Here is a 72,089-nt window from a genome sequence, read left to right on the forward strand (position 1 = left end):
ATGATTAAAAATATTATTACACTCTCTTACTCTCAATATTAACATCGCATATCTATCTCCAGATTTTCATCAAGCATTTGATCATGAATAAACAAACAATTATCCGCGTAAATATTATTTGTAAATCGTTAACTGGAATATAAAAATAAATAATTATCAAACCTCTCTCTTTCTCTTTGCTTCTTTAACAATAATAATTATTTGCGCGCAATGAATATTCTGTTATGTAAAACATTGACAAACATGTTTTATCAACATTTATAATATTCCGTTTAATTATTATAATATTTAAAATTTAATTACATATATATTTACTCGTTTATCTTTTAATTCTCTATACAAAGGGAAAACAATGCAATATAAAATAAATGATAATTACGTGCAAACACATGACAGATGAATTTATTCACTAATCGATGCATCGCTGCCATTACCGTCTTCCTGACCCCACATCATTGATCCGTTCATAAGCGCGCATAGATATGGATCGATCGGTGAACCGCGACACTAATTAGGATCGCGCGCGCTAATTAATCCGCGATGTCACGTTCGCCCGTCGTTTCGGAATTTCGACACTTTATGCACGCGCAACGAGGAACGCACTCTTGACCTTCGTTACGCACGCGACGTATGTACGTACGCATGTATGTATGTACACACACACAGACACACACACACTGCGACGAACCGGGCGGCAACATCACACGGTACTACGAGATACACCGTGGCTGCAAATTTAAATAATAACAGCAATAGGCTCAGAGTACAAACAATTAAGTTGGGATACTGGCAGATAAGAGCAATCTTGGCTCTTATCTGCCAGTATTCCTACTTAATTGTTTGCAAATTTAAATTTTACTATATCCAAAAACGATCAGAGCCAGTGCTTCATGCTGACAAGAGTAACATATTTCACATACTTTTGATTAAAAATTAAAACGCAATCGTAATTACAGCGTGCTTTTTAACATCTCTAGTATTATTTTCATTCGTTAATGGTATCACAAAACGAGCATTAAATATAAACAGTCGCATCATAATTTATATATTGTTAATATACAATTGCGATTATAATTTCTGCTGAGAGACGCGAAAGCAGATAGTTTTTTTAATTAAGATATTATAGTACGTTCGAATATGTACTACGCTGTGTATGAGATAAAAGTATCTGCTCAACTCATTAACGGCCAAAGAACCAAAGGATTTTTTTTACTCGCATACACTTTTTTCGTATATTATATTCAAATTCGGACGCGTAGCGCGCGCCGCAGGATTGAACTCTCTTCTCATAACCTCCCATAGAGCACAGAACATTTCAATTACATTGCAGCAATGTTATAATTTTGCAAATTGCAACGCAATATTGTAGCGACACAGGAACATGTTAATATAATATTTCATGAGAAATGTTCAGGGTGTCTACTTAAATATTGTAAAAAAAATTCCTGAATATTCTCTAATCTTCCATTTTCCTAAAATAAGTTTTTTTTTATTATACGCGTTTTCTAATGCTTTTCACCATACGAAAAAAAAAAAATACAAAGCCACTTAAATGTAACTGAATAAAACTGAATATCTTTCTAAGATAATAATGTTTAACTTGCATAACATTTTCTTTTTTTATCACTAAAAATTAAAATAAATAATATGTATTGTATATTCATGCTGAGAGACGCGAAAGCAGATAGTTTTTTTAATTAAGATATTATAGTACGTTCGAATATGTACTACGCTGTGTATGAGATAAAAGTATCTGCTCAACTCATTAACGGCCAAAGAACCAAAGGATTTTTTTTACTCGCATACACTTTTTTCGTATATTATATTCAAATTCGGACGCGTAGCGCGCGCCGCAGGATTGAACTCTCTTCTCATAACCTCCAATAGAGCACAGAACATTTCAATTACATTGCAGCAATGTTATAATTTTGCAAATTGCAACGCAATATTGTAGCGACACAGGAACATGTTAATATAATATTTCATGAGAAATGTTCAGGGTGTCTACTTAAATATTGTAAAAAAAATTCCTGAATATTCTCTAATCTTCCATTTTCCTAAAATAAGTTTTTTTTTATTATACGCGTTTTCTAATGCTTTTCACCATACGAAAAAAAAAAAATACAAAGCCACTTAAATGTAACTGAATAAAACTGAATATCTTTCTAAGATAATAATGTTTAACTTGCATAACATTTTCTTTTTTTATCACTAAAAATTAAAATAAATAATATGTATTGTATATTCAATATTTTGTTAAGACATTGAACACATAAACAGAGATAGAAATATATTTATAATATATTTTAAATACATAATTCACAATTTGGCTTATTGGCGGATTGTAAATTGCTTACAGTATAAGAGCAAAATTATTAGAGAGAATTTTTTTGAAAATACCTTTATGAGTCCCAATAAAATTGTATGAGAATTTCCTGATTTTTCCAGATACAAAAAAATTCCCTGAGAATTCTAGGTTTTCTATACTTTTCCAGGTAGTAGACACCCTGAAGAGAAATGTTATACTGTAACATTTCAAAAACTTTACAAAAAAATAATATTCATCCCCGCTAGTTTGTTTATTTACCGCTATGCAACGCGCGATACGTTATGCATTTTGTATTTGAGTTTGTCATAAAAATTATAGAAAGCTTGCAAAGAGCAACTAGCAAGAGATTAAAAATGTAATTATTTCTATCAGTTTTTAATTTCTATACAATTCCAACATAGGGAATTCAGATATTGAAATATTGCAGCAACATTTCGTAATGTATATAGAATATTCCATTGTTATATTAAAATATATGTATATGTAATGTTTCTACAACATTTTTATTCTATATGGGCTCTTTCGTTATTTCCACAAAGTGAAAAACAAGCGAATATTTTTCCTGCGGGTTATCAATGCGTTAACACGGATATCGTTGAATCATTGCAAACGAAACAAACGCGTAATTAGACAATAATAGAGACAGATTGATTATCACAACTCACCGATCGATGCACCGCCCTTGGTTGCTTCCCGATATCAGCATCGGATCGAACGCTCGTCGATCGGTGAGAGAAAACACCGAGTAATTACAATCGCACGTGCTTATCAACGATATACAACACTTCCCACAGTGTCCCTGATATTTATTGCACACACGCGAGTAGAAAACGTGAAATCGAGACAAGTACACGCGGTGCTCCTTCGTTAAGCGCGCGAAGCGACAGTACTGTAACGTGGTCACATTCGGACTACACGGCAGCGGCAACTTCTCGCCGCTACGTCATGTCGCGCGAGAAAGGGAAGAGTGGGGGAAGAACGCGAGACATACCAAGCGCGAAATCAAAACATAACATTGTAGGGCCACTAACTCTGAGAAGATCCGTCCATTTCTGGTAATGTAACGCGGTGTCGTCTTTGTAGACATTCGTACCGAATATAAAAAGACACGTAACTTTTATTACTATTAATTTTTATCTCCTCGAGTAAGAAGCCTCGAACTAAGAACGGCAACTTCACGTCGCGTCGCGCGGGAAAGGGAAGAGGAGGAAGAGCGCGAAATCAAAACACTCCAGAGATGGGAAAGTCCGTTTACTTCTATTAACGTAACGCAGTATCATCTTTGTAAACATTCATACCGAATATAAAAAAGAGCGACATAACTTGTATTGCTATTAATTTTTATTCCCTCGAGTGAGAAGCCTTGAACCAAGACAGCAGCGGCAACTTTTCGTCGCATCGCGCGGGAAAGGGAAGAAGAGAATATTTAATAGATGAAGAACATAACGCGTTTATAATCGTACTTCGAACGTACCCGTATTACAGTGCTATGCATCGTCGCGCGATATTCAAGACGCTAGTAAATTGTTCTCAAAAGTACATATAGACGTCGTACGTGAGGAAAAAGGATAGAGAGATCTGACTGCGAGCCTGACTGCTACGTTTTCGGTACTGACAGGTAATTATAAATTGTATCGTTTATAGTTATTTGTAGCGAATAAGGGATGAGGGAAAAGAGCGACATAACACACATTTACTATTAATTTTACTCCCTTGAGTGAGAGCTCGTACCAACATGGCAACGGCAATTTCTCGTCACGTTGCAATGCGCTGAGAAGGTAGGGAATGGGGAGAGATAGGGGAAGACATATTAAGCAAGATTAAACACATTTCAGAGATGAGTGAAACCGGCTGTTCATTAAAGCTAGAGAAAGAATCAAATGTAACGCGCGGGAACAGGAAGGGAAGGAGGAACACGACATACAAGAAAGCGAAATCAAAATGCACATTTATGGAAAGATGATTAAAGAATATATAGAGAGAAATGAAATATCTTTTCATCGATCAATAATGCAAGTTTTGCAAGTTTGTTAAACACAACTTATTGTTAGATTCAAACACATATTGGTATTCTGTCAAATAACGTACGCGATCGAAGATTTAAGCGCCTAAGAGACGTTTAACAAAATATCCGGGAAAAGCATAAATTCCACATGCTACTAGAAGCACGAATAGCGTGCATACAAAACAGCATACTATTCGCCATTTATAATAGCGACAAACGACGAAGCGGCACGCTCTCCACGGATTGCGAAACCAAGAGAAAGAGGTGTCAGGTCGCCTGAAAATTTAATATATTTTTATATACTAAATTATTTGTTGATTTAATATATATTTAATAATTAGTAATTAGAGAAATATGATAGCATCATTTTTTCTTTGAAATGAGAGATTGTTGGAAACAATATTTAGATAATATGCTATGAGATTTAAAAAAAAAACCATTTTTTTTCTTTTTGATAGTATAACTGTACATAATATAAATAAAGTGAGAGCTTAATGATATGTAATTATCGTTATTATATCATTTTTTTGCTGATTTAGGAGCCTATTCTGTAACCTTTAACGATGTCGTTAGATATCATTGCGCAATTGTTTTCCGATACGTTTTAGCTGCGCAATGAAGAAGTAATTAAAGATTTAATTGTGCCAGATAAAATATAAAATGTACAAAGTATGCATGTCCTGTATCGCGTATCGACAATTTTTTTTAATGAACATTTCCTTAATGAAAGATACCAATAAACTTCAATCACCTAGAAAATCGTCCGAAGAAAAATGATCGCTGTCCCATACTTGCAAATGAAGCTTACAGGGCAGTTTATCCTCGATCTCGTTTTTAGCGAAGACCGACATTCTTTTGCGAACTATCATGACATTCTCGCCCTTCGAATACGTGACACGAAACACGAATCTCCAATTAAAGTTACCCTCACCGGTTAGAGAGTTGTAATGAATGTCGGTTTTCTGATAATCCTCGTACAGAATCCATCTAAGAAATTATTCAAAGTAGATCTCGAACGTAATTTCTAATTTGGTAATGGCAATCTAATCGGTCGATTATACCGTGGATTTTATCCGCATTGGAATTAAAAGTGGTTGTTTTAAAAATTTGATTTGTGAAAATCAAATAATACTTTCCGCCATCATATATTATATTTATAACATCAGAAGCGAAATATGAAAATGATATATTATTTTGGGAAGTTCCATCATCAATTTAAACAAATTTAATTGCTATTACATCATGTTTTTCGAATCGTCGTGCAATTTTGGGAAAACGTAATTATCTCGACTTATATTTTTACGATGACGTACCCCTTGACGTAAATGTCGGAACACTTCTCCCCGGTGAGAAATTGGCTCTCGACCAACGGCACGTCCTCGGTATTCCAAACTATCACGCGAATTTCATATTCCTCCGGTGTCGGAAGGGCGATGCTGACCGCCGGTTTCGGCGGCAATTGTCCGGTACGAAACATATCGATCCACATTTCGAGTTTACCCTAAAATGTTGTTTGTATACACATATATACATATATATAAGTGTAGTCACTTACTTGTCGGACACCCTGTATATATATATATATATATAAGGAGTTATTATTGAGTAGTATATATGAGTAAAATCTGGCCCATCAGCGCCGATTTTTAGCCGGACGCACGTCGGTGAGCCGCTCGCTTTATAGTGTGCGTCGCCGTAGCGACGGAGCGCTCACGCAATTACCAAGCGCGCGGCTAAAGGTCGGCGCTGATTGGACAGACTTAATCAATAATAACTCCTTTATTAAGCGTTATAAAAAAAATGGTTCAGGACTTTTTGACTCAGTTTGATCCAATCTACCTCCAACTTTTGTTTGGTCACAGCCCAGTAAATTATGAAGTAAAATAAGCCACTAAAATGAAAAAATATTATAAAAACGTATTTCACACATTTTCGAATTTTAGCTCGGGGGGGGGGGGGGGCTCATTTGCGGACCCATGTTCATAAGAAAAAAATGTCCTCTATACTGCGTTCACGGAAAGAACAACCTCGCTTTGCGCAGCTTTGGGCGGAGTGGGGATTAGGTGAGAGACTTCAGCGCGTTACTTCAATGCCGTATGCGTATCAATCATATTAACTTTCTAATGTTTGAAAGAATTCATTAAGGAATGCGCGGGTCTCCTTTGTCAATTAGCCTGATCTGCAAGCTGCAAGACCAATATTGACAGCATAGAGGGGGCAAAATGGGCGGTCGATCGGGCGGGATCTGACCGAACCGGACGAAAAGCGAGGTTGTTCTCTCCGTGAACGCAGTATAGAATACTCCTAAAGTTTAGTGCATCATTTCAGATACACCCTGTACATGTATATATACATATATACATATTACAGGGTAGGCCATTTTAATGTATCCACTGAAATATCTTAAAATCTATAAGTTTAAGACACAAATGTTTTAGACAAAAGTTGTATGATTCACAGAGGGACACATGATGAAAATATGGACTTGACCTTGAATGATCTTTTCAAGGCCAAGTCAATGTGATCCATGTTTTCTTAAATGAAACCCCCATTTCTTATTGCATGTTCTTGTAGCTTATCTCGAGAGCTTTTCAAAACACTATAATAAAGTATTTTTTCATTAAGTACTTTTTGAGTTATTTTATATTTTAATCTAACATATTTTGATATAAAAAATAAAATATCTCGTAAAATATTTAGTTTTCGATAATCTTACCGTAATACTTTTATGTACCGAATAATGAGACAAATCAATTAGTCTAAAGAGAAAAACAAATAATTGTTTAAAAAAATACATTGTAAATAATTACATACTTTTTCTTAAAAACAATTATTTTATTTTTTTACTGATTGATTTGTCTCATTATTCTGTACATAAAAGTATTACGGTAAGATTCTCGAAAACTAAATATTTTACGAGATTTTATTTTTTATATCAAAATATGTCAGATTAAAATATAAAATAACTCAAAAAGTACTTAATTAAAAAATACTTTATTATAGTGTTCTGAAAAAACACTCTCGAGATAAGCTACAAGAATATGCAATAAAAAGTGGGGAGTTCCATTTAAGAAAACATCGATCACATTGAGTTGGCCTTAAAAAGGTGATTCAAGGTCAAGTCCATATTTTCATCATGTGTCCCCCTGTGAATCATACAACTTTTGTCTAAAACATTTTTGTCTTAAACTTATAGATTTTAAGATATTTCAGTCGATACATTAAAATGGCCTACCCTGTATACATATATATACAAGATGTCTATAAAATCTGTCCCCACCCCTATATTTCAGAAACGGCTCAAAATTATGAAGAACCGCGAAATACGTGTTCGATCATTTCGAGGGGCTACTCTTTTAAGGGAGTTGGGAAATTGTCTTCCTAAGGGGGTGCCCCAACCCAAAAATTTTAAATGGAACCATATTGTAGTATATCGTTTGAAAGGGCATAAAAAAAGAAAATTTTTGACATAAATCGGAAGTTGATACATTGACCCGTTTGAGAGTTATTTAGGGTCAAAAACCGAAAAAGCCAATTTTCAAAAAATTGTTATTCTTATTGAGAAAATCCTAAAAAGACGTTCGAGGTGTGAAAGTGTTCGTCTTTTTAAGTCTTTTCCATAAAAAAAATTCATATTTGACCTTGGTTTTATAAAAAATAAAATAAAAATAACCTAATTTCCGGTTTGCGTCAAAAATTTTCTTTTTTATGCCCTCTCAAACTACAATATGGGAGATTCCATTTGAAATTTTTGAGTTGGGGTCCCCCCGGGGCACCCCCATAAGAAGAAAAGTCCCTCAACCCTTTTAAAAAAGTAGCCCCTTGAAATGATCGAACACGTATTTCGCGGTTTTTTATGATTTTGAACAATTTCCGAAATATAGGGAGTGAGCACAAACTTTATAAACACTTTATAGACATTTTATATACACATATTTTGGCGGTGTACGTGAATAATATTGTAATCCCGTTTTTTTTCTCGAGCAAAATTGATGTTTTACAGATTGCATGTTGAAAATCCAAGTTAACTAGAAAAAATTTTTTGATCTGATCCGGAGAATATGATCACCTGACAAAAGCTCGCAGTGTAATTAAGATATAAAGAGAGCTTTCTCTCGCGAAGAGAGAGATTAACGACGTTTGTATGAAAGTCACGTTTTTTCCTCGAAGAACGGAGTTTTACTTTTCACGATGAATTGGCATAATTCACGTTACTTGCTCGAAACCGGGCCTTTTAGCGTTGAAAAGCGGCCGTCTTTCGACGTGTTCTACCACCAGGGCGCATCCGCAGATAGGAAAATCTTGCCAAGAGTGAAGCACGTTCAGAGCCATACATTCTTCTCTGTCTGTCAGTGTACGATCGAGTGTTTAGCGTAAATTCGTTAATTTTCACTAGTATCGAAAAACCATGTATATTGGGTAAAAATAAATTATCTTTATTCTAAACATATCTCTGTGCGATTTTTGTTTACTTGAAGCTTTTTTAACTACTTTTTTTAAAAACTTTTCTTTTAAGAAAAACAAATAAAATAACAGAAAATCTCTTAACGAATATTTTCTTTAATTAAGAGGATTTTTCCTTGATCACATTTAAATTATATTGTATTTCTTGATGTCTCACAATATGAACTACAAAAACTGACTGAAACTTTAGACAAAGTGTCTGCAGCTTTTTTGTAGACACACTGTCTAAAATTTCAAACAGAATACTGTCTAAATTTTCAGACAGAATGCTGTCTGAATTTTCAGACACACTTAAATTTTTTAAATACGCTCTTCTAAACTATCAGAAAAATGACTCTGATGATTAAAATAGATTGTCTGAAATTTATTTCAGATACCCAGGTTTGAAAGTTCGAACAAAAATGTGTCTGAATTTTTAGACAGAATGCTGTCTGAATTTTTAGATACACTTAAATTTTTTAGATACACTCTTCTAAGCTATCAGAAAAACGACTCTGATGATTAAAACAGATCGTCTGAAATTTCTTTCAGATATCCACGTTTGAAAGTTCGAACAAAAATGTGTCTAAATTTTTAGATAGGATGCTGTCTGAATTTTCAGACAGAATGCTGTTTGAATTTTCAGACAGTATGCTATCTGAATTTTTAGACAGAATGCTGCCTAAATTTTCAAATAGAATGCTGTCTGAATTTTTAGATAGAATGCTGTCTGAATTTTCAGACAAAATGCTGTCTGAATTTTCAGACACATTTCAATTTTCAGATACACGTTCTGAATTTTTAGAAAAACGACTTTGTGATGATTAAGACAGATTGTCTAAAATTTTTTTTAATACCCAAATTTGAAAATTCAGACAAAAATGTATCTGAATTTTTCGAAAATTTTTTACAGTATACAATAATATTATTTAATAATTGCGGATTGGGTAATCCTTAAACGATGAAATATTACGTACCAATTTCGTCTTCGCGTTCGATCACGGGATGAAAGGGAAATATTGTCTTGCCAATTTTAACCTCGCGTTCACCATATTCCGGTGACGGTAGGTTGTTCCTTCTGCAAAGAAGCTCCAGAATCTGTGTCGGTCTCTCGCTATCCCTCCAGGCATTGTAGCCGACGGTGCTATAAACGCTCGCAATTCCGCAGTGGGCCCGGTGCCGGCTGTAGAATCGATTCTCGATGTCGATTCGCGTTTCGCCAATCAGATCATCGGCCGTCGCGGCGTCAAAGTCCCACACTTGGATGACCAACATATAATCTTGTGGGAAGCTCGCCTCGATCTCGAACACGCTGCCGGATAAGCATGGCTCTTTGAGTTATTTTTTTTCATTGTATTATGTATAATTAATTTAAAGAAAAAAATATTTATTTGAAATTATCTATGGAAATTCTTTTAAACATCTAGCAACATTTTTCAGGATTTTTAAATGAATTAAACTAATGTCATAAATTTTATTTCGCTCATCATCTTGTTGCGCAGGTTAAGAAATCATTTATTCGTCAACCGTTTATATCTTTAAACCGTTTTATCTTTAAAAAGGAAAGACAGAGTTTTTCTTTTTGTTGACAGAATAATCTCACTCAAACGAGAATCGCTACATCTACGCTGTTACGTAGAGTAGCTGAAAAACCTGATCATGCAGTTTGGAAGCTGCAAAAAAGCCGATACGCACGGATGCACAGATGGATATCGATAAAATTCTCGATTTCCCAATAACGCCCAAAAAGGGTAAATGACTGTACTGCTAAACGCGCCTTCGAAAAAGAAGCTATGAGCGGCTTTTTTGCAGATTTTACCGGCCAAACGTAGGGTTCAATTGATTGGGTATATAATTCTTCCTGTCGTTGATGGAATTTTTTCCTAGCTTCACGCAGAGATACGGGTCGGATTTGCCGCTGAGGGGATCCTTAGGCTGTAAGTTGATGCCTGCGTGAAAAGCAAATTTACTTTCGGTTGGATGCTCAGCCGACGAGCTCCTCTGGTTTTGTCGAGAAGAATATAAGGTGTGCTAGGAAAAAAATCCCGCGCGTAAAATAAAAAAGATGTTTTCATCCTTCAAATATCGTTAATAAAGAAAAGGGAATATGCAAGCTGGCTAGAATAAAGTCACGTACGCGTTCGTTCTCGATTACAATTTCAGATTCCTTGAAAAAATTGAAGTTTATTTTTACCATGACTTCGCTACCAATTTTCAAGAATAAATATCGCGGTGATATAGACGCTAATTTTCTTCTCGAGAAATCCAGTAATTTTCTCTTTTATTTACTTTCTCTTTTTTTTTCGGTGCACGTGGTTTAACATGGAGACTAACCCTTTACGACGTAGAGTCTAACGAGCAGCTTAACAGGCTCTTGAGGCGGATAATCGTTGCACAGGCCATTAACCGCGTCTTTCCCGTTTATCGTTTTGCATGAAAGTTTGTCAGGATGCGGCCATCGGTATATGGAAATATGTCCCTGATAGAAGTCACAAAACTCGCGTTTAAACATAATTCATAAATCATATGCCTGAGACGTTTAATAAATCTCTACGATTTGAACGTCACATATTTATCGCTCGCATTTATCGCTCGCATTTATCGCATTCAACAAATTCATAATTTTTTTCGGTATTAATTAACCTTAAATTTGCCAACGTAATTATCTTCAGTACGATAATGATTCTCGCCTTTTCTTCCGCGCCACAACTCGAAAGTGCTTAGCCGGTCCTGAAACCCCTCGAATTGCGGCTGCATCTCTAGTTCCGTGGAATAGATCTGATTTCAGTGTCTAAACGATCGAGTTCAGGCAAGTTCATTAAAGGGTACCTTGAATGTTGCCACGAATTTACGACGGAACGTTCTCGTCATTCCCAATTCTCTATCTCTCTCTTCCTACGAATCCAACGTGACGTGCTAATTTGCATTATCAGATGTCTCGGTCAAGTGGCCCTACCTGATTTATGTTCTACCTCATTATCGTTAGAACCGGTTCATTTATTAACAATGCGATTTACGTATAAAAAAAGAAACGAGAAGTAAAACTAAATCCAGCGAAATTCTACGGAAATTGAAGATTCGAGAAATTACGATCTCGAATATAGATGTAGAAATTTTAGAAATTTAAGAATTTAATTTTTTGCAATTTATAATACGACATACAAAAAAAATTCAAGACTTTAAGAATAAAAACGCAGCAGAATAATTAAGCGTTTAAGCTGCTAAGCAGCATGTTTAAGTATCTAATATATCAAGCATTAACTTGATAAATGTCTAACTAGCTAAGCAATTAAGTTGGTAAGCTTCTAAGCAGCGAGATATCTAAGCAATTAAATCGTTAAATCTCTAAGCAATTAAGCATCTAAACAGTTTAATATTTAAACAGTTTAATATCCAGGCAGTTAAATTTTTTTAATATCGAAATTTTTTGAATAGAGAATCTCTAAGCATAAGTTTTAAGGATTCAAACAATAATAAATTTTTTTTATCTGTAATAATAAATTCTTTAAAAAATAATGAATTATAATTTTAGTAATTTCTTTTTACCGGTTCTCTAATCTACATACCTGAAGGGAAGCAAAATATTTACTCCACCAATCGAGAGTCTCGTCACCGTTATCTCCGTAAATTTCCACTTTTTTTCTCTTAGTAAAGAATTTGAATTTTAATATCCCCTTTATAATTACAAACAGCCTCTTCAGCTTGGAGTGGACGTCCGTTCCAGCCATTCTCTTATATGCAATAAGACCCTTACTCTCCTCTTTCGAAGGACTATAATCGATTGGTAAGGGTACTAACCTCAAAAATAAAATAAAATAAATATTATGTATAAAAGACATACATGCTTGGAGAATATATAATATAAAAAAGAAAATAACATAAAAAATATTTGTAATGATATGCGCCCGTGAATGATAATAGAATAATAAGATTAATAAGAAACGTGATGGAAAAAAATGATAATATAATATTTTTCTTATATTTTAATTTTTTTCTTTCAGTTTTGCATAGTATCTAAAATTCAATAAAAAAATGGATTTATTCTTCTTTCCCTCAATTTTGAGTTAAAAATTTATAATACGTAAATAATAAATATATACTGACATATAATTGCCGTCTGTCGTTCCGCTAGCCGGAATTTTTGCATAAATGTCGGCTCGTATATCTGCGTATCATAATCCTCCACGGTTATTAATTGCTCCAGAAATACGTGAATGTTGGATATAATACAGATCCCTGCATATTTGAAGCAGCCGAATCCGCGGGAATCGTAAGCCTTTATAGTGATACTCGGATGATAAATATCGAGTTCCGGCATTTCCTAGATGATTAATGCTTTTTAGAACGGCTTTCCCGCTCTTGCATGGATTTATTTAATCAGATTTTGATAATCTCCTAAATCATCAAGATAACGTCGGAAAATTGCTATTAAAAAATGTAGCAATTTGCTATTTTTACCGAGGAGATTATTAGAGTTCAACCTTTTTAAAAAATTTATTAAAAAATTATTATTGATTGCTCGTATATTAAATTGCTGCGTATATTAAATAGATACATCATTTAAAAAATTGACTGAAACTTCAAAATGTATGCAGATACACTGTCTGAATTTTCAGACACACTTCAATTTGCAAACAAATTTATCTTTTGAAGTTTCAGAAAATCGATTAAGAAAGATTGTCTGAAATTTCTTTCAGACATCCAGATCAAAAGATTCGGACAAAAATGTATCTGAATTTTTAGAAAATTTTTTACAGCAGCTTTTTGTAAACTGCTTTCATACATATGCCGCGCATGAAGTTCGCTAATCAAATATTTTCGAGATAGTTTCGAGAGATTACCAGTTCGATTATAATGTGCGGTTCCTCAAAGTTGCTGAATCTTTTTGCGTTCTTCATCACTTCTGACTTGACGTGGATGCCAGCGCATTCCACTACGACTCTCGGTCTGCGCACCGGTATGTAATTTATCTTCCTCATGTCGCGAACACCCCAAAAGATCACCTCGAGCCTGTAGCTTGCCATTTTCGGCCTGATATCCGGCGGGATGCTGTAAATCTTATCCTCCACCGGCGTGTTCAACGAAACGTCTAACATCTCCTTGTTCCCTGTCTGCGGAATAGTACACGCATACATTTGGCCGGATATTGTGCGTGTCAACATGACATGTGTGTTATCGTAATATCGAAAAGTAAACGTAAGGAACATCAAATAGCAATATATCGCAACGAAGAAAGGAAAGGCAGAGGCGCCAGCAGTATGGAATACCGCGTATACAATATTTGTCTCGAGAAAAAAAATCAATATAGCTCACTTCTATCAACTCGAAAGCGGCGAGGGCCGAACCGGTACAATCTTTTCGCGATTGAAATTTGTACCATTGTAATTTCGGTGGGAAATCGGGCGGCGAGTAAGTTTCCACTGCGAGTTTCACTAATGGCACCGCGATACATTTGCCGCAGAACTCTTTCGTACCCTGCATTATGTTTTTTATACATGTATTTTATATAATATGTAAATGTTGAAAAAATAGCTTCAACATTTTTTTAGTTTTCGCTTCAAAAGAAACGAAAATGATTTTAGATATATTATAAATAACGGTATGTAAATTCAACCATTTTTCTGCTGCATTTTAATTTTTTTAACGCGCATATGCCATAGATCCTTTTTTCTTATTAAAAAAAAAAAAAATATTAGAAAATTTGATTTCTCTTACGCATAAATCCTGATCGAAAACCTGCAGGACAACTTCGGGCGGTGCCGATTTAATGTATTCTTTAGTACCATGCAGAATAATTGGGGGAAAAATTAACGTCTGATCCCAGAAGGGATCTAAACTTTGCCTTATCACCTGCAAGTATATCAGTAGTTATCGCTATTTTCTTAAATTTATTAATTTGTTAATTCACTTTTTACTGAAGATAGATACATTTATCCAAAGAAAGAAATATAACCCCATACAGCACAGATCATTGCAATTATATTGCAGCAACATTGCAATGTTGCAAATTGCAATGCAATATTACAAAGACATTGCAGAAATATAGAGCCACAAAGTACCAGCACACTTGTAGCAACATGACATTAATATTTCGGAAATATTGCAAAATTCAAATTTTATATAATTTTAATAATAAAATATTATAATAAAATAATTTTTTGCAATATTTCTACATGAAAGATGTTAACGATAAACAATACTAAATGGTTCATTTTATTAAAACATTTTTCTTAAATTGGCTTATATTGCTGCACTGTATGCTTTGCGCAGCACATGTACGCGTTCGCAATTGTGTGCGTGTGTAGTAGGCGCCGGTCTTGCTGCACATATCTGTGATTGTCGTGTATTTCGTGATTCTTTGTGTGCTGTATGGGACATGTTATGTGATACATGTGAACTCAGCATCTTATTTTTTTAATATAAACTATAAATTTAATAAATTAAAGTATCACTTATTTACATAAGTATATACACGCAGTATGAAAACGCAGAAATGTACATCGCTATCAGAGAATAACATCTTCATTTAAACGTATATATGTGTTGCATGCGCAACATTAATCATGCTCATATTACATCACTCGTTTCATTCTCGTGCGTTTCGAGTGAAATGTCATAGGAATATGCACCGTAGAAATTTCACGGTATCATAACCGTAACTACTGGTATTGCGGGCACGATCGCTACGCGAAATAGAATTATCGCAATAACGAGTGAACAAATTGCACTCCAAAGAAAAACCGAGAAAGAAAAATTCATGCGCGTATTAAATACGTGTGTATCATTTACTGTTAAAACTTCGCGTAACTCACTCGCGTGGAAGCCGTGTATCCCTGAAAGGTGACGCGTACAAAGGAGTCCATCAAGCCGGAAGCGTCCATCCCAGGATCGAAACGACCTTGAAATATATGAGCTCGCAACTGGAACGTCTGTGTAAAACGATCGCATTATTACGATTTCATTTTCACATGCGCATTTAGCCTTATAATATCGAACTGTGTAACAACGCGGACACAATCAGATTCTTATCTACATTCAGCGTGTGATATTTGATGAACCGCGTCGCTGCCTCGAGATTCACTGCATCATTTTCTTACCGAGGATCGACTGTATTCGATATACTTCGGGAAGGTATTGACGTTCGCGCCGTGATCGATCTCGTATCCTGGCGGAATCGCGCTCCAACACGCGGCGACGTACTTTGCGTTACCGAGCCACAGGAAGGCCTCGATTTTACAGGCACTATACTCGACGGTTTCATTCTCATCGTCCGGATTTCCGGGAAAGAGGCTGACTCGTCGGCCGCACTTTACTCCTGCTTCGGCAGCTTCCTCGGAATGGACGATCTCCTCTGCGGACAATCGCGAGTAAGCGACTCGCTTCGAACCAGCGATCATCCATATAAAGACGTCTGGCAGACTGTGCTGAGGCTAATTAAATAAGGATATTAAAATGTCATTTGATATCTCAAAATTATTGTACAAAGAAAATTTTAAATCGCTCATTATTCTTATATCGTATTTATTTCAAAGAAAACGTTTCTTTTAAAAATGTCTATTTTATACTGTAAAAAAAAAAAATTGGAACTTTAGACATAACTTCTGCAGCTTTTTTACAGATACACTGTCTGAATTTTTACACACTTCAAATTTTGATAATTCTGAATCATCAAGATAATGACGGAAAAATGATATTAAAAAAAATAGCGATTTACTATTTTTACCGAGGAGATAATTAGCTCAGCCTTTTCAAAAGATTTATTTAAAAATTATCATTGATTGCTGGTATATTAAATTGCTCATAGATACACTATAAAAAAAATTGACTAAAACTTCAGTGTCTACAACTTTTTTGCAGATACACTGTATGAATTTTCAGATACACTTCAATTTTCAGACAAACTCTTCTAAAGTTTCAGAAAAATGATTAAAAGAAACAGATCGTTTGAAAATTCTTTCAAGCACCCAGATCTGTGAAAATTCAGACAAAAATGTCTGAATTTTTAGAAAATATTTTGCAGTGTATAAAGAATGTTATTTCAAATATCTTTTGCTTTTTCTTAACACGCAAATTGTCTGACTCACATCTTCGGATAGTTTCCGCAATTTTTTCAAATATTGGTACGCGTGAATCATGGCGATTCTCATGTAATTGTTGTTGGGTAGCTCGCCGTTGATCTTAATCCTCTCGAGAATATCCTCGACGCTTTTGAGACACAAGCTCGCGCGATGGCGATCGAGTTTCGTAGTTCCACCTTTCTTTTCATATTTGCCGGTATTCAATACATATAGGTATCGTTTACAGTGAGCTTTCAACGCGCGAATCGTCTCGTTGTAAATCTCGAAAGCTGTCGGATTCTGCGTAACCACGAGAGCCTCTAATTTCTCTAGTCTTACCTCCTGGGATCGGATTAAACAAATTTTTAAGATACTTGATTCACACAAACAGCATTCTCGAAAAATTCCACGATATTTTAAGATACAAGCAAGTTTGATTATTATTCCACGCAACTAAACGACTTCATTCTCTCTCGTAAATAAATTGACGTAACATAATTTTAACAGTCTGATTTCAAAATAACGTCTATCTTTTTTATTAGAAACTAAATAGAAATTAAATATTTAAAAATGCATTTTTAACGAAAAATGACGTCTACAACAAACCAAAAATTCGACGATGTATCGAAGATTATTGCTATTGTACATTCGCCACTCCAAATTTGGCCACCAAGATTTTACGTACAAGCAAGGCTTTCTAGAACCCAAGGGTACATAATTATATCTGCCGTCCAAGGTGCCAGTGGCTCGCGGAACTGATTGGCTCTCGAAGTTCGGGCGCTTTTTTAGCAGCTCGTTTTCTGCCAAAGTCGAGAATAGACAGAGACGACGAGTATATTTTCGTCGCGCGTTCAGCGCTAAATATGGCCTCCGGAGACTCTCGCGTGACTTCGACAGTAACACATCTCATTTGACGAATAGTTCAATTTGACAAACTTTTAAAGAGCTCCGTTTCAAAATGAAAAAATATCACGAAGCTTCGAAACAGTCATTTCTTTTTCTGTTGTCGAGAGTTCCATCACTGTTGAAATCAATCGATAGTCTCGGCTACTCCATAATTGCGAGAAATAAAAGAAAGATATTTGAAGCGAATTGTCTCGAAACTTTTGTCCCCAGTTTTATTTTTTATATTTATCACGTTTAGTGCTAAAGAAACTTCTTAAGATAGATAGAAAGTTAGATAGATACGGCCACAATGGGAATAAAAGTTTATGTGGCACCTGATTGGCTGTCGTTATTGCTCTCAGCGCATTGGCTATGCGGAAACTGTCGATTGCCCGCGTTTCCTAAACTCAATTCGAAGCTGATCAATTTCGATCCGAATCGGGAACGATCTATCATGCATACATCATAAAGCACGCCAACCAGAAGGTATTCCTCGGTTGACCATAGGCTTTTCTAAATCCCACAATTTTCTATGAGCTTATATCATAATAATAAAATCGTAGATAATAATAATATCATAGACTAAAGAAAAGCTATTTTATAAATTACATATAAATATTATTTGTTTTAACTGTTTTAACTATAAATTCTTCAAGTATAATTTTTATAAGACAAATATTTATTAAAATATATTATTTTTTTAAATTATACAAATTAATATAATCTTTGTATTTATTAGGTTTATATCAAAATTCTTTATCACTTGCTTGATTTATTATAAAATAAATTAAAGTCTGACATTAATTTTTTTACGTGCGATTGTTAAAATTATTATATAATATATTAATTATTTATAAACGTCAAAATTACACTGAGACAGCAGATCTCTTTTTCTATGTAAAAGAAACTAGTTTCAACTATAAAACAACAATAGCGAAAACAAAGAATAGCAACGAATTAGATCACCTCGATAATGGGAAATGCCGAAAGTGTCTCAACCCGGATTCCCGGGGACGCTTCTGGGTCATCCATTTCAGTTTTCAACGACAGAAGTACCCTCCCGCGATACAAAGGCATTGCCGTCAAGCATCTGCCCGAACAACCGTTCTTTTCCACTGAACCGGATCCGTAAAAGTGAATAAAAGAAGGTCCATATGTCGGCAGGAATCCTGTTGGAAAATCAAATTTTACCTTTCGCAATCAATATGTCGCACGTTTGCTCGCGTCGAGCTTTTACGTTATTACTTCCCGGCTCTAACTTTGTATACATCTCTCTGAGCTTTAATTAGATCAGGTTTGGTTCAAAGAAATCTATTTATGCGCGTGAATAATTATCCGGACATGACGCTGTCGTGGTATAAGAAAATTTAGCAGATTTATCATACGAATAATTTGTCGAAATCGATGCAAGAATGTAGCATAAAATAGATAGAAAAGATATACATATTTATGTCAAAATTATTTTTTATCCGAAACCAATCATCTGTTTGGCAAAAATAAAGTGCGTCGAAACATTCCGTGCATTTTTGGCAATGTATTATATATCTGGCAATCTCACCGTACTCTCCGGAATTCGAAATCTTTGCCATGTCCAGGATATGAAATGCTACGACGCACGTCCGACAACTGTCGATACGGTGCTTTATAGTGATTCGTACACGGTGGCAGAGAACAGGAAACATTTCCTTGAAAATGATGCCCTCGTGGAATCTTGGGGAGTAGGTTTGCCACTCTTCGCTTGTCGATCCCTAATAAAAGCATTATATTTTAATACGACCGAAAAACAACATTATTCACTCTAAATAGATTTATATCGTTGTGATAACAGCAACGTTATATGACACACAAACACACACACATATATTAAATATTTTTCTCGCAGATAGCTTGCGACCTTTTTCATCTCCGTGATTAAAAAGTCGAGTAATTAATTCTAGCGTACTTTCATTCCGGCGAACGATATTTGCACATAGGGATTAATGTTCTCGAAATCGCTTTTCCTGCACAAGCTGCTCATGTCTGGCAATCCGTCAGCGCGATAAACGACGAAAATGTAACGCGCGCGTTGTCCGAAAGACAGTCTCTCGCTTCCAATAGGCAGCAATAAATTCCTGCCACGTTTATTTAAATATATTCCCCATGATATTGCAGCGTAAGAGCGATAAAAATTCTGATAAGAAAGCCGATCCATATAAATTATAGATATGTCAAAAATATATATTCGTTTATACATGTGCATATATATTGAAAAGGAACTACCCTTCGATGTCTTCTTCACCTTCTGTTTCTGGATGCACCTTCACTTTCTCACCCTTCGCGTTCACAGTGATATTGCACTTTACATAGCCCTTCGGGCCCGCCGACGGGTTTTTTGGGTCCGTCAATACGGCCCATTTATGATAGTACTGTCGGTCTACAAGCAAGAATATATTCGCAAAAATATATTTTTTTTAATTTTCAAAGTTACATTCTTCTCTTAAAACATCTAAAATCTAATTTCCATTTTTATTTCTAAAGCAAAATATTTTATAGTTTTTCGATAAGATCGTTATTTTTTAATTTTGTTAATTATTAAATTGTTTGTCATTTACAAGAATTTAAACTATTGCTTCTGTTTAAATTAAATTGTTTCTCATATCAAGCTCTAAAGCGAAGATTTTCCTTGTTATTTCTTAATTAATTCTTGTTTGTAACCTGGCTGTTCCCATACTGTTGCGATCTCAAAGGAAATACTTCCATGAAACTTTAGTCGCCGAAGGAAGTTCCGCAAGTACACCGCTATCGTGATTCCCGTGCTTAATAGATTGTCCAAACTGCACGTGAAGTCGAATACGAAGTACTGCATATTTTAAAGAGCACAAAGTAAATGCGCAAGTAGAATGTGAGAACATTCTAAACGCGTATTAATATATAAAATAATAAAAAAGGATGGATGGCGATAAGAGCCACAATCGGCCCCAGGGTATCGATTTTGTAATTCCAGTGAGGATGAAAATTACAAAAATGAGCGAATTTACTAGGTTTGGACTAATAAAATTATAAATTTTCTAGTAAATCCGCTCATTTTTGTAATTTTTACCCTCATTTGAATTATAGAATTGATACCTAGTTGTTTTTGGTTTTGTCTTTGTTATAAATTGATAATATTACTAGTAACATTAATAAATGTATAAGTTGTATTGAAATATTTACATTATTTACAGCAACAAAAGCATGATTTAGGTATTTTCTATCCTTCAATAATTATTTAAACAAGACTGCATTAGTGGAATATTGTTGATACACCAATAAAAGAAATAAATAATGACGTCCAAATAAATAAAATAGCTTATCTTTTCAAACAAATGCACTCGCAACAAAACATAAAACAGACCGTATCTTATGCTGTGAGTATGGGAAAGATTTTGTTTAAGTTTATTTTTTACTACTCGCGCATTGCAGTACTATTAACAATTTTACGTATGTTGTGTCTTACGTAGTCATATACTAGATGTATACAAATTTTTGTGGTACACAAACACGTTCTACGAAAAAATTGCGATTAAATGCTAAAAAAAAAAAATGATTTTTCGTGATTTTTTATGGTCAGACTTAAGTTCAAGGCGTATTTCTTAATGGATTGTATTGAAATAAAAAAAAATATTTTTATATTTCCCAAGACTCCATATCTTCCATATTTACTAACAATCGATTCCGTATATTTAAGAAAAAGCGATATTTTAGGGCCGATTTGAGATCTTATCGCCACTTATTCTTTTCTTTCAAAAAAACATTACATAAATTACAGATCGTAGATTTTAGTATATACAAGGTGGGCCCAAACGTTCTGGCCAGACTTTGAGATTTTATAGGAAATTTAATTCTGAACAAAAAGTTTCGTATAAACATGGATCGAAAAATGCTTCTGTAAAAAGTTAGCGCCCAAAAACCTCTGAAATCACGGTTATTTTGTACACTTTTACAAATATCAGGGAAAGTATGCGTTTTTGGACAAAAAGTACTGAAACAAAAGTTGTAGATAATTAAATTATCTTTCAAATGATCAAAATAATTGTAGTACGTTTTATAAGTTTTGAGATAATCAGTTTCAAATGTACAAAAAAGTGTTTTTTTGGCTATATCGGACATTGGAGCTTTTTAAAAATACTCTTCATTTATATTGTTACGGTTTTAGCTAATTTTTAATATTTATCTTACTTGTTGGTCATTCTATTAAAAAAATTTTACTTGTCTTCATCGTTTAAATCAATCACCATAGAAAGATAAAAGGAAGAGCAGAAGGTAAAAAGAAAATTAAATAAAAAGGAACTTAATAAATTTCTTGGAAAAAATCAATAAAAATAAAAAATAAAAGTCTTTCTTTCATAGCTAAGGCCATAACAGCATAAATGAAGAGTATTTTTAAAAAGCTCTACCGTCAAAAAAACTTCTTTTATACATTTGAAAGATAATTTAATTCTCTACAACTTTTGTTTCGGTACTTCTTGTTAAAAAACGCATATTTTCTCGGATATTTTAAAAAAATGTATAAAATAACCGTGATTTCAGAGGATTTTGGGCGCTAACATTTTTCGACCCATGTTTATAGAAAACTTTTTGTTCAGAATTAAATTTTCTATAAAATCTTAAAGTCTGGCAGGAACGTTTGGACTTACCCTGTATAATGATAAAATCTCAAATTTTTAAACTTAAAAAAATTAAAGTCTACAATATCTCCAGCTATTTAATACTAAAAAAATATATGTAATTAACGTGTCTCATATCGATCACGAGATTTAAAGATTAGTTTTGTTGAAACTAAGTTGAAGAGGATTTGAAAATTTTAATCATTCAAGGACACATAGAGAACAATGTTGCATTGTAATTTCGAGTCGCGTATCATATTTTACATCAATCATTATATAGATTGTCAACAGATTGGATAACTTTACCTCGTTATAAATAGGATTATCGGTTCTCTCGCGTACCACCGTTCTTCTTTTGCGATTTCCGACTTTAACGACAACCAGTGGATTCGCATTTTGCGGCAAGTGCTTCGCTTCGAGTATAGTTATGCAAACTTGGTAAATGGAGAACTTTGGCCTGAATTTCTTGAAAGGCATCGCGTACGGCCCGCAAAATCGATCGCTGACATTGGCCACGCGCCAAATGTTATTCGCATTTGTTTAAATTGCCGTTTGTTTGTTTCAGGATGCATTCGAAACATGACGGCTAAGAATTTATACCTTGGCAGGCATAATACGAAATACTACGTTCTCGCAGGTATTTTCAAGATTTTAAAGTTTTCCATCTTCCTTTATGGGAGAGAGATTCCTTCTGCAAGGATATTTTATTCATTTTGTTTAAAATGCTATCAATTCTCAAACTGCGAGCAAAATATATTATTTTATACGTTAAATTTTTTTTTAAATATAATACAAAATAAATTTTTGTTTTTACATTTGGACATTTGTTATATAAATGACAATAATTGTTTCTGCTGTCATAGAATGTCTCTTCTGTTTCTTTATATTTTATTTGAAATTATAATTCACAAATTTACATATTTGCATTTTTCTCATAAGGAATTTAGAAACAAGATAACTTATCATCAGACATTTGTCCGTATATCAGCAGTTAGTATCCACGCAAAAATATTAACTGATGATATCTTATGAATGTACTTGATCGACAGAACGAAACCTATTTATATCTTTACCTACTGTTGATGCCTTCCGTTTCAGCTAAAAGTTCCACTGTTCGCTGCTTATCCCAAATAGCAGCAAATGAAAGAATCTCAGTAAACTTATTGGAAAAATAAAATGCCATAAATATTAATTATACAATTTAATTTTTATAAAGATTTTTGATATACGAAAACTAATTTTTTTAAATAATACTTGTTCTATAAATTTTTTATTATCTGAATATTGAAATATAAAGTTAGAAATATACAGAATTTTTTTTACTTAAAGTTATTGTAATCCTAGAATTATTGTAATCTGTAATAAATCCTAAAATTATTGTAATATGACGCGAGATTTCACACTCTTTATTCTTCGGAGCTTACGCCGTGGAGTAGCTTTTCAGATGCATGTCTGCGACCAGATTGCAGCTTCTGCAGATGCTGCATAAACCATAATTGTCGCACTTATATTTATTTTTTATAGTAAAACGTTTTTGATTATTTTTTACAGTTTATTTTATCTTAATTTTTAACTGTCACGTAACAAATAAACCAGGAATATATACAAAATTTATTTATCACATTTCTATTGCTTCTATTTTAAATAAGACAGTCTGAAGTAATAAGTTACATATTTTTTTTATCGATTGTGAGAGATATATGTTGGGAAAAAAAAATTTGTTCAAGTATCTCTTTGAATGGGAATCAAACTAAATGACATATGTGCTATCCTTTAACGATTTTTCCATAAATGGAAACTGCGCATATTCGAATAATAGTTCCTGCTTCGACTTTGTGTCGTACTTATCGAAGACTACCCTGTCAAGCACAAGTGTGTGCTTCACACGTCAATTTCGTGTCAGTGCGGGTAAATACAGGCCTCGCCTGCCAAAGTGCTTATTCCCGTGCTGACAGCAATCGAAGCGCAATCGTAATTTAAAATATTGACGCATAATTAAAATTTAAATACCTAGTGTATATCTAGTTTAATAATCTAGTGTGAACATTTTTTTACAAAAATTAGAGCAAGTTTTTTCAAATTATTATATATTAAAGCTTATTATATTATCAAATTAATATATTATTAATTTCCGAATAAAAGTTATAGAGTTATTAATTTCTCAATACTATTTTATATTCTTTTGAATTTAAAAAACTTTCTACAACAAAAAATTTTTCTTACTCTGTTACAAATTTAAATTTGGAAAATAATAATTAATAATAATTAATTTATTGTATAAATATTTTAGTACTAACACAGCTGTACTGCCTTTTCAACTATGCTCTCTCATAACTTGCGGCTAAACTTATGAGAAACGCTTATAGAAGCGATTTACAACTTGCGAGGGCACGTGCCGAAACAGAGAATATGCTCATAATAGTTTCCGAAATATACACCCTCCATTACACGCCCCTGCTGGTTCATTCGAATCGTCGTCGCTCCCTTATGCGGATCGCAAACTGTGCGAAATGTATCGGCAATGGACGTCGTCGATATCGTGGCGAGTCTCTCTCTTTATTATGGAAATCTTGCGTAAAAAAAAAAGAAAAAGACCCTCTGGATGATAAAGGGCGAGGATCGTTAATGAGAGCGGATATATTCGCCCACGTACGGCGCACGAAATTTTCCCATGCGAGCACGTTGCCGGGATATTAATTGTCGCGCCGTTGCGGAGGCGGTATTTGGGATCGTCAAGTTGTTTCGTTATTAAATCGTAAACAGCGATCGAGACTCTCAACTAAAATTTCGAATATATGTAATAGAGAGTTGAGGAAAATTATAATAACAAGTTGCGTAATAAACAAATATTTAAAGCGCGGAGAATCCCGGGATTTAAAAAGTCCTATGTCAGTTGTGCAAGTGTTGGGTATATAGCAAATAGTTTCTTTATTAGAAAAGGAAGAAAGCAGAATTTAACTTAGGAAGGGGGAATGAAGCATCTTACAATAAGAATATAGGAATTATTCGTCAAAAAATCTTGGTAAGAATTTGATTTTGTAATCAAAATACTCTACACTTAAAGAGTTAAGAAGTTTTCTTGTTTAAAATTTTTATAAAAAGAAATCAATACTCTTCTTTATCTTTATAACGCGTTCTAGGTAGAAAAATAATAATAGTAACATAACCTCAAATAAGGTCAATTATTTTAAATTCCGCTCTGTACAAATTCATTATCCCGTTGCAACGTCATTATCAACTTAAATTTACCAACTCGCTTCTCTAATGAAGGCTCGGGCTACAATGGCGCAACGTGTGCTATAAAATTTTCGTCCCCCGAAAATGTGGAAAACGCGGACAGAATTATCGTCGAGCAATCGTTGCAATAGCACACGTCGGAGAAAGGAGAAAAAAAATATTGAAAAAAAAGCTAACTCTCGCGGGGGTCGAGACAAGCGTGTTAGCCGCGGGGTTGTAAGTTAACCCCGCTAACTGGTCGCGGAACACGAGCGTCCCCGATGGGGGGCCTCTCCGTCGGGGGTGTTCGTTACGCTACGAGCCCTTTGAGAGGGTCACGTGCCCGCGCGACGGACCCTTCAAGCCGATATCGTATTTGTACAACACGCACGGCCATTATTGTAATACGCCTGTTTGTGTGTTTTGCGCAGTCTTTGTACGTCTCCACCCTCTACATGATCCGTCTCCTCTCTCCATCTTTCTCTCCCTTTCATATTTTCCCCCATCTTTCTCTCTCTCTCTCTTTCTCCGCTTTTTCTCTTCTTTACTTTCATTCTTCTTCTCACCTTTTCTTATTTTCTCTCGTTCTCTGCTCATATTCAGTATTGAAATTGGTATTAAAGTATCGATTCGCTGCTTTCTATCTTGAAGAATTTTTTTACGACAAATTTTCATTTTTAATTAGAGACGTTATCTGGATAAAGAACACACTTATAAGCACTTGTGTAAATTAAGTATATGTATATTCTATGTATATATCTCTTTGTTTCTTTTTTCTTGCTCTCTCTATCTCTTTTCTTATTTTTCTATCTTACTCGATTCTACTTTTTCTTGCTCCTCTTTCTCTTTCTTCTTCGTTTACCCCTTTATCTTTCATCTTTGTGATTCTTTGCAATTTGCGCTCGCCACGTTTTTGCACACTTGTCGCGTAGGTTTTCGAGCAGCGGGTTATTATTGTCCTGTGAAACAATAAGCACTCGCAGTACTGAAAGGGTGGACCCGGCCACCCTCCATTCGACGAATCACGTGGGAAACGTCGTGGCTTTTTTTTCATCGGGCGCGATCCAGCTTTCTCTCTCGAGGGGATGCGAGAAGACGTCTGTCGCACGTCAATCGAACTTACCCCTTTCAATTCTCTCAATCGATTTTATGAATGCTCGAATTCTCCGTGCTATAATAATAAACGAAAACAACATTCTGCCATTGGGATTGTGCATTAGATCTCTGCGAACTATCCTTATCATTTCTGAGTAAAATAATCTCTATCATTAACGTTCATTTCAGTTGCGCTGTAAAAAAAAATTGACTGAAACTCCAGACAAAGTGTCTATAGCTTTCTTGCAGTTTGCAGTGTCTGAATTTTTAGACAGAATACTGTCTGAATTTTCAGACACACTTTAATTTTTAGACAAACTCTTATAAACTTTCAGAAAAACAAAAAAATTTTGATTAAGACAGATTATTTGAAATTTCTTTTAAATATCCTGAAAATTTTGTCTGGAAATTCAGACAAAAATGTGTCTGAATTTTTAGAAAATTTTTTACCATGCACCTGAATGTAACCGTCGATTTAATCGAGTCGTTGCGCGATCATAATGACATAATGTCAATCGAGCCATCACATCGAACGGCGCGGTCTCTCCTCGGCGTTCACTACTCTTCATGGGTGGCTGGAAGGAGGCAGCCCTGAAAGTGGACCGCGCATCGTATAAATAGCGGAACATTATCCTATCTCCCGCGGTGGGTACCCGCGGCTGGGGTCCCTCCGCGCTCTTTCGGTGATGTACCCTCGCACGGCCTCTCCTTGCTTGGCTCGGCTTGGCTCGGCTTGGCTCTCCCGGTGTCGTGCACGAACGCCGCTCGAACGTAGATGATGGGATGACGGACCGCGGGCGTGTCCGAGTAGCCGATACCGGGCGCGTGATCGGGGGACCTCCCGGGGGCCGACCACCCTCGAGGGGCCACGAGGGTCGACTTGTTAGCCAGACACAACGGGCACTCTCGAAACTAACGGAGCGAATTCTCCTCGGCCGACGACAGCCTGCAAGCCGACAATGTTCTCTCGCACGTCCGTGGTAATATTCGTCGCGCGCGAATATTTGCATCTCCTTCACACTCGCCTCTCTCGGCCGTTCTTCTCTCTCTTGAGATAAATCGCGATCGCGATGATCTATCACGTGACCCCTCTCCCGACGCGACTCGAATATATATTCACGATTGTTTTTTTTTTTTTTTTCTCTCTAAACGCAGATCTTTTACTTAGATTATTCTATTATTATTTGTTATATTGTTACTGCTGCTGTACAATTTTTACAACGAAACTTGCGATACGATCATAACCGCAGAATCGTTATTAGAATGATGTACACAATGACCTATCGTATTTGACATTTCCAATACAACATCGACGCAGCAGTTAAATGCAAAATGCAACAAAATTTATCCACGTCACGCATTAATCATGATCTAAAGTACGTCAAAAATTGCGCTTTTATAGAACACGATTTTTTAAATCTTGCTTCTCTTATCTTATCCGTGCACCCGTCTGTCGGGCTGTCTGTCATTTCATAAACCCGATGACCTACTTTATCTGCAAGCTCATGATTATTCAAGGCCGTGATGAAATATCGTTTTCGATCATTCTCGATTCGCAAAACAGTAACGCGATTGTAGTACAATTCTAAAGACGGAAAATTGTTAAACTATAATTTATAAACTACAATTATCTAACAATTTTCTCTTATTACACTTATTCCGTTATATTTTATATTCAGAAAATATATCTTAGATTCAATTATGATGGAACGAATCAACTTTCGTGGCAAATTTTGTGAGGCTTGTATATTCTTTCTGCGGTAGCGCTGCGATTAAACAAATTTTTTCAGACGATTCCCGGCGACGATTCAGGCGGCTCCTAAGTTTCTACGAAAAAATGTGATTATTGGTCCGGAGCCGAGAGCGAAACCGTGTACGTCCGGGCCGCCTTAATGAAGGTACATTCTTTTCCCGGTCGCCGATCAAGATATCCCCCGTATAAATCGAATGCTTTTCATCGGGGCTCAATCAAGCCATACGGTAGCCTAAAAAATGCCACGGGGTTAGGCCCCGATTAGGATCATAAAGAATTAGCAGGTCCAGACCGCGTGAACCGCGTGACCGATCGCATCGAACGCAAAAAAAAAAAGAAAAGACGAAAGAGAGAATGATGCAAATGAATCGAGAAATTTAATTCAATCATAGACATAGAAATATAAACATAGATAATATAAAAAGTAAGTCTGTCGTCGAATTAAAAATCTCCCTCGGCACGATGGAAGAGTGAAGAGGAGGAAGGGGCGAAATATACGGAAAGCAGTTCGGTCTCTCAAGTGTACCCAGCGAACGGAATGTCTTAGGAAACCGCCCACGGGCATACTAACGAATCCCGGGGTCGTTATCCTCGTCTTAATTAATGGCCATTCTCATCTCCTTCCGCGCGTTCTTACTCTTGCTCTCGTATGTCGACGATGATAGCGTCCTGCTCTCCCCCTTCGAACCCCTGTTCGTTCTATCTCTTTTCCCTTATTCTTCTTCTTTCTATCCTCTCTCCCCCACGCCCCCCTCTCTCTCTCTCTCTCTCTTTCTGTTGAACTTCCTTCTCAGCTACGCGTTTCGGGAGACTCTGCCGAGACGCAAATTAAAGCCTCGTCAACCGACCTACTTCGTTGCGTCCCACTGACCTCATTTTCTCCCCACTTCTGTCGCGAGCGAAAAAGATGCCGTAGGATTCGAGTCGGTCGGAGATCCGTCCTTCTGTCAAGGCGAGGAGGGACGACCGTGTGACGAGAAAAAGATACGGGAGACGATACCTGAAGAGATTCATGTATTCTTAACTCTCTCTCTCTCTCTCTCTCTCTCTCTCTCTCTCTCTCTCTCTTTCAAAATACGAGTTGATTTCTGAATATTCTTGTTTTTTTCTTGGATAAGCAAGTTCTAGAATTTCATTTCGAGACTCTGAATTTCCCATCGAGGAGGGACGACGAGAAAAAGATACGGGAGACGATACCTGAAGAGATTCATGTATTCTTAACTCTCTCTCTCTCTCTCTCTCTCTCTCTCTCTCTCTTTGAAAATACGAGTTGATTTCTGAATATTCTTGCATTTTTCTTGGATAAGCAAGTTCTAGAATTTCATTTCGAGACTCTGAATTTCCCATCATTTTCAAAATTTTAAATTGTTAAGCCTTTGCACATTTCAATCTTTAAACTCCTCGATTTCTGAAGACAGACATCATTAATATTTTAGCTTTTTAAATCTGGAAATATTTTAAAGATTTTTAATTTTTGCGCGATTCGATTCAATACTTCTTATTGTTAGTCAGCTTCTTTGATCATTGAATCTCTGTATTTTTTTTACGCGTTTCCGCAGATTTTTTAATTATTAAATCCTAAGATATTTAATCGCTGAAGTAGGGGAAATAGACGTACGCGGACGAAGAAAGAGATGAGACGGAGTCGGCGGACAAGGACGTACGCACGGAGGGGATCGAGCGAACGAGAGAAAGAGAGAGAGAGAGAGATGGACAGCGATAGACGAAGAGGAGGAATGGAGTATGAGAGAAAAAAGGGTCAAACTCGTTTTCGTTTTCGTCGCTAATTAGACTCGTTAACCGCCTCTTCTGGCGTAGCAGGCGTAGCCATAACCGGGCGACTTCTCTCCTCGGGTTCCGCGGAGAGGAAGCGAACGGAAACACGGCCACTATCGATGCTCGGAGGCTAGTTTGTTCTCGTCGTCCAGTCCTCCAGGGTGCGTTCTCCTTGATCGCCCCTCACGGCTATCCGACATGCGTGCTGCATTCGCGCGAAATTGCACCTGCGATCCTCTCTGCCTTTCTCCGCCCGGCCTTTCCGCGCTATCTCTCTTCTTCTCGCTTCGGACGTTCTTCGGCGACGCGTGCGAGGGTAAACGTCTTCAGGATGGTGGTAGTGGTTGTGACCATGGTCGTGCCGGTTGTCTGTGAATTATCTGAAATGATATCCAATTCTCATTGTGCTGTCAATTGCCATTTGTGTTATCAATTCTCTACAGCTTCGTTTGAGGAAAAGAGAAACGGAGCGAAATTTAGAGAAGAGATGGTCACAGATAAGTCCTCTGATATTTTTTTATTACATATTATTTATATTATTGTATCATTCTGAAACATTTATGATAGAAAAAGGATAAAATCTAGCTGCGCTATGGAAGTTTTAGTAAAGATCCATTTGCTCAGCAAGTATATGACTGAAAGGAAGCTTAAGAGAAAAGGTAAAGTAAAATATATAAGACCGGTATTTTAGATTAATTTTGCTGTTCGAGAAAGAAATATTTGATGATACTTGTGAAAATAGTGGCAAAAGTTGATGAATGATTATAATAATAAAACGAAGCGGAGAGTTTGGAAATTTTTATCTTTAGAAAATTATTTTGCTTAAATAGTTTTAGAAGACACAAAATTTTTTGAGCCCTTGATTGCTTCTCTCGCGCTTTTACTTTATCCTATTCTTGAATAATGCAATATAAATTCAAAAATATTATTTTATTCAAAAATATTATTACATTTAAATATTATTTTACACAAGTCAAGAAAATGAATGTTTAGATGTTTGAAATTTTACAATCTTATTTTAATATACTAAAGTAATAATAGTGTACAATTTTTTCTTGTAAACAAAAGCTATGTATTGAAATTTTCTCAACGGAAAAAAAACTCTGGTTTTTTAAAATTTAATTTGAGATTCTTGAAATCGTTAAAATCCATAATTATTTTATATTTAACTAAATTTAACTAAATCTTGATATTTTCGAATCGTTTAACTCGACCAGACTTCTATATCCTTGTTTCCAGTACATATCGATTGCGTTATCTTCTCATGGATCTATTCCACCAATACAATCAGCGTGCCGGTCCACTCATTCAAGTTCACGCCGCGAAAAATCGCAACGGTCCTGACGCGTTCATTCATCATTCGGCCTCTTCATCGTGTAACATGTTGAAAAATGATGCTTATCTCGCGGTCAACTCATGGTGCACCGATGTTCATTTTACCATCGGCCTATCAACGATCAGAGTTTGTCGCGCGGTGTCTCAATCCACTTTGTCCTAGAAAGAAAGAGAGAGAGAGAGAGAGAGAGAGAGAGAGAGAAAGAAATGTCCCGCCACCGATCCTGGTGTCGATCACGTGTACGTGTGACCCGTCAGTTTTCCAGATGGGTAACGCCGATTCTCGGTCCACCTTTCGTCCTTTTTTCGCTTAGGTAGCCGAACCATTAGTCTCACATATTTCGGACGGCATCCCCCGATCCCCGGCAATAACCATTTCCTCTCGCCGAACGTCGTGTCTCGTGAAACCAATCCGCGCCTATCCAGCCATCGACGGTCCTTATCGGCGCCGTGATTGATTATTTTCACAAAAGATACCTTGCCTATATTTGCCCGAAATATTCATCTGCTGCAAACCAGTATCTCGCGGTCAACTCATGGTGCACCGATGTTCATTTTACCATCGGCCTATCAACGATCAGAGTTTGCCGCGCGGTGTCTCAATCCACTTCATCCTAGAAAGAAAGAGAGAGAGAGAGAGAAAGAAATGTCCCGCCACCGATCCTGGTGTCGATCACGTGTACGTGTGACCCGTCAGTTTTCCAGATGGGTAACGCCGATTCTCGGTCCACCTTTCGTCCTTTTTTCGCTTAGGTAGCCGAACCATTAGTCTCACATATTTCGGACGGCATCCCCCGATCCCCGGCAATAACCATTTCCTCTCGCCGAACGTCGTGTCTCGTGAAACCAATCCGCGCCTATCCAGCCATCGACGGTCCTTATCGGCGCCGTGATTGATTATTTTCACAAAAGATACCTTGCCTATATTTGCCCGAAATATTCATCTGCTGCAAACCAGTTGCCGGCGGATTCTCGCGTGACCCGCGTACGACGATGTTTGAAAATTTTTATGCTCAGAGAGAGCCACTTCTCTCATTCTTGACTAAGGACAGAAAATTTTTCGTGCCCTTGATCCCTTTGCTTATCTCGCGCTCTTATTTAATCTGAATTATGGAATGTAGATTCTCAAGTATTATTTTTTACAACAGAAAATTAATTAGGTCTTTAGAATTTTATACAATCTCTCTCTCTTTTTCTTTCTCTTATGTAAATGTATCTCTTGAAAGTTAAATTTTGTCGTTCTTATAATCTTCAATCGCAGAATCTTATAGAGAAACGTAATTTCTTCAGAATGTTAAAAAATATCGATAGCTTTATATCGTTGCACGACGTAAATGCAACCGCTATACTGATGCATGGTGATGATGTCCTTGGCTGTGTCTGTATGCTGGGCGCGATGCATGATACCGTATTTCTTACATAAAGCGGACATTGACGTCCGGCTACGGGGTCTAATACTCGCAGTGGGCGGCCATATTGGATCGTGATATGGGCCTGCAATTAAGTGGCCGAGTAGGCCACCCGGGCTCGGAGGAGTGCGATAAGGTGAGCTTTGCCGTGGCCGCGTCTCAGGGCTAAGCTTGACCTTCTTGCCCCCCCTCCCTCCCTCCCTCCCCCTCTTCCCTTCGTTCCAGCGCTGCGCGCTGGTGGTTAGGTCACGATTAAGTACCGATTGGGTGGGCCTAATAACCGGGGACTGTATGCAGAACTTTCACCGAGGAGATACGTTGACCCGCGACGGATCGGGGGAAAAGATCATTTTACGATCGTTTGCGTAGCACTATCTTCATTCTTCAATATATTTGAATTTATTCATCTTTGTCGATGAAGCCTCTTTATTACTATGCACTTTTTCGTTTATCTGTTTTTTCTTTAAATCATTGAAAAAAATATAGATTTTTGCAAATCATCGAATTTTTGATTGTTTTAATCTAAAACGTTTGCAATTTTGGGTTTCATAAAATTTTGATATTCAAGACTTTGAATTTTTCAAAATCTCAAATAAAAAATATTGAAAATTTTGAAAACGCACACTCAAAAAAGTGGTATTGCAACTACAGCAAAAATTTTCTGGGTGCGCAAAATTAACTGAGGTACATAAATGATTAGCAAATACTGTGATATCGCATATGTTTCGCATTTAATCAATCTAAGTCACAGAGACAGAATTTATATCTGAACTGTTTGTGAAAATTAGAAAGAATGTTTTTCTGTGGCGCCTATCCATGTAAGGCCAATCATACTTGTTATAAAGTTTGACTGTGGTACACAGAAAAGATTAGCGGCAAGAAACAAATGAATATATAATCCTCACATATAACATATTTGTATAATGCGCCCAATCTATCTAGCTCTTTTAAACAATTTCTCTCAATTTTTCGATGCTGCAGTTATAATTGGCAGTTATATTTCTCACAAAGATCGTTCTAGCTGTAGTATCGAAACTCATATTTATCCAATGCAGTGATTAACATTTGGCAATGGGACCTAAATTTTCTAGAAGATATTATTAGAATATTGCTGCTATAAATTCTATATGTAACAGACAATATTCTAACAGATACAAAAAATAGCGATAAATTTTTGTTGTGACATCTAGAAATCTACCTATATCAGCAAGACATTTTTTTGAGTGCAGTTTACGCGTTTTTAGATCTTTGAGTTTCTCAAACTACGGATTCTTTCGACCTCTTGTCTTTTAAGAATCGTAGAATCCAAATATCTTTCGGGAGCCTTTATAGAATAACTCGGCGACAAAGCTCGTCCTCGCCTTCAGCTCGTCCTCCGCCGATCAGATAAACGACCGAGCCTCGGTATGCAAATCTCAAATGAACTAATGAAGATTAAGAATGGTCGCGGTAAAAGAGTTTGCCTCATTTCGAAAACATCCCTGCCCCTAACGATCCCGCGACGCCGCGCATTCCTCTGCGGGACCCGCCATTGTCCGTGCGCGGTTCAATAGTGTCAAGAGCCCGCAGGACCTCCTAGAGCGAACTTTGGCTGACCACGAAGTCGGATCTATCCCGCGGCCGTCATCGGTAACGGGATGGGACGGTAGCCACCTGAGATTATCATCTTCAACGGTAGCGATGAAGGATTCCACTTAATAGCTCGACGAATTTTTCGGACGTCTCTCAAATGCTTCCTCGTGTCCCTTCCTAGAATCGGAATCGTTTTGTAATATTTTACTCCGGCATTACAATGCGAACCTCTTAATAAGGTTTCAAGAGTTAACGAGAAGAATATGGGCGTGAGACAGAGGGAGATCTTGGGAATGAAAAGGATCACAGTGAGAGGAACGTTGGTACTTTTTTCTTTTTGAAGGGAGCGGAAATTTAATTGGCAGGTCCTTTACCGATGTATGCTTTGTTTGCGTTGCAATGATATTATATATACGTTTAATTGCAAAAGGATAAAATCGTGAAAGCATTTTATGAGAATCCGAAAGGCAAATTTATCTTGTATTTTTCATCGTTGAATATTTTGACTTTGTTTGGAAATATTATTTAAATTAATTTATACTCGCCAATTTTTGAAGTCATAATAGAATGAATAGACGAATTTTCGAGCTGGTAGCTTCAGCATTTCGAACAAAAAAATATTCAATTTTCCTTCAATAAAATTTTATCAATTTATCAAACACAATTTGTGATATTTCGCGTAAAAATTTAAATGTTTTTTTTGTACATATCTATAAGGAAAGATGGAAGGAACGGACAATTACTATAGGATCCTCGGTGAAATTTATTCGCGCGCATCGCGAAACAAATGCGCGCATCCAAATGCACATCATCCTTCTAAGCGGCGCTAAAACGTGAACACATCCGCCCTCGGGGTCCCTCGCCCACTCCATCCCCCTGCCACCCACCCTCTCACTCTCTCACTCTCTCTCTCTCTCTCTCTCTCTCCCTCTCTTCTCGCTCCTCTTCCTGCCGCGCGCTCGCGCCAAATGAGAGAACCATACCTGAACTTATTTTCACTCTCATCCCATTCGCCAAGCTCGTCCAAGCGCGAGGTGATAAATCACCGTGCCATAAACAACCAATATTTCTCGTCGAATGTTTACCGAGTACGCTTTAAATGCCTTGTTAAAACAAACCTACGCCCGTACGAGGGGGGGAGACTGGACTGCGCCCTTTTTGCCTTCTCCCCCTCCTCCTTCCCCTCTCGAGCCGATGCCCATCCGACGAGTATATATCACGACCAGCGTCGACGTAAACTCTCTCCCTGACCCCTCGCGAAACCTTCGCCTTCGGATGGGCAAGGAAGGGCGAAGGTTAAGGAACGCAAGAGGTTACTACGTGGAAGCGATACTTTATACACGTCCGTGTGTATTTAGGGAACGAGATTACAGGAGAAGAACGCGACAGGTTCTAGATCGCGTACTTAGTTAACAGAAAGTTGACTGTTTTGATATAATTTTGATTGATGAGGAAAAAATGAATTTTTTTATATTTGATTTCTTTTCATTTTGATATGATAACATCTATATTTATATATTTATTGTATATATTTGAACTATATTCACGCACAATATTTTTAAAAATAAATCGTAAGGTAGTAAAGAATAAGTCGCAAATAAATTCTTTTTAATTTAAAATGTTTCGTCCATCCTTTTCATTTCAATGTAGCTATGATCGTGCAATACACACATGCAAAAGTGATTTAAAATTTAAGTAATACCAATAATGAATAACCGAAAGGATCGATAGATGAGGAGGAGAAGGTTGCGCAGGTGGTTTAATTTATTATCGTTTGGTCGCCGCCGTTCCTCGATCCCCTCCTCGGGAAAAGTCCCGAAGTTATGGGAAAAGGCGCGGGGTCGGGGCGTGTCCCATAGCTCATCATCCGATTGAGTTATAGCGCGTTAAAGAGCCGAACTTCTCAGAGCCCGCTCGCCACGAGGGGCCGAAAACGCCACTTTGGAACAAATCGCGCCCACGACGAAAGGAGCCGGCCGGAAGGCGAGATGAAATTAGTGATGAATAGCTCCTCGTCGATGACCTACCGCTCTCCCGCGTATAAATGCTTCGTTAAATTATTTGAAGGAGAAAAAGAGTAAAAGAAAGAGAGAGAGAGAAAGATGAAAAGAGAAGTCGAACTTCTTGACTAGGAAATGAGCTGACTCGTCTTCGCGCGGATTAAGGAATCATGAGTTATTGATCTACGAGATATGCCTGTCAACAGGTTATCGAGCGGTATAGAATTTAAATGCGGCAAGGAATCAATCAAAAATTGTCAGACAATCCGTTAATCCAATTGTGGCAGATGTTTGTTAGCAGAACTGAATGTTTAAAATATTAAAATAATGTAGCTTTGTGTGTATGTGGATTATAAACTATTGGAAAAAAAATTCGAACTTTTAATTTTTTTAAAACTGTCTCATAAATTTCTGATATTTTCATGTTTTGAAATATGGATTTTTTAGATTTTATAAATTTCAAAGTTATTTTTTTTTATTTAAAAATTTACTAACTTTTGCCTTCCTAATTTGCTTAGATTTTAAGATCCCTAAAATTTTACAATCTTACAACCTAAAATTTTTAAATATTTAGATATCTGAATTCTTTTTGATTCTGAAAGATATTAAATATTTCTTTATTTAATTAATTACTAATGAATCTTTCAATTAATACTATTATATCTCTAATATAAGAATACATTTCATAATTTTGTAATCAATTCATTATACATATTTTTTTTTTTTCATACACTCGAGACTCGTTTAAACTTGTCGACATGTAATTTTCTATCACAATCCTACTGACATAAATCTTGAGCGCGCTGACGGACACTGACATTTATTGGTGTCACAATCATGCGTTCCGCTGTTTTACTTTCACGAATCGCGTTAATAAACGGCGGATGGAAAAATGCAGGATATTTATCTACGTTCGTTTAGCGGCCGAGTCACCGGAGGCTATACACTCGCGCCAGTGGAGCGTTGCTTGAAAAACACCCTGTAGACACAGCAGACATGGCCACTGCTGGGTTATCAACCGATCGGGAGTAAATCTCCCGACCACTGTCAGGCAGCGTTCGACAGGCACGATAGCGAATTAACTTTGGAATAAATGGTGCCTCCTAGGAGGTTCCATTCACGAAATTTCTCCCCTAGCGACACAAACCCCCTGATAGAACGCATCTTTCAAGAATCGAAATCAGCCGAGCGAGAAATCAAACAAGATACTTTTTTTAAATAAATAATATTTTGTTTTCTTTATCTACACTGTAAAAAAAACTGACTGAAACTTTAGACAAAGTTTCTGCAGCTTTTTTGCTAACGCACTGTCTGAATTTTTAGATAGAATATTGTCAAACTTTCAAACTTCAATTTTCAGGCACACCCTTCTGAACTTTCAGAAAAACAACTCTAATGATTAAGACAGATTGTCTGAAATCTTTTCAAACATCCAGATCTAAAAATTTAGATAAAAATGTGTCTGAATTTTTAGAAAATTTATTATAATGTATTAATTTTTTTTTTTGTATTAATATGATATATTTTACATGTTGAAATCATGTTTATTTATTAATATTCACATTTCTATGATCATTATTGAATAAAATTAGAATTTGGAAGACGAAGAAAATCTAAACTTTTTAAAAACTATGTAGTAAATTTTGAAGAATTAAGAAGAATTCAAAAATTAAAAATTAATTTTTTCAAAGTCCGAGGTTTTGAAAATTTAAGATACTAAGAATTTATCTCTCTTTCTTCTTTGTATTTTTTAGCTTCCGAAACGTTAAAGTGCAAAGTGTCCAAATATTTTCAATTCTTGACAAAGAAATCCGCGAGATATGTTTTGTAATTTTAAACATTTCCTTTTTTCTTGGTCTATTAAAGACAACGTGGACCGTTCTTAGCGAAAAGCTCATGAATATCGTACCCACCAGCGAGAGGAGGAGGGAAAAAAGCTTCAATTTGCATTGTCCGCCATTCTTCAGCTCCTTTGAATTCCATCGCTATAGCGACTTTTGTGCAGATCGTGCCACAATGGCCACTATCTTCTCTCCCCCGTTCGCCGGCTCGTCCGCCGGTCTCTTCCTGGAGAGAAACTCTGTGCAAACAAAGAATCCTCCCTGCGCCCGCGCGGGAGAAAAGAGCCAAAAAGACGAAAAGGGTCGATACACGAATAAGCGATGCGCCGGTTGGATAATCCGAGAAAAAAGACCGCGAAACGTGAACTCGCACTGTGGCGAACGAAACATCGCCCACCCCATCCCTATCCATCGCAGATAGGAGCATGTATAGGGTGGGATCTTCGGAAATCCGCCAGATTTCAGGATTTTCGACGACGCAAATGAGCGGAATAAAAATTGCAGACAATCATTTATATAATCACACTTTTGTCAAGTAGCTCGATGCATCAGAAATATGCAACTGTTTTACAAAATACTATAATAATATATGTACACGCTTGTGTCAAAATTATTACGCAATACGTAAAAATTTTAAGTTCATAAAATATATCGTGAGATTTTCTGTTAAAGGAAATAATTTTGCATCTTTAATCGCTAATTTTAATATCTGAAAACTACACGGCAATTATTTACATAAACCTAGATGACTATATGATTAATAGTTAATTTTAATGAAATAATTGAATGCTCTATCCTTCATTAAAAGCCAATAACGCAAAACACGATAAATGTTTATCTGCAGCATGTATAATGCATTCGCATTCAGCGGCGACATGCAAAACGATACTGTGGCGAATATCAGATTTATATTTAAGGAATACGTACCATATTATTCCCCATTTGCCTGCTAGATTTTCCAGCCATAATCGGCCATAACTACAAATGCCAAGCATATCGTATCATTATCCGTAACACCAGCCAATGTCGTTGACATTCGAAAAATTATATGCAAATCGTAAACCTTCGTGAACAGCTAGAATGTAAACATTTAAGAACTGACAATGAGTTTGTCGTTAATTACATAGCGCAAACTTTTATTTCTGTCAATTGTAATGTATAAGAATATGTGATATTATTTAATATAATATATTTCTCTTAATAAAGATATTACTTATTAATAAGTCACAATTTTTAAGGGCGTTGGTTTTGAACTGTTACGTTCCGGATCTGATTTCCTCATTCGATTATTGCCGTGCTTCTAATATCTTCCGATAGAGGGCTCTGTTCGAAGCCCTTGCTAAGACTATTTCGGAAGTGTATCCCAGAAGATCGCTGGCGAGTGATTCGTTAAAGGACCAAGAGGCTCTCCTTCCGTTCTTTCGCGACGATTCTCTCGACGAGGATTTACACGCTCGACGGGACCGTTCGATCACGTAACTTTCGTGAATATTTGGGACCTCTGGAGAACCCGGCGAAAAAGGGTGATCTTGGTCCTGTAGGGTGTAGAGGAAGAGGGAAGCGGGGGGGGGGGGAAGGCGAGCGACAAAGCAAACAAAGCGAGCGGCGTGACTATACGGTGGCCAATGGGAATCTCGCGCGAGGAGACATCGGGATCGAATCAGTTTATGCGCGACAGGTTCTGCAGAGAGAGAGATAGAGATGGAGTAAGAGGGAAGAGAGAAGATCCGCGCGCGAAGGAAAGAGGTACGAAGAGACAGAAGGAAGAGATGCACAGGGTGAAGAGGGGGAGGAAAAGGAAGAGAGTGAGATGGCGAGGGGCCAACCAGACCGTATACACTTTGCCAACTCTCCGACCTTCTGGTTCGCCGCCATGGAGAGGCATTATTTACAACGAAGTCTCTGGTAGACAATGCCGGGTAGCCGCGGCCATCTTTCGTTCCTTTTCTGTTCCCTATATGCAACAGCATCTGCCACGATCGTCCCTTCAAGAGCACCCCCCCACCCCCCTCTGTCTCTCTTTTTATAAAAAATAAATATCGTAGTCTCTTACAATAGCGCAAACTAATAAATTTCTTTTGTAGTTTAGAAATTAAAAGAGCGTGACGCTGTGTCTTTGCGCTAAGACACTGCAATATATTCGTCTCTCTTTGCTTATTCCCGTATCGATGTTATAAAGAAGATTGTTCTCTTCTCTTCGTTCTCTTTCCTTCGTTCGATTATCGCATAAACGGCGGTTTATACGGTGATTATGTTATTAGCTACAGTTGCTCGCTATCGTTATCATACACTCGCGAAGGAGACTCGGATCGCGAAGAAAGAATCCGCATCCGGTATTATACCGGGTGTTAACCATAAAAGAAAACGACTTTTGTTTTATCCTTTTTTTTGCAGTTAATTTTCGAACACAAACAATCGAAAAAATTTTAATAAATCAACTTTTGAATATTTGTGTAAATAGTAGACCATGCTTTTATCTAAACGGATTTATATTTGATAATAAAGAAAAAAAAATATGTCTTGTTTTTTCTAAGTAGATTTGAAATTAGTAAAGATATAATACATTAAAATGATTTTGATGATGATATTAGATTTACTCTCGTAATATTTAATAACTTTTATCCTGTGTCGTATATATATAATATATTCTGTATAATTTTCAATTAAATTTTTATTAATAAAAGCTCGATTCCATCGTTATATTAACAAGCGTGGCAGTAATAATGACGCATTCCGTATATCGATATTTAAATGTGAACCGTGCTCCTAATTAATCATCCCAATAAAATGGCGATTTGAATTATAGATAGTTAGATGATGATTTGTATCCTGAAACAGAAAGAGAGGGAGAGAGAGAGAAAAAAAAGAAGAGATCGAAAATAAAAAAAAGAAAAGGATTATTCTTGTAAAAAGATTCTCCGCACTTAGAGGGGCAAAGAAACAGAATGGAATGACGTTGCCCATCCCTTCAAAGAGTCGGAATAGATCTTGTCGGAATAGATTCTCCATGAACGTCCATTAAGCGTGCTCCGTGAGGAGGCCGCGAATTACAAGAACGTAAAGTGCCATGCATATTCATAGCGAGTGCTCCGACGGGCGCATATTACGCGTATATACATAAAATATCTGCTTCACGAATATCCATTAAATCTCTGCTGCTTCCTCGTCAATGCATATATAATAATAATCATCGAGCTATCACGCTGGCCGTTACATTCTATTATTTAATCATCAAAACTCGTCGATCTTTCCGCTGCAAAATATTTAAATGTGCTATACAAAATTTTCCGACAATTCATAAATATTTTTGTTTGAATTTTAGAGATAAATGTGTCTGAAAAAAAATTTTTTAAACAATCTATCTTAATATCAAAGTCATTTTTCTGAAAGTTCAAAAGGGTTTGTCTAATAATTGAAGTGTGTCTGAAAATTTAGGTAGCGTTCTGTCTGAAAATTCAGATAGCATTCTGCCTGAAAATTCAGATAGCATTCTGTCTGAAAATTCAAACAGCCTTCTGTCTGAAAAGTCAGACAGTATATCTGCAAAAAAGCTGCAGATCTTTGTCTAAAGTTTCAGCCAATTTTTTTTACAGTGTGACATTCCACAAATCTGTCCTCTCTCGCTCTCTCTCTCTCTCTCTCTCTCTCTCTCTCTCTCTCTCTCTCTCTTTTAAAAGTTTTAGAACCGTATTATTTTATAACATTGTGTAAAGCAACGAATCTGTATAGCCCTTTTTAAAACTCGGTATCTTCCAAAATTGACAATTTAAAACGACGATTTAAAACGCCAGTAAAAAATGTGAGTAATTCGACTGTCGAATTATCGCGACCGGATCTTGCCTTGCATTGATCATTCTGAGAGAGCAAAAGGCCGCTGAACGTAACGGCGATCGTCGGGTCAACGCGCCCGACTTTTTCCTGACTTTATGAGCAAAAGGAACATCTCCGCATTACCGCGACATCAGAGGGCCTCTGCTGGTGGGTTCAGCGGTCGCGGCACCGAAACAAGAAGGTACCGACATTTTCTTGTGTACATACATTGGTAACGCGTGCTTCTGTCACCCTCTCGGCGGCCATCTGCTGTGTCTAGCGGCTTCCATCGGATCCGCGGCGGTCTTATCGTCGCCGTTAGCGAATGAAGAAACAAAAAGCAGACAAAAGGAAATATTCTCTTGTGCGATATCAACAGCAGCAATGGCAGCTTGTTTTTATTGTACAGAAACGAGTCAGGGATACACTTGAATGTATTTTCTTGCGCGTGCGGTAACTGTAATTAACGCGAGCTCATCGATAGAATCTCGCTAAATTGTTATTTGTGATATTTTGATGTCAGACGATTTCGAATCTTTGACATTTTAGATTTTAGTAATCTCAAAATTTGTATGTTCAAATTTTTGGGATTCTGAAAAAGTTTTGAGTTTCAAAACGCCTTGTTTTCTTCCGAACAATTATTCCTTCTTATTTGTACCACCACAGTTACCCAAACACCCTGTATATATACATATATCGAGCTCAAGATGAACGCGCCTGCCAGTCTTACCGCTTTCGCAACCACCCCAATAAAAACTCTAGTCTCGTTCCTCGTTGCTTCGTCTCTTCCGCACTTATCTCTCTTGTTCTTTCTCTTTCTCTCCTTAGTCTCATGGAGCAGGCGCGTTTGACGTTTGACAGAACAAAAGACTATCGACCGGACTCGTTCGAAGCCTTCCTCTTCCCTCAAAAATAGACTCGTGCGATCCTCCCCTTCGCCTTCCTGTCCTTCGTCTTCTTCCTGAGACAATCCTTCTTTCTTCTTGCACTTCTCTTCCGAGCACCTATATGTACGCTCGCCAATCTCTTGCTGACGAGAGAAAGAGTTGAGGAAGAGTTGAGGAGAACCGGAGGGATGCCTTTCCTGACCGGCTATCCTGCGTGCACATCCAACGAGCCATCGTGTACAAATTACCGAAAATTGGTCCACTTTTTGAGCCACTCGGATACCTCCCGACGTCTCGGTGACCGCCGCATAGTTCCTCCCAATTGTCCTTCATCCACGAGACGCGTTTTTTATCGTCGCAGTTTTTATCGCGCAGCAACACGATGCTTCCCTCCGGGTGGGAGATCGTTTTTGTCATCTGATCATTTTCGTGATTTAGCACTAGTTTCAGAGTTCTAGAAAATTGGAAGGCGATTTGCTGATAATTGACGTCTAATTGCGAATATTCGATTTGGACCGATTTCGTTTAACAAGAATTTTACATTTTCTTTAGAATTACTTTCAATTTGAGTCATATAATTTTTAATGATTTTGTAAAATTTTTTAAAGAAAATCAATATTTTTATTAATATTTTAATATTTTTTAAATTTTGGATATGTTCAAAGTTACCAAAGTAATTCTTTGGAAATGTTGAAATTTTCTTAAATACATATTTAATTCTATCAAAACCGTTTTTTTACTTGAACGTGTTTTTCGTTGCAACGGGTCTTTCATTATTCGTGACATCTGGACAGTCTTGCGTGTGACTTAACGATGCTTAGCTAATTAACGTAAAATTCGATTGGTCATGTGTCTTTCTTTCTTCGTCTGTCTGCCTCCTAGCAGTCTGCGAATTCTGTGACAACCTGTTACTTTCAGCCGTTACGCCACTATCCACTGCAAGTGTCAAAGGTCGAACAGTCCTCAAGCGAGGCTGACAACTTTACATGACAAATGCTTGTAAATGACTGATCAATAATATGCGATTTATTAAGTACAGAGAGTGTAATTTTTGATGTCTTGGAAACCAAAAGCTGAATTTTTGAAATACAAAGATACGGTTGCAAAAAAACGTGATCAAAAAAATTATATTATATCGAGACTTTAGAACTTTTTGAAATAAATGTTTAAAATGTTTTTTTTCTCGAAATTTGTATTTTAATAAAATAGTATTCTATTCGCGCAATCTTTGTAGGATGCACCAATTGTGCAAGTATGCCTCTGCCGTCAACGAGAAAGAAATCCAACGAGATATTCATTTCGGACAAAGCCAAAGGCGGATCGGCAAAGAATCGGAAGACACGGACGCCAATCGCTTATATTTCGTCGTGCCGAAAAAAGGAAGAAGCGAGCCTCCGCGCGCACCTGCCGCGCGGCTCCTAAGAGAGGGCCTCGCAGTCTCTTCACAGGAGAAAATATACACGAATATACGGCCCGAAATTTCTTATTCGCCCGGCTCTCTCGTGAGTCGACGACTCCACGAGTGTGCGCATGTAAATGCGACGCGACCGCGAGGAGGTGATATTTCGGGGTCCGTCGGGCCCGGGGGACCTACGGCCATTGTATATCCGCGCTCGCGCGAGCGTCTGCTCATTAAATATTAACGAGAGTCTCAATTTCTTCATTTCGTTGATGAGTCGCCGCGCGCCATCCAAGAGAGAGAGTGAGAGAGAGTAAGAGAGAGAGAAAGAGAGAGAGAGAGAAACGAGAAAGAGAAAGGGAGAGAACCCGCATATAGATTGAAAATTAACTTATATGAGCGCCGACAAAATATATACGGCTTGCGGTGCACTTATACGACTCAAGAGGCCTACAATTTACACGAGGACTCGCTATGTTGGTATAACCCCTAAGTAGAACTCTCGTTCTCTCTCCTTCGTCCCAACTTTTCCTTCTATTCCTGCTTCTCCTCTTTTTCTTTCTCTTCGTCATCATCGTCGTCGTCGTCGTCGTATCTTCCTTTCGGCTTATCCGCCTCTGACTCGAATGCACGAACGTGAAATCCTTAAATACCTAATTTGATGCTAATTACAACTCGCACTTGCGCCTCGTGAGAGAGTAGTGAATGTATGCTCGTGTGTGGCGAGAAGATTCAGTTCAAGTGTATTCGGGAAGGCGGTGTATGGTGGTGGATGGTGAAGGATGCTCATAGTAAAGCGTTAGGTTGAATTTCTTCGATTTCAAATAAAGGAATTATACATGTTCAGCGCGAAACTCGCGCGTCTAAGAGTTTACGTACACCGTAAAAAATTTTCTATAAAAATTTAAACACATTTTTGTCTGAATTTCTTGGTCTGAGTGTCTGAAAGAAATTTCAGACAATCTGTCTTGATCATCAGAGTCGTTTTTCTGAAAATTTAAAAGAATGTGTCCGAAAATTGAAGTGTCCGAAGACTCAGACAGCATTCTGTTTAAATTTTCAGTATGTCTGCAAAAAAGCTGCAGATACTTTGTCAGAAATTTTCGTCAATTTTTTTACAGGGTACTTGAAAGCATCCATACGGTTGAAGATTGATATATTTGATTCACAAATATCGGGTTTCATGAATCCGCCAATTAAATTTTAAGGATTACAAATATTCGGAAATTTTAGTATCAAGATTAACGTATTAAAGTTATCGTAAAAGTTCTGATTATATTTTATATATTAATTAGAAAACTTAGAACTTACCTTTTATTTTAAAAATTAAAAATTATCTTTTTCGTGATCTAACGTCGGGGAGAAAGTGGTGAATTAGAGAGTGAGAGAGAGTAAGAGAGAGAGAAAGAGAGAGAGAGAGAGAGAGAGAGAGAGAAACGAGAAAGAGAGAGGGAGAGAACCCGCATATAGATTGAAAATTAACTTATATGAGCGCCGACAAAATATATACGGCTTGCGGTGCACTTATACGACTCAAGAGGCCTACAATTTACACGAGGACTCGCTATGTTGGTATAACCCCTAAGTAGAACTCTCGTTCTCTCTCCTTCGTCCCAACTTTTCCTTCTATTCCTGCTTCTCCTCTTTTTCTTTCTCTTCGTCATCATCGTCGTCGTCGTCGTCGTATCTTCCTTTCGGCTTATCCGCCTCTGACTCGAATGCACGAACGTGAAATCCTTAAATACCTAATTTGATGCTAATTACAACTCGCACTTGCGCCTCGTGAGAGAGTAGTGAATGTATGCTCGTGTGTGGCGAGAAGATTCAGTTCAAGTGTATTCGGGAAGGCGGTGTATGGTGGTGGATGGTGAAGGATGCTCATAGTAAAGCGTTAGGTTGAATTTCTTCGATTTCAAATAAAGGAATTATACATGTTCAGCGCGAAACTCGCGCGTCTAAGAGTTTACGTACACCGTAAAAAATTTTCTATAAAAATTTAAACACATTTTTGTCTGAATTTCTTGGTCTGAGTGTCTGAAAGAAATTTCAGACAATCTGTCTTGATCATCAGAGTCGTTTTTCTGAAAATTTAAAAGAATGTGTCCGAAAATTGAAGTGTCCGAAGACTCAGACAGCATTCTGTTTAAATTTTCAGTATGTCTGCAAAAAAGCTGCAGATACTTTGTCAGAAATTTTCGTCAATTTTTTTACAGGGTACTTGAAAGCATCCATACGGTTGAAGATTGATATATTTGATTCACAAATATCGGGTTTCATGAATCCGCCAATTAAATTTTAAGGATTACAAATATTCGGAAATTTTAGTATCAAGATTAACGTATTAAAGTTATCGTAAAAGTTCTGATTATATTTTATATATTAATTAGAAAACTTAGAACTTACCTTTTATTTTAAAAATTAAAAATTATCTTTTTCGTGATCTAACGTCGGGGAGAAAGTGGTGAATTAGAGATGAGAGCAAGTTGCGTCCGAGTCGAGAGACGTACGTAACTATTTATTATGCGATAATAGTTGCACTCGAATGTAGCACATTAATTTGCCTATAGAGTTGGAAATAATTGCTTCGCTCTTTAACATGTACACTTAATCATCGCTATGCTACATATACCTAACGTGCGACCTATCAATTCTCTCTGTCGGGCATCATGTGACAAGATAAAAGATGCTCGTAAAGTATTTTATGATTTACACTTATTTGAAATAACAAAAATAAATATAATAAACAAATGATTTACAGATTTTTGGGACAAGATGAACGCGTGCCTTTTGTAATGTTTAAGATATTCTGTAATTTTTCTTGTCTTATTAACTTAATTTCTACATGATTGATAAAGTTGCATTGTCAATGCACAATGATGCTCACACAATATATTTCGAATTTTTGTAAAACCTTACGTATTACTTTGCCCCTCAAGTATGATTTCAGATTTGAAGAATTGACTAGACATGAAAGCTTATCGTTATCAATAACCGAATAAAAAATAAATGAAAAAACTGAAAGACTTAGCGTCATTTAACTTGAAGAATCTTTGTGAAAATAGATTGTGGTGTTGACATCGATTCTCCAATACTTCCAAATTTCAAATATTTTGATATTGGAAAAATATTAAATCTACAATATAGTTTTTTTATGGCGTTTTATATATATGCTTGAGAGACGTTCGATTTACTAACAATAAGTTTCACGAACTTGCGACGACCTAATCCTTATTTGCATCCGTATACATACTCGCGTAAACACATGTGTATGTATGTATTTGTGTGTGTGTGTGTGTGTATGTGTGTGTATGCATGTGTGTGCGTGCATGCGCCTCGTACTGCTCGAATTCAAAGATGATAATTTGGAAAGAAAACGTGAATGTAAGAATATATAATGCACAAAAAGCTTGATCAAAGCGGCATCCCTTTCAAATAACTCGCGAAAATCCGGAAATCGCGGTTTGCAAAAATATTGCAACAATATCATGCCCTTTGAATTCCAGCAGCTCGTTAAAAAATTTCTTTCTTAGCTACGTTTTGGCACGAGCAGAGGAACGCTGTTTTTTGTTTGAAAAACTTTCATACATTTCGTCGTTAAATATAAAAGTCGCAGACTTGTCGTTTAAATTTTTATCGAGCTTCACTGATGATTTTATTTTGATTATCAGACCCAATCCTTGCCTGCAATTTCCATCATTTAGCAATGATAAAATTCCAAAAAACTATATTTCCAACTTTATTTTATTTCATACTTAATATAGGAATCATTATTGACACATTATGTATAGTCATGATTGCGTATTTAATGTATATTTAATAAATTCTGGCCGATCGACACAACACAAAGCCGATAAAGAAATTAGTGGCGTGCAAAGTTCCGTGTAGAATCAACGAGGACAAATTAAATAATTTCGCTACGTGATTGCACATGTACATGTTCGTCCGCATGGGCGAGCCGTTTCCTTTAATTTAATAGACCTTGCGACATCGCATAGGGCGTCCCAAACAATTATACATACAACATATTTTGATCAGAAAATCTTGATATATTTCATGTTGTATCAAACAATTTAAATAATATGCAAAAAAAGATTTTCTAAAAACACTGACAGATTGCTAGAAATATATTTGCAAGTATTTTAAAAATATTCGGATCTCTGAGGGATCTTCTTGGATCTTTCAAAATCTTTCGATCCTCGTTCTCTAAAAATTCTCAATTCCTCGGAGTACGCTAGATTGGTAATGTGAGATCTTTAGAAACGCTCAAACATGTTGTCAGTAGCACACGTCTTTATGGAACACCCCGCATGTCGAACAGTGCCCGAGGCCTCGTCGATAATTATCGATATAATCGCTAACGATACACTCTCTTTTTGTATACATACCTAGATTACACTCCTACTATCTTCGTCTAGTAATCTTTGGTAATTCGGATGTGCATGGAACTATGATTATTATCACTGATTACTTAAACATAATCGTCTCTACTAGACTAGGCTGTCGTTCGGAAAAATCCTCCGACGGGTCACTTTCTTCGTTAAGTCCAATAATATGTCCCTGTGTAAATCTCGGAGAAAAGCCAAATGTTTGATCTTGCTCTAATCGATTTCGCGCGACTAAAGTTTGTTTTGCACAAAACATCGGCTTCTGTGGAATTTCAGACAACTGTTTCCAAAAGCAGTACGGCAAGGAACACGTTAGACTTTATCCAGAGTTGTTGTACGACGTTATCAACAGTCGACCACCGTTCATCAGTGAGATATCTTCTTTAAAAAAAAAAAAAAAAACTATGATGGATGCGAGTGTCATCGACTCGCCGAGTTCTTCGCGGTCGGTCAATTTTCGAGGAAGCGCGATAATCCCTCATCCGAGATGGCTGGAGAGGCTGCTGTAAGCGTCCTCGTCCATTTCAAGCCGTCGTCAGTATAGGTCGGAGAAGGAGACCTGAGAGGAGACACCCGAGTGCAGATGATGAAGGGCGTGCAGCTCCTCCATGGATGTCGAGGGCATGCTGTTGCTGTCGCCGAGGATGCTGGCAGCCGGGCCGACGTTTGGAGAATTTCCGGTGCTGGATGATACCGGCGTCCCGGAACAGCCGACGTTACTGCTGGCGTTGCCGCCGTCCTGCCGCATCAGGTTCCGTCGCCATTTCGCTCGCGCGTTTTGAAACCACACCTGAACAATGAAATTTCGAAAAGAGACCGCCGTGACTCGAACTGTTGATTATAACCAACTCAACATCGAATAATTCGAATGCGTCAAAAATTATAATAATTCGAATATCGAATTCGTCAAAAATTAGTGAAAAAAAGACAAGTAATTTATTACGTAAAATCAAAGGTGATGTTGGCTAGTTTTGTTACACGATCGAAAGAAAGTCGTTAGTAAAAAAAGAAAAGAAAAGAAAACGGAATGTCAGCGACGGTAAATTGCTTCCTTAGCTACATTGTAAAAAAATGTTCTAAAAATTCAGATACATTTTTGTCTGAATTTTCAAACCTGGGTGTCTGAAAAAAATTTCAGACAATCTGTCTTAAGAGTCGTTTTTCTGAAAATTCAAAAGAATTTGCCTGAAAATTGAAATGTCTAGAAATTCAAAAGAATTTGAGGAGAATTTCTGAAAATTGAAAAGTCTGAAAATTCAGACAGCATTCTGTCTGAAAATTGAAGTGTCTGAAAATTCAGACAGCATTCTGTTTGAAAATTCAGACAGTGTGCCTGCAAAAAAGTTGCAGACACCTTGTCGAAAGTTCCAGTCAGTTTTTTTACAGTATATTCTATTTTCGAAATGTAATGTGAAAATGGAAAACTATTTACCTGTAGTACCCTCTTGGACAGACCGGTCTTCTGCGCGAGCTGCTTGAGATCCTTAGCATCCGGGTTTTGATTTATCGCGAAATAATTTTTCATGGTTCGCAATTGATGGTGCTTGAAACTGGTGCGCATACGCTTTGTTCGTTGGCTCTGATGCACCGGTCCCGGGGAGCCCACGGACGCGTCGTACGCGGATAGCGACTCCATCGACGAGGACAGCTCCGTGGGATGCAGCAGTTCTGCAATCGTGACGTCGACTAAAAAATGTCTTTTTCTCGCGTTAGACATCTCACGTTTTTTATCGAAATTTTTGCTGCGAGATCATTCGACGCGCAATGACGACAAAAACGATGCTGGATATTAACGTAAAGCCTCACGGTTTTCAACATCTGAGCTTTTGAAACGTAGAAACTTAAAAAAACTTTGAAATTCTTGGTATTTTAAGAATCTTGAAAAACTTTGAATTTTTCGATTATTGAATACAGATATGTCACATTATTTATTTCAATGAATACTCTTTCCATCCAAGAATATAAAAATCAAGACGACCCAATATTTCCCATCATCTGTATTCGTATATTTTATAGTTTTTTTTTTTTTTAACATTCGTGCGTCGACTGAATGGATAGTTAAAAAAGGATTTTAATTCCGGAGACGTCGATCCCTTCTTTTCGTAGCGCGCTCTTTCCGATCTTTTCGATCTCGCGAACATAACTGTGCTTTTCCGATCACCTTTGGGGAAAAAAGGAGAAATAAACGAAATCTGTGTCGTTTACCTCAACAAGAAAGCAAATTCCAGAGACACTGCGGCCACTCGCAAAAACGGTTTTTCTATCTCTCTTCTTCTCTCTCGCCCCCTTTCGCGGTATTTCTTTCTCTCTTTCTCCCTTTTGGCGAACCGGCGAATCGCCGTTCGTTGGGAATGGAAGTTCGGAACAATAAACAGTAATGGCGCATACGTGCTCGGGGATTTACTTCTGGGATCCCTTCTCGCCCTCTCCCCCTCGTCCACCCCGTTCGTCGACTGGAACCCGTTCTTCTTCCGATTGAATTCAATGGTTACCCTCGTCGTCTTATTTATTGGATACGTTCCTTCGCTCCGCCGGCGTGCAACAACCGCAACTGTGCACACAACGCACGTCCTCTTTCCTGCGACTGGTTTCTTCTTTTTTTATTTTCGTTCACCATAATTCAGATAAATTCGTGCACGGTGACATAATCGCTAATTGATCAATTAAGACGCTTCTTCTTCTACATAGAATCGAAGAGATTTGACGTGATAAATATGTTTTTATGTGTCCTGTCAAAAATATATTATAAAACATATTATCCGCGCCAAGAAGGTATAAAAGAATTTAAAACGCTTACGTATTTTACTAAAAGTTAGGCTGAAAATGATTAGGGTTCTCTTTCTCGGCGTGATTCTGCACGCGGATCGAATCGAATCGGAATTAGAATTTTTCCGGCGCGACCCTTCCGATTCTCGGCGGGGCCTTTCTGTCTCCGCAGAAAGAGGAACGGGCCCCGGCGGACAGTGACAGATAGGTATCGGCACCGGGAGATGCATCGATTGGCCGATCTGCCCGGAAAAGAATGCCGCTGTGGCCAATGCGTGGCCACAGCCAGCAGAATGGCCGTTCGGAGCGCTATAATGCCGCCTGTGCGCGCGAGAGTTTCTTGCCGTGTCTGTGCAGCAGCAGGTACTCCTCTCTCTCTTTCTCTCTCTCCTTTTCTCTTTCTATTACACGCTCTTGTTTCTTCATCCAGAAGTCTGTAGCCTTCAGACTCGACAATTTTGGCTTCTAACTCGCCTTGACAAATTGTAATCTCATTCTTAAACCGCTAAATTCACCCACCCTCTCTCCCCCGATTTCTGCTCTCGGAGAGAACTTCCCAGGATTCGTGCGACCTTCCCTTACGGGGAAGGACGTCTTCTTGAAACTCTAATTTTAAGACAAAAAACAAAGCTTCCTCTATGAGGAAGCAAAAATATAAAATATATCTTCTAACAAAGAGTAAGCAAATCTTTTTCCGTAGTTGTAAATGATGTTCGTATATTGATCGAAATATTTAGTATTCAACGTAATTGTTTAATTTTATCACATCATGTTAGGCAAATCAAATTTATGCTAGTGTCGCTGCATTCAATGCAGTTTACAAAGAATATATGCATTTCTTTTCAAAATTTATTCAAGGATAATTTATCGATCTTTGATCTTTTATTGTGAGAGATCTTATATTTACATTAGAAAATTGATCTCAAGCATTTGTCAAAAGTTAAGAACTATCGGATTATTGTCTTCCTGCTTCTGTGCTAGAAGACGAGAATGTCTCTGCCGTGTATCAGTCTCACTGTCGCGGAATAGTTCTCATCTCGTCGGCGTCTCACCCTTTCGCACAAAAACTGTCCCAATTATATATAAAGATAATAAAAGCGCGCGAGAGAGAGAAAGAGAGAGATCTTTCTCTTCAGACCGACCATTCGCGTTCCCAGCCGCAACCGAAGCTGCGCACGCAGGACATCATGGACAATTTTATGGCTGTTGGTCGTAAATTCCGGTTGGTAGTCTACGGGTAGAATGATCCTCACCCTCGTCGATTATAAAATAACTGGGAATCGCGCGTGTACCGGTTCGCGCGGCCATCTCTTTGGCTCGCGTCCACGCCGAAACGATCGTAAAACCGGCGGGAATCGCATCGAGATGATGTGATACGAGCGTGCCAGTTGACAAATGACACAAGTCGAGCGAACATAAGCTCGGCCGGTTCGTCATGCCGCCGATTTTCCTCGACTGAGCAGCCGCGGGTTGTGTCATTCAAGTCACGACGATTGACTTTGCGATTTATGTGACACTGTTCTGGGAAAGTATCTATTATGATCTCCTCACGCCACATGATTTTAAAACACGATTTTCATCGAACGATGCAATTCTTGTTTATTGTCGTCTTAAAAGAGTAAAATGATTAAAAATAAAAATTGAAACACAGGATGAAAAATGATCGACTTGGGATGACGATATTTGTACTAAGGATATTAAATCATTGAGCGAATTAAACATCTGCGTAGCGTGCAAGAATACGTCAAAGAATCCCGCTCGCTGAATGTCGAATGCTCCAGTTAACGAGCCGAATAATCACGGACGAAATGAAATAACATCTGCGATTCTTGAGAGTTCGAGCAAATATTTACAAAAAGGAGAACGCCCACCATTATGCCTCCCTTTCCCCGTTACTCGGTAAATAATGCAATTCCGTCGATTAACTCGTTTGCTGTAGCATGATGTAGAGAGAAAGCGCGTGAGTAAACAAACGGATGAGAAGAAAAAAGAGTGGCAGAGTCGCCTCATTTGCATTTTTCGGGAATATGTAAAGCAGATATCAACACTGTAAAAAATTGTCTAAGAATTTAGACACATTTTTGTCTGAATTTTCAGATCCAGGTGTCTGAAAGATATTTCAGACAATCTGTTTTAATTATCATTTGTTTTTCTAAAAGTTCAGACAAGTATGTCTAAAAATTAAAATATGTCTGAAAATTCAGACAATGTGTCTGCCAAAAAGTTTCAGACACTTTGTTTGAAAGTTTTTTTACAATGAAGTACAGTGAACTTCAAACAAAGTATCTGAAGTTTTTTTACAGACACACTGTCTGAATATCCAGACACATTTCCATTTTCAGACCAACTCTTCTAAACTTTCAGAAAAACGACTCTGATGATTAACACAAATTGAAAATTTTTTCAGACATCCACATCTGCAAATTTAGACAAAAATGTATCTGAATTCTTAATCAATTTTTTAAAGTGCGAATAGGAATCCAGGAACCGATCTTCTCAGGAGGGTAGGAAAGAGATCGCGGGAACATACATTGGCTTGACTCACCGAGCGCGCCAGCGGCCAGTCTCATTGTGACGGGAAGCTCGGAACCGGTGACTTCCGACAGCTTCCTCTTCCGCGGCCGACCCTTCTGCACAGTGGAAGAAGCTATCGGGCTCTGCTCATAGTACGCCGGAAGCGGCGACACCCCCGGCGAGCCGAGATCCTCGATGCCGCCGGCAGCACCCGCGTAATCCCCGGCGCAGCACAGCAGCTCGTAGTGTGGTCTTGGGAGCGACGTTGCAGTTGTCAGTCGTCAAGCTCTCTGTCAAGTAGTCGATAGACGACCTGACCTCCGCGTTATGTGTCGAGTTTCGATGACCGAGTTCGACTTGCGTGAACGTTAGATTCCGTGGGCTTAGCATTTGATGATTCTATCATCCCTTTTTGTGTCGATGTTTTATTCTCTCTGATAAAATTCTATGTTTATACCCACAACTGTTATAACTTTTTCTGCACTGTGTTTAATTTCACATAAATATATATCTCTCTCTTCCTATCTTTAATTTCCTTAAATCGTAACATTTTTTCTTCTTCGTGAATCTCTTATTTTCACATCCCCCACGGTATCTGCTGTCACAATTGTCTTCTCGGAACCCGAGACTCGAATCCATCCATTCCAATGACTGTCATTAAGCGACTCGACGACTGTCATTAGCGCGGACGGGGAAGGAGGGAGGAAGGGAGGAAGGGAGGAACGACTCGGTGCGACAAAAGCGTCTCGTGCTCCTGTCAACCTCGTCATCGAACTCGTTGATAACAAGGAGAGACGCGGCCTTTGAAGGATAGTAATGATCAGATGCTCCTGTTTCTCACCTACCTACAATACACGAGTCCGTCCCGCTGACCGAAATGGTCGCCTTTGTTCAGCGGGGTGCCGCACGAGGCGCAAGTGAAACACGCCACATGATACACCAGATCGCGCGCCCGCATCACCAGCTCCGAGGCGGAGATACCGGCACGGCATCGCGAGCATCGCGACACCGCGAATAATCTGCGATCAGAAAATACAGTCATTAAAAGACGTGCGTTATTGAAATCTTTCACTATCCAAAAAATGGAAAATTCCATGCTTCAAATTTGCACAATCGTGTTAAATTATTATTAGTATATCAGCCCCTTATATACTCATCTAATGACGATTTAACTGAGAGAGCAAAACTTTAAGATCACGTTGATTCTTCAAAATTTTCTTTGAACGTATCTTTTAAAAAACACCGTAAAAAATGTTCTAAAATTCGGACACATTTTTGTCTGAATTTTCAGATCTGGGTGTCTGAAAGAAATTTCAGACAATCATCAGAGTCGTTTTTCTGAAATTTCAGAAGAGCGTGTCTGAAAATTAAAGTGTATCTGAAAATTCAGACAGCATTCTGTCTAAAAATTGGAAGTATTTTTCGCTATAATTTTTCTCAATCTTGCCAAAATTTAAATCAGAGGGAATTATTGAGAAGCAAAATATATGATACGTATTTGGGAATCTAACAGTGCATTATCCGATTTGTGCGAATGTTTGCGAATATATTATACGAATTTCGCTTGAGGTGAATTTCGTAAGCGATCGAAGCGGACCGTTCACCATTCGCGTAGACGGAAACAAAGGGCTCGCGTTGTTGCATATTGCATGGACGACGGCTGGTGAATTCCTCCCCTGTTCGCTCTAACGAACTCGCTTCTCAGCCTTTCATTCTACCCTCGTTCTGAAACGCCGAACGTCATCGCGTAAACGCGCGCGTGCATTATTCCATATGATATTCATTTATTTATCTATGATTATTTGAATTGCTTTTCAAATCTCTCAAGTTCTTAAATCGTTGGGCTTTTCAAGATGTAGAATCTCGAATTTTTCAATGTCAAAAATCTTTGGAGAATTTGTATTTATTAACTCTTTAATTGATTAATAACTCTATAAGAGAGTGAAACTTTAAGATCGCGTGCATTCTTCAAAATTGGCTCTCTTTTTGAATGTATTTTTCAAAAAATACCGTAAAAAGTTTTCTAAGAACTTAGACAAATTTTTGTCTAAATTTTCAGATCTAGGTGTCTTCTAATCATCAGAATTGTTTTTTTGAAAATTCAGAAAAGTATGTTTGTAGTAAAAATTGAAGTGTGTCTGAAAATTCAGACAACATCCTGTCTGAAAATTCAGACAGCATTCTATCTAAAAATTTAAAAGTGTCCCCCCCAAAAAAGCTGCAGACACTTCGTCTGAAGTCTCAGCCAGTTTTTTTTTTTTTACCATAAACCTTTCTTTCTATTTTCTCTCTCCCCTAGAAAAATAATACTCTTTATTTCAGACACGCTCTTTCGCGATCGCGTGCTAACCTATAGTAATCCTCCTTGCAGTAGATGTTGCCGTCCCTGGCAAAGCAGGTGAGCTCGGCGGCCAGGGGGATCCGACAGTGACAGCAGCGCAGGCAGCCACAGTGCCATGCGCGATCGGCCGCCCTTAGATACCAACGTTCAGCGATCTCCCTTCCGCAGCCTCCGCAACCGAGGACACCTTCCGAGGTGCTGCCGCCCCCGCCGCTCCCGCCGCCGCCATTGCCGCCGCCGCCGCCTTCGTTCGCGCCGACCTGCCGACTGTTCGCTCCCCCGCCGTCCCCCGGCGGAGGAGTAGTGCTCCCACAGCCGACTTCCTTCAGCATTTTCCTGGACGCGACCCGCTACGACGCATACCGCTGCATTCTGCAAATGGTGTGTTGATGGCAAGCTTTTATGATAAACGTATTATATGTAGACGCGAAGCGCGACTTGAGCATCGCGAAGAAGAATTAGTCATAGAAACGATTGTAAATTTCAATTTTAAGGCTAGTTTTTATAAATAATATCCAATGTATACGCCTTTATTAGGTAATTTATTTAATTTGTGATAAAGTTTGAGACAAAAATCTGTTTTTAATTTTACATGTCGTAATAATACAGGAAACATACATTTGAAAAATTAAAATATATATATATATATAAAATATATGCCAAGATACACATACACACACACATATATATGTATGATGTGCAACACGTGAAATTATTTCTGTCCTAAATTTTGTCATAAGTTATAAATCGCCTAAAAATAATTTGATGAATAGTGACCGCAATCTTTATCATTTGATCAGTCATTTATCTCGATTATATATGTATAGTCTTTAGAGCTTTTGACGTTATCAAACGTCAACGTTTAATAAAATCGTTTGTTCAATCAAAAAAACTCTAGGTTTTCCTTTTTGCCAAAAGATAAAATTTGAGCATCTGGGATTCTAGAATCCTTAGGAGTCATAAATAAGCTCAAATGCGATTCATCCAGAACACGCTGCCCAGGTGACGTACGCAAACAAAAACTGATAAATGAAAACAATTCGTAGTCGGCGATCCGTTAATTTCTCGTGATCCTCGCGATTTCGTGAATCGACGCAATGTCTCTCGTGCAGATATTCATCTTGGAGGAAACGACTTTCCATCTCCGAGTAACAGAAAAATTCTCGAGGGAATTAAACTTTAATTAAACCTGATTATTTGAAAATCATTGATCTTGGAAATCGATCGAATTTCGTGTGCACGAAATAGATTTATATTGAAGCGTACATAAATACAACACGTTATTTCACAATCTCCATTCGCGAGCAATATCGAATACCGGAAACATCGTCTCAAGCATTATTCGCGTGTAACGCAACGCCGATCACAACAGCACGATACTTCGACGTTAATTAATCTATCCTTGGAAATAGTATTGTTTTAGGTGAAAAGCAAAATGCACGCGGATTTGCATCGCGGCAGCGTTATGTCTGCAATAGCGCGCGGAGAGAAAGAGAGGGAGAGAGAGAGATTTTTTTCTGATATTATCACGTTGCCATATTTCCATAAAATCGATTCGCGATCCCTCGATAACAGAATCTCCGGAACGAGAAATGCACGTGTGGTTACGTCAGCGAAATTTGCACCGAAAGCATAACGGAATATCTAGATTGACGGATCAAATGTATATTTGATCAGATTGCAGTAATATTGAAGTATCGTGTTTATTTGAAAATAATATCATTGTCGAATTTCTAAATTCTTACGCGAATTCTTCTGTTAAAAATTATTGAAATTTAACGTAAATTATTACACATAAACAAATTTTTATCTCTTCAAAAATTTAAATATTCTATTACTTAATTGCATGTGCGTGTGTTTTTAATTAAAAAAAAAAAAAAAAAAAACAATTATACTGCATCTATGAACGTTGTTCAACTTCTCATAAATTGTTCAAATTATAAATATTATATTTTGTGGTTTGTGTGTGTACATTTTAACAATTTACTGTACTTGAACGCAATCTTCGTTGAAAATCTTTTATCATTAAGTGTGATTCTTGTGCCTTGACATTAAGATCGCTTTAACTTACCTGAAATCGATTAAACCGCAGGAGACGCGACGGCGAATTCCGCTGCTGATCTCTCGTTTCTCGTTTGCCGACGATGTAGCTCTCGTGGTCAAATTTATTCCCGCTTGGCTATTTCCATCTAAATCGCGGTCACCTTGGACTCGCCGACTTTTCCAGAGCACGCGGCGCGGTCCCAACGCCGGATATCCCGACGATCTCGGCTGCCTCGAACTGACCAGGCAGTTGTTGCGGTCATCAATCATGCTCTGGACAAGAGAAAAGCCGCGAGAGTGCAGGAGAATAATTTCTCTAAACGACATTTCTCTCGGTTCATCGTTTCGCGATAATGGAATTTGCGCCACGAGAAGCGCTCATGAAATTGCAATAAAATTCTATCTGTTCATATGACATATTTTTTAAATGTTCTTTAATAAAAAAAAAACGCAATTGTATACTCTCTGACTTCCCGAGAAAAAATTTAAAAAAATTTTTTCGAACAATTTGCATGTAATTATAATATCGTTTTATTTATATAGATTATATCATAGATTAATATAATTATATAGATTATATCATAGATCAATTTAAAGTAAGAATTAATGATCACATCCAATTCTTTTAAAGTATAACTCGTATGATATGAATAAAAAATTTTGTGAACAATATTAGATACCCCAATTCTAAAATAAATTTTAAATCTTGCTTAAAAATATCGAAAAAAGAACGAGCTTTTTGAGTAAAAGAAGCTCTTGAATAGGATCTTTAGATTGCGGTTAAAGAGATCGGGGTGGTCGCCAGTATTCAAAGTGACATGTTGGTTAACTCATCTCTTACAAAAGGATACAGATTGAATCACGGTTGCGGTTAGCAAAATCCACGAATCTAACTTTCGTCACACAAATTTGTGCCAACAATAAATTTAATCTTACGTTGCACATCAATTTTAATTTTTTTTCATGTTATTTTTTTATATAAAAATACTAATAAGTTTTTACTATATAAATATTAAGGTATTACACTAGTGAATAAATCTTGAAATTCTTGATCGTCTTAGATTCTTAGATGATTAAATTTAGATTCTTGAATCCATAAAAATCTGATGTGAGAGTAAACTTCAGATTTCAGAGGAAGATGTCATGCTGCAGATTTTCAAATTCTCAGATTCTCAGATAAATCCTTAGATTTTTGCAGATTTTATTGTTATTTGCTAAATCTGAAATTCTTAGATTCTTAAATCATTGGAAATTAAATTAGATTAAATTAACTATTATAACTACAACTATTTAATAAACAAAATTAAATTAGATTTTTAGACGTTTGTGATTATTCACTAAAAATATATAAGCCAACATCTTGATCGTCGTTCGCGAGCCGTCGGGTAAATGCATCGTTTATACAAATCTGATTCTCTATTTTACACTAACCAGTTCATTTTCTTCTTCTAAAGCACCGCATCCTCGTTACATGTTTTGGTCCTTTCGAGACACGTCGATCCTTCCTTCCCGAGTTCTAAGATGCGAAACGTAAGCATAACACTAATCACTGTTTTGAGTTTATTCCATCACAAATCGTAAACTCTCTTTACACTTCTCTCACGATCAACAGATTCATCCGCGATAAATCCACCAAGCTCGGAGACAAAAGACTCGCGAGTGACGCGAGAAAGGAAACTTTCTTCGAACGAGAATAACACGGATTCGCGAATGCGAGGGATCTTCGCAGGAAGAATTTCCAGGCGGAACTCGTGCGCGTGGAAAAATCACGGGCGGAAAACTGGCGCGCGCCGAAAATATCCGCGAGCGGGAAATCCGCGAAGGAGCCGCCTCGTCGGCCGGAGAAGGAAGTTCGAAGGACGCGGCGGACTCGCGATGGAAGCTGCTCCCCGTCGGCATAATATTACGATCCTGGAACGGCCACCCGGGGCCAGGGGCGGACGTCACCACGGCAGGGAAGCGGGGTTGGTGCGATCCCCTCATGCTGCGATCTCGCCGGGCGATGACGGGGTGGGGTTTTTGAGGCCGCGTCGAGGGGTACAGAGACGTCGGGACGCCGGGCGTCTGCGCGCTGCGCCGGCGCCTTTGTGGCTTCCCCGTTGTCTCCCTTTCCCTCTTCTCACTCTCTTTCTTTTTCGCTCTCTTTGTCTTCCACGGGAAAGTAGTTTGCTCTGTCTGTCCTTTTAGCGATGGTTGTCGTTGATGTCATCCACGCTACTGGTGTTGGTGATAATGTTGTTTGTTCAGGTATCGCCGCATTTTCCTAAAGGACTTGTCTGAAAACATATTGCCTGAAATTCCCTGCAATATATCGTCTCTCCCTTTAGGTGTATCATTTATAATCTCTATTTTATCTAATTTAAAATATATCTTCATAGATTATCTTTACGATTATTTATTATGGATTGTGTAATCGCTTCATATATATTATTTGGAACTAAAATATTTCAAAGATTCGAATTTGCCGAAATAATTTGAGATTTCAAAGTATTGAAGATTTTTCAAGTTTTTCTCTTTTTAATTTGCACATAAATCAAGAAGCAGACATTATCAGTGATACAAAAAAAGAGAAAACAAATTTTAGAATTTTTTTGAAAAAACCCGTTTTATATCAAATTAGCAAAACGTAGGCGTTTGTATAGTAACTTTATTGAATTATTCTTTAATTTTCCACTTTGTTTTCTTCCGGTGACATCACCGATTTCGCGTGCTTCCGGAAACGTTCCAAACTGCGCTAGAGCCGACATTCATTATTCATGATTAGCCGCGACGTCTCGGTCGCAAAGCGCTCGCTCACATTTCACTCTCAATTAATTTGCAATCGGGGTATCCCAATGGGAAGAGGCTCCCGGGAAGAGAAATGACGTGACACGCGAGTGGTTAGTCACGCGTCAGTCACGCGTACAGGTACAAATTATAACTTAAACGACGCCAGCTGTGGCGAAAAACGTGTTCCCGCGGCGATTTTAATATCACCACCAGTTTGTCACTCTGTCTCCTCGAGGACCGTCGACTGGATCATTCTAACGAGAGTTTGGGTGTCCCTCGCACGAAATCACATCAAACATTTGTATCTCCAAGTATTCTGTTAAAGTATTCTGCGTTAAAATTTTGGAAACTTGCGTATTGCAAATCTTGGAAATACAATATTATGGAATTTATTAATTTTATACAGCGTTTGAATATACTGTAAAGTTTTTTCACAGCATGTTTAAAATTCTGAAACGCTTTAAAACTTGACAATATTAAATTTCAGACTGAATTTTAAGTTTAAATAGTTTTAAATTTTTGATACAGTCTATATTATATAACAAAAAAAAAGAACAAGCAAAAATAGCTCGTTATCGCGTACGTGCGTGCGTGTGTGAAAGCGCCTTTTAATTGCGGCTGAAGAAGTGACGCGCAAATGACAGTTGGGGATACATTGTCCGACCAGTTCTTCCGGATTTGCCTGGTTAGCGCGTTCACACTCGGTCGGACTATATTTGGCCGAGAGCGGCAGCGAAAGCAACTTGACGCGTACACGCTCGAGGCGAAAATTCATCGCGACGGAATCCGTGCGACTGAGCCGTTTCGCTCCTGATGTCCCATTAGGCTCATTAACCTGCGGGTGGCACGATCAAACGCCGGCGCTACAAATCGAACCTTCCGTTAAGCGCGAATTGTCGTTAATCTTACGCGCCGCCCCACGTCTGGTTCCGAGATTCGCGCCCAAGCTATTTATTAGTCACGATAATTTGGAATAATATTTTAATTTCGACGATTATATACGCGCCGTCATATGGGATTAACGAAAAATTAAAAGTTTCCTTTTGCGTTCGTGACTCCAAACGATGCTTTAAGAATTGAAGCTGCCAGTTGTCGTTATGACCTGACGTATGGCATAATTAAAGAATCTACGTAAGCACAATGTATGATATATTTCAATGCTGGTGAAAAGTCAACTTTGCCGAGGGGAACCTCTTCTACTTCGGGAGAAGCTACTGATTTAATCAGATCCGATCTAATTCAATCTCATGCACAGTTCTCAGTCGAGCCAACGCGAATGAAGCGCGCGCATAAGAAAGCTGTCATTGCGGCGAAGGAGGAGGATGCTGTCATATCGATCAGAACCTTTCCGGAAGGACAGACGACTGGAAACGATACTAACGAAGAAGAAGAAGAAGAAGCGACGGCGGCAGCGGCAGCAGCCAAGCTTCGCCGGCTTATCTCCCGCTCTCGCTTCTTCTTCCTCTCGCGTTTCTATCTCTCTTTATCTCTCTATCTCTCTCTCTCCCCACGGGGTAGATGAGGGTAAGCAGCCTCCGTCGAGGCGCAGCCCTCCGACGTCCGCTCGATATAAACTCGCTGGAGCTGGCCAATAGCGATCGCGAAACGACGAGAAAGCCGTTGCCCGATTGGACCGACTCGCGCCGACATCAGGGACGACGGGGAGAACGGATGGAGAGATGGAAATGCTCTCTCCCGCCAGCATCACTCGCAGATTCCTGCCGAGAATGGGAGTCATCTGGTGGATACTGACAGCAACTGGCGCTATTCCGGTGCGCGGATCCGTCGTGTCTTTTTCTCTCGTCTCATCTTCAGGACGAAACGTCAGCAGGGCATGTCGTGTTACGAATGAATGAATGAATCAAGTACACGTGTGTGGGACATGAGGGTTGGTTCCGCCGGCTGTGGCTGGTCCTGAATGGAAAGCAAAATCTCTCGATCGACATGGAAACATCGCTCTTCCAGTTGCTACTGTCGCTTATCGTTACTTCTGCAACTCATTTGCGCACACGTAATTTGAAAATTTTCCTACCAAACCTTTAACTATAGATTAATGCCGTCGTGTTATTATTATAAAACAGCCCGCGATCACAGCTGTCATCGTATCATCAAATATAATTTGATTAATTAATTAATTCATGTGGGGACGAGTCGGCATTCGTTCGGACGCGAATATACATCTCCGTCATTCGTTCATCCATTCGACCGTGACATAAAGTCATTTTCGTCTCCAAGTTTCAAGGGATGGACTTGGTAAGAAGGTTGCCGCATCACCACGGAATTCCCGGCATCATCGATCACGGAGGAAAATGAGACCGGATGAGGAGGACTAGCGCGACCGGCGAAATGGTAGCAGACCGTCGCGTTAGCGCTCTAGAGGCCCTGGCCGCGACGGGAACGGAACAGTACCCCGTTAGTCTCCCCGTTCAGTGAACAAAAGTGGGTCTTCCTTCCTCGCCCCCCCCTCACCGCACGGCACGAAAGTAATTCAAGACACCTGGCGAAGAATGGTTTTAACGGATCTCCGGATCTCGTCCCGCGTGACGAGAAGGCGACGCGGGGGAGACCCCCCCCCCTTTCCCTTTCCTCCCCTCTCTAATTGCATTATGTAAAATACGATGCGCTATCTCCCGGCGCGCGTAAGAGTAAATAAGTGCAAAGATATAACGGTTAATTTCCGCGTTAACCGCGTTTTATCGCGACGTCTATCCGCAGGCCGGGGGCCGGCAGGATGCCCGGGCTCTGTTCCATCATGAATTTTTTTTCGCCAGTGTTCGCTCGCGCTCCTTTAATCGCGCTTACGTATATGTGCCTCGCACGCACGCATGCACGCACGAGTGGAAGGTATGCGTAAACGCGCGTCAGAAGGAGATAAACGGAACGCGCGTACACTGCCCTCAGAAATTTCCGCGGCGCATCCTTCGAGCGATCAAACGGGTGTGAACTTGCTTTCCAGTTATGGATATTTCAATGCCCCCTTATATCGCGATTATTCCCTGCGAAAAGGAAGAGAGACTCGAGGAATTTATAGAATTTCTTCCCAAGAGAAAATATATTCAAATATTCTCGATACACATGATTTTAGAACAACTTAGAGTGTCACCGATGAGAAACAAGAGATTCGGGAAAAATAAAATTTTTGAGTATTTTACAATTATCAGATATTCGTGATAATATCCAATGAGAAATATGGAACGATATCGTTGTAAATGTATCGAAGACATTTCGCCGATGCATCTATCTCATTTTCACTTCTATCGCTTCGTTTCCCTAAGTATTGTTTTCTTTTCAAGTATCTCCGGCGTTATCGGAAATCTATTCTTAGTTTCGCGTCCTCACACAAGTGCACGCTCGTTCTCCGGTTCTGCGAGAGCCTTGCTTTCTCAGAAGGTAAGAGCGCAGGAGGAAAAAGAAGAGAAGAGTGGAAGAGGAAGGACGCGGCGAGGAGGACGAGAGTGCGTGCGCATGAAGTGTATTTATGCGCGGCACCGTCACGTGGGTAAGGATCGTAGATTGCGAGCGGGGCCCCGGCGTCGTGTGCGTGTCGGTGAATGAGGCTGACGTGGATAAATGGCGCGTTTCCCCGCGGGAGACGCGCGCCCAGGCGATCTTCCGGGCTCGGTGCAACAGCCGATCGGGAAGCGTCGCGAGGACGAGAGGAGGAGGAGGAGGAAGGGGAGGAAGAGAACGACGACGACGACGAACGACGCTCCTCCACGGCTGGCCTCGCAAAAAGCAGCGCCGCTTGTCGTCCGGGTAATTGACGATCGCGAGAACATGCGCGCCCGTAAAAAGGGCCCGCCTTTGGCCGCCTCGCTCTTACGCGGAATCTTGTCAGCTTGAGGGCCTCGCGACTATCACGCGGACTGTTCCGGTGGCTGCCGGTGGCCTTCCGGAGCCCCAATCCTCCAGATTCTACTGTCACTCAGATGAATTTCATATTAACTATTGTGTGAGTTTTTTTAATTGTACACTGTAAAAAAATTGACGGAAACTTCAGACAAAGTGTCTGCAGTCTTTTTGCAGACACTCTGCCTAAATTTTCAAACTGAATGCTGTCTGAATTGTCAGACACACTTCAATTTTCAGACAGAATGCTGTCTGAATTTTCAGACATACTCTTCTGAACTTTCAGAAAAACGAAAAACTTCTGATTAAGACAGATCTGAAATATCAGACAAAAATGTGTCTAAATTTTTAGAAAATGTTTTACAATATTGGATATTTCCAAGAGGTGCGATATGAAACGCGTAGATAAATATTTCTTAAATCTTAACAATATAAGAGATAAAGATAGAAAGAGAGAGATATGCTATACAAAATAAAAATTAATTAATTAATTAAATGGAATGAAATATGTATAGCCGATAAATGAAATCGCCTTAAGAAATAAAGATAGAGAGATACACGCTATACAAAACAAGAATAAATAAATAAATTAAATGGAATGAAATATATATAGCCGATATATGAATGAAATCGCGTTAACTTTGTCCCATTGTTCGCGTAACTCATTCGCGCACGTGAGGGCAGGCGAGAGCGAAGGGAAGGAGGTAGGTCAGACCCGAGCCAGCTAAGGAGGGTTATCTGATTGGGAGCGCGCGAATATCTTCTCCGGCTTCCGGCGCCCAACCCGTGATTACCGCGTCGATTGTCTGCAAATGGAAGCTGAAAAACGCATCTCACACTCGGTAAAGGCGAGCGGTGCGCACGTCAACGTCGACGAGGGATGCTCGGATGCCCGCGGATCCCACGGTGCCTCGATGCACAGTCCGGGCTCTTCGCTTTATCGTTATTAACGTCCCGGCTTCGAACAAGAGAGAGAGAGAGAGAGAGAAAAAAAGAAACGATGATTGAAATAAAAACTTCAATTTTATTATTTCAACGCGAGAGCGTATTGAAATATCAGACAAAAATGTGTCTAAATTTTTAGAAAATGTTTTACAATATATTGGATATTTCCAAGAGGTGCGATATGAAACGCGAAGATAAATATTTTTTAAATCTTAACAATATAAGAGATAAAGATAGAAAGAGAGAGATATGCTATACAAAATAAAAATTAATTAATTAATTAAATGGAATGAAATATGTATAGCCGATAAATGAAATCGCCTTAAGAAATAAAGATAGAGAGATACACGCTATACAAAACAAGAATAAATAAATAAATTAAATGGAATGAAATTTATATAGCTGATATATGAATGAAATCGCGTTAACTTTGTCCCATTGTTCGCGTAACTCATTCGCGCACGTGAGGGCAGGCGAGAGCGAAGGGAAGGAGGTAGGTCAGACCCGAGCCAGCTAAGGAGGGTTATCTGATTGGGAGCGCGCGAATATCTTCTCCGGCTTCCGGCGCCCAACCCGTGATTACCGCGTCGATTGTCTGCAAATGGAAGCTGAAAAACGCATCTCACACTCGGTAAAGGCGAGCGGTGCGCACGTCAACGTCGACGAGGGATGCTCGGATGCCCGCGGATCCCACGGTGCCTCGATGCACAGTCCGGGCTCTTCGCTTTATCGTTATTAACGTCCCGGCTTCGAACAAGAGAGAGAGAGAGAGAGAGAAAAAAAGAAACGATGATTGAAATAAAAGCTTCAATTTTATTATTTCAACGCGAGAGCGTATCGATAGCTTGGTACGAAGGAGCGATAGATAAAAGCGTCTTGCTTTGAAAGAGAATAACGTGCACTCTACACTTTATATCGAAAACTTCTCATTATTGAAAATGTAGCAGCAATTTAATGTCGCAACAATTCACACCGAGTCATTATTATTGTCCGTTATGCAGGAATTACTTCAATCCGTACTTTCTACTGTTATAATAAACGTACCATTTTAATCGCCTAAAAAATAAATTATATTGTACTAATTAAATTACATTAAATTCTACCTACATCGACGTGATAGCAGACAGATTTTTATCGGCCGTACCTTTCACGGAAATAAAAGAGGGGCTTTAAATCGGAGAAATCGCTCTCGCCAACAATGCTACCGGTCGCCATCTTCGATCAGAGACGCGCGCGCCTTCTGTATTTCTACACACGAATAATTATACAGTACATGTAAGATTCATGAGAGATCCGCAGATACGAGCGTTCGGCTAGTACTCGCCAGGCAATGAAAACGACACGAACGAACGGAGAGAAAGAAAGAGAGAGCGAGGACGGGGAGGGGGAAGAAAAAAAGAGAGAGAAAGAAGGAATGGCATCCGCCGGCTCTAGAATGATTCCTTTCCCGAATCGCACTTCCCTCTGTTTAAGTGAGCGAGCGGATGCCAGCATTATCCGTCTAATATGAAACGAGACGCCTCGCATGTTGTCTAGTTTGCGTCCGGGACGCACTCGAGCTTTGTGATTCAAGTTCACATACCTAGATTCGCGCGATACTTATAACCGGTCCGTAATTGATTCTGTTACATAAACAACGTGGATGCGAAAGTTTTGCTCGAGATGGACGAAAGATTGCGGCAATTGTTACTCTTATCGACAAGTAACGGCTCGCGTGCGTTGTGTACATACATATATTTGCAAGTACAAAAATCTAAAGATAGCGAATATTCTAATTCAACGAGAGACTTGATTAATCAAGATCTAGCGATAGGAGATATGTAATGAAATTGTAGAGTGTCTCTGATTTTTCCACATGTAAATCTTAAATTGATATATATATTATATATTCTTAATCTCGATCCTCGATTCTCAAGAATCTCTACTATAATTGCTTATCTAATATGATGATCGTATTTGATACAAATAGAGTACACTGTCAAAAAGATTGTCTGAAACTTCAAAGTGTCTGCAGCTTTTTCGCAGACGCACTGTCTGAATTTTCAGACAGAACGTTGTCTGAATTGTCAGGTACACTTCAATTTTCAGACGAACTCTTCTGAACTTTCAGAAAAATGACTCTGATAATGAAGACGGATTGTCTGAAATTTCTTGCAGACACCCAGATCTGAAAATTTAGACAAAAATGTGTCTGAATTTTTATGATAGAAAATTTCTTACAGTATAGATACATTGTTATTCTATTTTATTGCTCGATCAAACTGTCACACTTTCATCATAAGTATCATATTAATCATCAAAAATATAACAGTCGTCAAAGACGGAATAATCATCATTGCTATCTCAGCTTATAAAAAAAAAAAAATCGCATATAATCGTGTATCAGCAGCGTGCATCATGTCTGTGTACATATATTGGCAAGTATAAAAATTTTAAAGATAGCGAATATTTTAATTCAACGAGAGACTTGATTAATTAAAATCTAGCGATAGGAAGTATATAATAAAATTGTATAGTGTCTCTGACTTTTCCACAAAATGTAAATCTCAAATAGATATATTCTTAATCCCTCGATAAACTCTCGATCCCAGATTTTTAAAAATCTCTACTAAAATTTCTTGTCTAATACGCTAATCGTATTTAATATAAATACACTATAAAAAATTGCCTAAGAATTCAGATACATTTTAGTCTAAATTTTGAGTTTTGGGTGTCTGATAGAAATTTCAGACAATCTGTCTTAATCATCAGAGTTGCTTTTCTGAAAGAAGAATGTCTGAAAATTGAGATGTGACTGGAAATTCAGACAATGTGTCTACAAAAAAAACTTCACTCTCCGTGTCTACAAAAAAAAGACATTCTCTGAAGTTTTTTTTAGAATAGATATATTGCTATTCTATTTTATTGCTCATCACACTTTTGTCATAAGCATATATTAATCATCAAAAACATAACAATCATCAAAGACGGATTCAATCATCATCCCTATTTCAGCTTACGAGGAAAAAGATCGCACGTAATCTAGTATCAGGAGCGTGCATCATCCGAGAGTATGAATGGGTTAACCAGAACGGTCATTCTAATACACTCGGCCGTTAACCTGGGCTGCCCTCCTCCCCCTCTACCCCCGTAATTTACGTATTTGTTCTTGGAGCCTGTAAATCTCTCGCGCGGGGCCTTCCACGGCAGATGAGGCGGAGGCGCCCGCCGTGGACCTCGCCAGCCAATATGGATAGGAATGCGTGACGTTACCATAATATTAATAGTTTATTTACCGAGGCCCATACGTCACACGCGCGGGCCTCGGCCGGTCCCGGGATCGAACCCTGGTGTGTATTAGTTAACGTCCGTTGCTCTCTTGCTCCGGGCGACTATCACTAAATATTCCTCTTTGCGAGGACGCTGACAGGCGCTTAGACGCGCGCAAATACGAGTATACGTGTGCGAACGGGCGATGATTCGTACGTGTGTTCGACGGGGCCGGGGCCGGGTGTTCGACGGTTAATATTGATGGCAGGATGCAGAAATGAGTTAAACGATGCGAGGAGCGTATCTCGCCAAAGTAAATAACTCGCTCCCTCGTCTATTCGCCGTTATTTACGTCGTCGAGGGTAATCGAGACTGAGTTTTCGCGTGGTATCTCAAGGGCACGAGGGGTAGGGTGTAACTGGTTTAGATTCTCTTTCTCTTTCTCTCTCTTCTTTTTTGTCTGTGACAAAAATTTTATATCTTTCTTCCAAGCCTGCTTTAGACAATCATAATGAGAGATTCAAGGAAAGCTATTTGTAATTTTATGTGCATATTCTAATATATGTATATATGTATGTGTGTGTGTAACATGACACATATTTCTTATGCGTGTATTTTAATTCTGCGCATTTTACATAAAATTATGTGAAATTCTGCCACGGAAATTGTAAGTTTACTATGTTATTTTAAATAATGTTTGTCATTTATTTCGCGCTTTATAAAGCTGGATAGCTGAGTTGATGAGAAGTTCATTGTCGGTATAATCATACGTAATGTTTATATCTGTAACATCTGTAATTTTTTATAATACGTGAATTTTCTCAATTCAACTTTGAAACGTCGATTTTTCCAGGTTCTCTTATCTCGAAATCTTGATAACTTTGAATCGTTAAACATCAGGACGTAGACTGTGTCCAGATGATTGTCTTTCGCTCGTCGTTTTGCCACCCCCTCCCCTCTCTCTTTCTCTCTCTCTCTCTCTCATTCAATCTTCACGGCCGTACAAAAACCCACAAAACCCTCGTAACAACCTAATATTCAAAACGGCGCGCTGCGACATTAATAGACGCGTCTCCATAAATCACGGCGCGCTTTGGGCGAAAAAAGGTCGCGAAAAAGGGCGAGTAAATCCATCCCCGGTCAGGTTCGAACACGACGTTGAGATGGAAAGGAGGAGGAGGAGCAGGGGAGGAGGAGAGAATGGGCAGGGGGATGAGGGAAGTAAATTGAAATAATTCTTAGCGAGAGAGGAGAATAGCCGTCGGGCAGTCCAAAGTGGAATCGGACGGGCTGGCAGAAGGAGGTGCTTTAAACGCGCGAGTGGAGGCGAGCAATGGAATAGGCCTCGTGACGATGTAGCCGTAAATCGAGGCGAGTTGATGGCGCATTGATTGCCTCGCATCTCATCACGTCGGCTTGGAAATCACCGGCCGGCCACGGCGCGCTGCTATTCCTAGTCATTCCAGTGCCATGTTTACTCGGCACTTTTGCGCGGCGCAATCCTCCCTCCCTCCCTCTCCTTCCCTCTCTCCCCCCCCCTTTACCGAGGCCCATACGTCACACGCGCGGGCCTCGGCCGGTCCCGGGATCGAACCCTGGTGTGTATTAGTTAACGTCCGTTGCTCTCTTGCTCCGGGCGACTATCACTAAATATTCCTCTTTGCGAGGACGCTGACAGGCGCTTAGACGCGCGCAAATACGAGTATACGTGTGCGAACGGGCGATGATTCGTACGTGTGTTCGACGGGGCCGGGGCCGGGTGTTCGACGGTTAATATTGATGGCAGGATGCAGAAATGAGTTAAACGATGCGAGGAGCGTATCTCGCCAAAGTAAATAACTCGCTCCCTCGTCTATTCGCCGTTATTTACGTCGTCGAGGGTAATCGAGACTGAGTTTTCGCGTGGTATCTCAAGGGCACGAGGGGTAGGGTGTAACTGGTTTAGATTCTCTTTCTCTTTCTCTCTCTTCTTTTTTATCTGTGACAAAAATTTTATATCTTTCTTCCAAGCCTGCTTTAGACAATCATAATGAGAGATTCAAGGAAAGCTATTTGTAATTTTATGTGCATATTCTAATATATGTATATATGTATGTGTGTGTGTAACATGACACATATTTCTTATGCGTGTATTTTAATTCTGCGCATTTTACATAAAATTATGTGAAATTCTGCCACGGAAATTGTAAGTTTACTATGTTATTTTAAATAATGTTTGTCATTTATTTCGCGCTTTATAAAGCTGGATAGCTGAGTTGATGAGAAGTTCATTGTCGGTATAATCATACGTAATGTTTATATCTGTAACATCTGTAATTTTTTATAATACGTGAATTTTCTCAATTCAACTTTGAAACGTCGATTTTTCCGGATTCTCTTATCTCGAAATCTTGATAATTTTGAATCGTTAAACATCAGGACGTAGACTGTGTCCAGATGATTGTCTTTCGCTCGTCGTTTTGCCACCCCCTCCCCTCTCTCTTTCTCTCTCTCTCTCTCTCATTCAATCTTCACGGCCGTACAAAAACCCACAAAACCCTCGTAACAACCTAATATTCAAAACGGCGCGCTGCGACATTAATAGACGCGTCTCCATAAATCACGGCGCGCTTTGGGCGAAAAAAGGTCGCGAAAAAGGGCGAGTAAATCCATCCCCGGTCAGGTTCGAACACGACGTTGAGATGGAAAGGAGGAGGAGGAGCAGGGGAGGAGGAGAGAATGGGCAGGGGGATGAGGGAAGTAAATTGAAATAATTCTTAGCGAGAGAGGAGAATAGCCGTCGGGCAGTCCA

General features: G+C 38.4%; 2 protein-coding genes across 2 annotated transcripts; both read right to left on the reverse strand.

The window, feature by feature from the left end:
* Nucleotides 1-4,869: 4,869 nt before the first annotated feature.
* LOC115246338 (fer-1-like protein 4) lies at nucleotides 4,870-32,334 on the reverse strand. Its single transcript, XM_029825079.1, is given in 25 exon segments — nucleotides 4,870-4,889; nucleotides 5,077-5,321; nucleotides 5,648-5,835; nucleotides 8,550-8,680; nucleotides 9,755-10,089; nucleotides 10,597-10,726; nucleotides 11,112-11,256; nucleotides 11,421-11,555; nucleotides 12,344-12,570; nucleotides 12,882-13,098; nucleotides 13,619-13,888; nucleotides 14,091-14,252; nucleotides 14,493-14,627; nucleotides 15,590-15,706; nucleotides 15,875-16,201; nucleotides 16,862-17,176; nucleotides 17,441-17,811; nucleotides 18,055-18,232; nucleotides 18,686-18,888; nucleotides 19,278-19,467; nucleotides 19,662-19,830; nucleotides 19,979-20,132; nucleotides 20,414-20,558; nucleotides 31,844-32,001; nucleotides 32,295-32,334. Coding segments are annotated over 25 exon segments (4,707 nt in total).
* Nucleotides 32,335-46,600: 14,266 nt separating this feature from the next.
* LOC115246334 (LIM/homeobox protein Lhx9-like) lies at nucleotides 46,601-58,756 on the reverse strand. Its single transcript, XM_029825076.1, has 6 exons — nucleotides 58,515-58,756; nucleotides 56,453-56,779; nucleotides 54,948-55,121; nucleotides 54,134-54,354; nucleotides 50,255-50,490; nucleotides 46,601-49,612 (listed from the first exon to the last, which is right to left on the reverse strand). Exons 1-6 carry the CDS (start codon nucleotides 58,754-58,756, stop codon nucleotides 49,358-49,360), a joined length of 1,455 nt encoding a protein of 484 aa, XP_029680936.1. The 3' UTR covers nucleotides 46,601-49,357.
* Between the last annotated feature and the right edge of the window lie 13,333 nt (nucleotides 58,757-72,089).

This window comes from Formica exsecta, unplaced genomic scaffold, assembly GCF_003651465.1.
Source record: "Formica exsecta isolate Colony F162 unplaced genomic scaffold, ASM365146v1 scaffold148, whole genome shotgun sequence".
Taxonomy (NCBI): Eukaryota; Metazoa; Arthropoda; class Insecta; order Hymenoptera; family Formicidae; genus Formica; species Formica exsecta.

Coding starts and splice junctions, on each gene's coding strand:
- LOC115246334 (XM_029825076.1), bottom strand. CDS start 58,756: ATGATTGATGACCGCAACAACTGCCTGGTCAGTTCGAGGCAGCCGAGA. Junction 54,355..54,947: donor GACGGACTCGTGTATTGTAG/GTAGGTGAGAAA, acceptor GTCGCTCCCAAG/ACCACACTACGAGCTGCTGT. Junction 49,613..50,254: donor TGTCCAAGAGGGTACTACAG/GTAAATAGTTTT, acceptor TTCATTGTTCAG/GTGTGGTTTCAAAACGCGCG.